Source organism: Scardinius erythrophthalmus, assembly GCF_964197995.2.
Source record: "Scardinius erythrophthalmus genome assembly, chromosome: 1".
In the NCBI taxonomy this organism is placed as follows: domain Eukaryota; kingdom Metazoa; phylum Chordata; class Actinopteri; order Cypriniformes; family Leuciscidae; genus Scardinius; species Scardinius erythrophthalmus.
The window spans coordinates 30873749-30945837 of NC_138221.1; the positions used below are offsets into that span (position 1 = coordinate 30873749).

General features: G+C 40.4%; 1 protein-coding gene and 1 long non-coding RNA gene across 2 annotated transcripts; both read left to right on the forward strand.

The window, feature by feature from the left end:
- The first annotated feature begins 32999 nt into the window (after nucleotides 1-32999).
- On the forward strand, nucleotides 33000-41623 carry LOC308698888 (cytochrome P450 2K6-like). Its single transcript, XM_081379338.1, has 9 exons — nucleotides 33000-33223; nucleotides 38876-39038; nucleotides 39230-39379; nucleotides 39460-39620; nucleotides 39780-39959; nucleotides 40032-40173; nucleotides 40476-40660; nucleotides 40744-40885; nucleotides 40987-41623. The coding sequence occupies exons 1-9, from the start codon at nucleotides 33026-33028 to the stop codon at nucleotides 41172-41174; spliced, it is 1509 nt and encodes a 502-aa protein (XP_081235464.1). The 5' UTR covers nucleotides 33000-33025; the 3' UTR covers nucleotides 41175-41623.
- An 8459-nt stretch (nucleotides 41624-50082) lies between these two features.
- On the forward strand, nucleotides 50083-50631 carry LOC308698928. Its single transcript, XR_014031126.1, has 3 exons — nucleotides 50083-50202; nucleotides 50368-50429; nucleotides 50538-50631. It is a non-coding gene; the product is annotated as an uncharacterized lncRNA (long non-coding RNA).
- Nucleotides 50632-72089: the final 21458 nt, after the last annotated feature.

Here is a 72089-nt window from a genome sequence, read left to right on the forward strand (position 1 = left end):
GACCGCCGGAAAATTGAGTCCCCTCTGTTGTTGGCCAGCCGCTGCTGTGTGTAAAAGCACAGCTGCAGGTCTGCTCAACACTCTGGGGGACCATGAGCGAGAGCTTCCGCGGGGAAAACCCGACGGATCTCTCGCTCCTCAGCGTGTCGTGTGCTGTCGAGCTGCCGGGCTGCAGCGCGGGTTGTCACGGCAACCCAGCGCTCGCTCGGCGCTCTAGGTGCGCGGTCTCCTTGTCTATTCTCTGTTGTAGCGCCCTCCCTGGTGGACACCAGGAGAGGTCTACTTCAGTAGAATGGCTTGGGTGATCTGAGAATCTGAAGTTGTGAGCTTCTGGATGGGATTGCTGGTCCTTCAAAATTGGAACAGCCAAAAGTGACAAATTCTGTATAAGTTTTCACCTCTCTCGCTACCCTCAATGGTGGGGTTGCTGTGCCTCTGGCGAGCCACCTCTGCCCTGCATGCGAGGCCGAGGCACTCTTATTGCACGAGGGTAGTTCTGAGCCAGGGTTGAGCTGCACTTGTCGACTGACCGTGTTCAAGTCACAGCGCAGGCCCTCGGCCAGACGATGTCCACCTTGGTGGTCCAGAAGCGCCCCTGGCTATCCTTCCAGAGGTGTGAGACGTCGTCAAAGTACGCTTTCTCGATGCTCCCATCTCACAAGGTGGCCTTTTCGGCGACACTGTTGAGAATTGGCCCAGCAGTTCTCCGCAGTCAGCAGCAGACTGAAGCGCTTCCCCGACGTACCACCAGAGTGCCTCGTGGGCTGCCCCTCAGTCTACTCGTCGCCAAGGTTGTCTTCCCCTGCAAAAAAAAAAAAAAAAAACACTCCGACACAGCCTGCTCTACTGTGTCCGCTGCAGGAGGATGACACCGCCCTTCTCAGCCACTGTTTAAGTGGTCGAACGAATCTTTTGAGTGTTCCACCACTGGAGTCACAGTGGTACCCAAATTCTCAAAAAAAGAGCAGTTCTTCTGCCCTGGGTCTGAAGAGGGCCAGGAGAGCAGTGGGAGGAGAGAATCCTCACCACTCTCATCCGCCTCTTCTATCGCCAGCAGGCAACAGTGTGCGGTTCGAGAACGCAACCAAGCCGCCTCCTGCACCTCCTGCCTCGTGGAACCAGGTAAGTGTTGCACAGCACACTCAGACTCCGCTACGGGCTGCCTCCCAGAGAGAGCCTTCCGAGCCGAGCCCCTGTGTTCCACCTCGTTGCCCCACTCCGGGTACACCTACGGTCCCTTTGGTCCCGCTTGTATGGTCTCTGCGAGCCTGGCTAGCGCTCCACAGTCCGTCTCGCTGGCTCATTCGGACCATCAGGCTCGGCTATGCGATTCAGTTCGCCCGGCGTCCCCCCAAGTTTCGGGCCATCCACTCCACTACAGTAAGAGCAGCCGATGCCCATGTCTTGTGCGCGGAGATCGCAGTCCTACTGGCGAAGGACGCGATAGAGCCGATCCCTCCAGCCGATATGAGGTCAGGGCACTACAGCCTTATTCATTGTACCCAAGAAAGGTGGTGGGTTACGACCGATCTTGGACCAGTGAGTTTTGAATCGGAGCCTTCACAAGCTACCGTTCAAAATGCTCATGCAGAAACGCATTTTCGAATGCATCCGTCCCCGAGATTGGTTTGCAGCGATCGACCTGAAGGCCAAGTACTTTCATGTCTCGATTCGTCCTCGACACAGGCCGTTTCTGCACTTTGCGTTCAAGGGTCGAGCATATCAGTACAAGGTCCTGCCCTTCGGGCTGTCCCTGTCTACTCGTGTCTTCACGAAAGTCGCAGAGGGGGCCCTTGTTCCCATGAGAGAACAGGGCGTTCGCTCCCTCAACTATCTCGACGACTGGCTCATATTGGCACACTCTCGAGATCAGTTATGCGAACACAGGGACCTCGTGCTCAGGCACCTCAGCCAGCTGGGCCTTCAGGTCAACTGGGAAAAGAGCAAACTCGCCCCCGTGCAGAGGATCTCTTTTCTCGGTATGGAGTTGGATTCGGTCGTTCAGACAGCGCGCCTCACAGAGCAGCGCGCTTAGTCGGTGTTGAACTGCTTGAACACGTTCAAAGGCAGGACAGCGGTCCCACTGAAATTCTTTCAGAGGCTCCTGGGGCATATGGCAGCAGCAGCAACCGCTGCTCGGCCTGCTCCATATGAGACCGCTCAGCACTGGCTTCACGACCGAGTCCCGAGGTGGGCGTGGCATCACGGCACTCACCGGGTGGCAATCACACCGGAGTGCCGCCAGACCTTCAGTCCGTGGTCAGACCCTTCATTCCTCCGGGCAGGAGTCCCCTTGGAACAGGTGTCCAGGCATGCTGTGGTTTTCACAGATGCCTCTGCCACCGGCTGGGGTGCCACGTACAACGGGCATGCAGTGTCAGGGGTGTGGACGGGCCCCCAACTGCACTGGCACATCAACTGCCTCGAGTTGCTAGCAGTACATCTCGCTCTGAGCCACCTAAAGAGGCCGCTACAGGGCAGAGACGTGCTGGTCCGTACAGACAACACTGCGACCGTTGCGTACATCAACCGTCAAGGTGGTCTACGCTCCTGTCGTATGTCGCAACTCGCCCGTCATCTCCTCCTTTGGAGTCTGAAGCATCTGAGGTCGCTTCGAGCCATGTATGTCCCCGGTGTGCTCAACCGTGTGGCCGACGAGCTATCACGAGCTGGGCTCCCGGGAAAATGGCGACTCCATCCCCAGGCGGTTCAGTTGATCTGGAGAGAGTTCGGAGAGGCTCAGGTAGACCTGTTTGCCTCCTCAGAACCTCCCACAGCCGGTTGTTTTACTCCCTGACCGAGGGAACACTCGGCACGGATGCACTGGCACACAGCTGGCCCCGGGGCCTCCGCAAATATGCATTCCCCCAGTGAGCCTTTCCCCCAGAGGTACTTAACACCATCACTTCTGCGCTAGCGCCGTCTACGAGACGTGCGTACGCCTTGAAGTGGAACCTGTTCGTCGAGTGGTGTTCCTCCCGCAGAGAGGACCCCCGAAGATGTTCGATAGGGTCAGTGCTTTCCTTCTTGCAGCAAGGGTTGGAGCGAAGGCTGTCTCCCTCCACCCTTAAAGTACATGCTGCTGCTATTTCAGCATATCATGACCACTTAGATGGCAAAACAGTTGGGAAGCACGACCTGATCGTCAGGTTCCTTAGGGGGGCGAGACGATTAAATCCTCCTCGTCCCCCCTCCATACCCTCTTGGGACGCTTCCCTGGTGCTCCGAGCACTTCAGGATGCTCCCTTTGAGCCTTTGCAGTCAGCAGACTTAAAGCTTCTCTCCTTGAAGACTTTGCTGCTGGTTGCACTGGCCTCGATCAAGAGGGTAGGGGACCTGTAAGCATTTTCGGTCGACGAATCGTGCCTAGAGTTCGGGCCGGGTGACAACCATGTTGTACTGAGACCCCGGCCTGGCTATGTGCCCAAGGTTCCTACCACTCCCTTTAGAGATCAGGTAGTGAACCTGCAAGCGCTGCCCCTGGAGGAGGCAGACCCAGCCCTGGCTTTGCTCTGTCCCGTTCGCGCTCTGCGTATGTACGTGGACAGAACCCAAAGCGTCAGGACCTCAGACCAGCTCTCTTGTCTGTTACGGAGGCCAGCAGAAGGGAAAGGCTGTCTCCAAGCAGAGGATGGCCCACTAGATAGTGGATGCCATCACCTGGGCTTACGAAGCTCAAGGCGTGCCCTGCCCGCTCAGGTTGCATGCACACTCCACGAGAGGCGTTGCATCCTCCTGGGCGCTGGCACGTGGCGCCTCGCTAACAGATATCTGTAGAGCTGCGGGCTGGGCGACACCTAACACGTTCGCTAGATACTTAGCCTACGTGTAGAGCCCGTGTCCTCCCGTGTTCTCACCCTAAACGGGTAGAAGCACTGTGAGTACCGGCTCTGTCGGCTTGCTGCACCCTACTGTGCACCCTTATTGCTCCAGAGTCAAAGCCTGTCGAGTCCTCCAAACACCCTCGGCCCGGACGTGGCAGAGCGTCCGGTGCCAGGTCTTTATCCGCTGAATCCTTGAAAACCGAGTCTAGGCTGGGTCCCATATGTGTGACCCTACAGGGATCCCATATGTGTATATCTTCCACGGCTGCTCCTAAACGGAAGCCCGTGTCTTTCCCTTGGGCTAAGTCACCCATTATTTATATGCAGTACAACCCTTGGGTTAGTCCATATGTGTATTCCCACATAACTCTTCTTAAGAATGTGGCTCCCGCAGCGTTCCCCTCCCTCAGTTCGGGCACGCTTCCCAGTGTTATCCAATAATCTCACTGTATGGGTTATCACGGAACAACAGTGAAGGATACTCTCGGTGTAAGCCCTCTCCTATCGTCCTTCCAGGCAAGAAGATGTAGAGGCATGCTCAGGGCGCTGGATGGGGTGCAGCAGCTGTGGCACTTTGGTAGGGATTCCTATTCGTCGTTCTCCACGACGTACGTCGTAGTGACCGAACGATAGGGAACGTCTTGGTTACATATGGTAACCCTCGTTCCCTGAGGGAGGGAACGGAGACGTACGTCCCGTCGCCACATCTTCTGCTACCTGCCGGGGCAGCCAGCTCACCAGCTCGGCTCCTCAGCAAAAAACTGAAGTGCAATCACACCAGCTGCTCGTTAAATACCCGCGCTGCGAGGCTGCACAGCTGATGCAAATGATTGCACGCCAATATGCATTGGCTCGTTTAGTTTCACTCGAAGTAGATTGGCCTCTCTAGCGTGTAACGGAAAGCAGATGATCAGGTCTGCCTTTGTGTTGATTAATCAAATCTAATCAACAAACAAAAGGTACTGATTAACCCCTCAAAACAAAACAACAGTGTTAGCAGATGCTCGGTCAGGTCCCCTGAGTTAATCTCATCAACTCAAGAAGATATTCACACTGAAAAGGAAGGACAAAGTTCGCCACGCGGTTCCACGTGTGCACGACTCTGCATACACACACACAAAACACAGACTCCTTATCATGCCCGACCACTTGTGGTCAAAATTACCTTTTTAAAATGTTTAAAATGTATTTCTTGCTGTGCTTATGATCCTTATACCCGAAATACGATATCTATAAGCTTTATTGATATGTAATCAGTTTAATATGCATGTAATCACGAGAAATCCTGTTTCTTTGTGTTGTTGACTAACAGAATTGTCATTCGCGGTATTGTTTTGTTCAGAAGAACACAACGGTGTTGAATATTTAGCACAGAATATTAGAGGATGCATTATTTGATTAATACCAGTTTTATAAATGTTTATGAACGAAGTTTATTCCGCCAGCATTAGTTAGAAGAGGCGTGTACCTTTCCAAATGAAAGGACATGACCACAATACGTCCTCCCAGGCGATTGGGTCACGCACGCAAGGGGGCGTGACTTGAGCTCCTTCAAAACACAGCGGGCTCTCTCACCTCTCTCTCTCTCACCTCGCTCTCATCCTTCCTCCTCTTCTACCGGCGCGACGCTTCCCCGAGGAACATCCCGGAAGGCCTCGGACAAACACATGTTCGAGTCGTAGCAGCCGTTCCTTTGCAACTAAGTTATATTTGCCTCTTCCTTCACGGAAGATGAAGACGAACTTTCTCGGTAACGTTACTTTTCAGTGAGCCTTTTCAAGCTTCCCGCGACACCGGAAGACGCAGTCGAAACAGGACCTCGTCCGCGCTTTCAGCATCAACCAAACAGAGAACAGACGTGCAAGTATATTTATCTGATAAAAGCTGCTTTTCTGGGGTCCGTCGTTTAGGTTTCTGTATGTAACAATTACTAGCTTTTCCCTTCTCTCTATTTCTCTCTTTCTTTCTTTCATTTCATTTTATTCTTATCACGTATGTTATTATTGTTTAAATGTTTGTTTGTGTTTATTGTTTGCATTTTTACGTACGTTTCTATTCGTAGCTCATATAATCTTTAGTCACATTTATTAAAATCCATTTATACTTTTCACTGTCTCTGTGTTTGAAAACCCACCATTCTAAAGTCAATGAAACAAAAGATCCAGCTACAAGCTCGATATTAGACTACATTCAGTAGTTTTAATTAATAAACTCATAAAGTTTACTGTTCGTGGCCAGAACCTAAACTTTATTGGAGTTTGTAAAGAGATAACCCTTCTTAACTGTGATAATCTCACCGTTACTCGCTGGACGAATAACGATTAGATCAGTTACAGAACCAGTTAATCTCTATAATTGATAAAATAAATGTACATGCGACTTATGAATTATGACCATGAGTCATAATTATTAATATTTCCAAAATTCCCTATATTCTTGAGCTAATTCAAATTTACCCAAAGTCGTATTCGCTACAAGCGAGATTCCTATTCATCGTTCACCACGACGTACGTCTCCGTTCCCTCCTTCAGGGAATGAGGGTTACCATATGTAACCGAGACGTTTGGTTTGGAGTCACCATCATGGTGATCAGTATTTGTTTTAGTTGGACTCTTGACACTTGATTAAGTTACATGTTTACTTATTGATGATAAAGAAAGTAATCATCATGTAATAATCCCAGGCAATGAACTTGTTCAGAGTCTAATCTGGTTTAGTATGTGATGTATTATGACTTTAACCTCATTGATAACAGCAGCCCTGAACATCTTGATAATAAAAAGTATAGTGATAATCTGAAAAATACAGAAAACAGTTAACTTTTTTCTTTTTTTTTTTATCTCAGCAGAGGATTAAAAAAAAAACCCTCTAAAACAGTTTTACAAGCTTCACTAATAAACAGTAAAGAATTATTGAGAATTTACAGAGGTTTAGATGTTGATGTTTTATTGAAAAAAATAGTTTGGTTTGGAGTCACCATCATGGTGATCAGTATTTGTTTTAGTTGGACTCTTGACACTTGATTAAGTTACATGTTTACTTATTTATGATAAAGAAAGTAATCATCATGTAATAATCCCAGGCAATGAACTTGTTCAGAGTCTTATCTGGTTTAATAGGTGATGTATTATGACTTTAACCTCATTGATAACAGCAGCCCTGAACATCTTGATAATAAAAAGTATAGTGATAATCTGAAAAATACAGAAAACAGTTAACTTTTTTTTTTTTTTTTTTTTTTCTTAAAGAAACATTGCATCATTTGGACACAAACACAGACATCAACAATCAGCATATGAATCTCAACTAATGTGGCATGCTTCTTGTCCCAATGCATGTTGGGAGCTATGAGTTTTATACTACACTCAAAATAATTCAGTGGTAAATATCACAGTAATAATTAACTTCATTAACTTAATAAAATCTCTGAATATCATTTACTTGATTGTTTGAGTTGGACATACCTAAATAATTGACTAAAACTCCAACAATTAATTTTGTCTGAAATTTAGTTATATTTAAGTTTGAAGTTTTTCACTAAAATAATTTAGTATTTGACTAACCAATTATTTATTTAAAATACACTTAGCTAATATATTTGTGACATTTCCATCACAATATTTGAGAATGGGTAATTAAACTGATCTGTTTCAAGAACCACAAATATTACTTAAATAAAATCAATATTATTAATATTTAACACGCATAAGAAATTGATTAAGTTTACTCAATTAAAAAAATGTGCCCCTCCCCCACCCTCTGACGTGACTACAGCTCAATGGTTGTGAGCGCGCGCTGTTTGAACTCTCTTCAGTCCAGAACAGTTCTCCTCTCCTCTTCTCAGCGGCGCAGAATTGGTGCATTTCCTCAGTGAAATTCAGGTGTGTGTATGTTTTATTTTATCTGTATAATCATTAATGTGCTTTAAATCATTTTATTTAATGCGAAAGAACATACAGAGACGCAATGTTACTCTCCTTAAACGAGTTAAACGAGTGTCAACTCGCGCCTGTCTTTTCGCATGATTGTAACGCCTTGCAAAAAAACACACACACGACTATATTCCTAAAGATAATGAATATAACTTATTTGGATGATAAAATGTCCTCAGAACTGTGCACTGTTTGTTTATTGGCAGGTTATGGAGTTAGTCGCGTCGCAGTATCTCTGGGCCGTGTGAGTGACACAGGACGGCGGTCTAAAGTTAGAGGTTCCTCCGCAGAGGTGAATCCGTCTCCGGCACGAGAACCAGCACTGATCCGGTGGATACTGGATAACAGACCGGTTGATTACACTTGAATTACTTGAATGTTTAGGCCTAAATGTTTAATTTTTGCATAGTTTGTTACATGAGTTTAAATGTAGGCAATACTGTATACGTGTTAAAAATAGTATAAAATATGCTGTATTGCTGTAGGCTATTCATTGACAATAAAGGCCAATGTCATGTAGTTATACCTACGAGAGGTTCTCTCGTACTGCGTAATAGCTTACGCTATGGGGAAACACTCTTTTCCTCGAGATACTGAAGCCAAAAAATTATCCTTAATTTTGTATTAATGTAAAACGCGTTGCGGCAGCACGCAGACATGGGCGAGACAGCTCGCGCGCCCATTGGCTGCTCTGCGGCAACTGCAGCAGCCTATCGAGAGAGGCCCCTCGTGACGACTGATCCAATGAGTCACAACTGATCCACTACATCATGTCCCGCCGAAACGGGTGGGGCCTTGGGCTATAAATATAGCATTCGGGAGGCTGGTTAGCTGATTTTTCATCTCTTCAGCGAAGCTCACGCATCGCTGGATCCGGAGAGCTACCCTGCCCCTGCGCCCCATTCACGCGTCACTCACCGGCGAAAGGAGAAAAGAGTGTTTTTAGTCCCGCCTAGGCCGGACTGACCTCAATTTCTCACACATTTCTCAGTTCCCTGAGTCAGGTGACTGGAAATATCAATATTGCAGCAAACGAGCCTGTTATAATACAAGCACGCCTGCAAACAAACGCCGAAGAAAACATGTTGACACTCTCTGATAATACTCACGCTAACAGAATGCCTATATGTATTCTCCTGTAGCCCAGTGGCGCGAGAGACCCGTGTTCGATCCTGGGTCTACAGTGAAAATTATGCCGTCAATGCTTCGCTCTGTCAGTTCCCTTTAAAAGCGACTGCAGATGTGTATTTTGCAGCCAACGAGCGCGTTGTACAACCCGCTCGCCTGCACCCAAACACCGTTTCTAAGGTTCCCGCGCGTCACTGGCGAAAGGAGAAGAGAGAGTTTTTAGTCCCGCTGCGGCCGGACCGACCTCCATTTCTCACGCATTTCTCAGTCCCCTCTGAAGTTCGGGCGACTGGAAATGTCAGTATTGCAGTGAACGAGCCTGTTGTAATACATACATGTGGCCCAGTGGTAGATTCTTAGTCTTTCGCGCGAGAGACCTGTGTTCGATCCCGGGTCTACCAGCAGTGAAAATTAGGCCGTCAATGCTTTCGTTCTGTCAGTTCCCTTGAAGGCGACTGCAGATACGTATTTTGCAGCCAACGAGCACGTTGGACAACCCGCTCGCCTGCACCCAAACATTGTTTTCTATGGCAACTTCTCGCTCGCTCAGTTCCAGATAAATGCGACTGTTCCAGTGTATTCTGCAGTAAACAAGTCGGCGACACAGCCCACTTGCCTGCACACAAACGCCGCTTTTATGGCTACCCAGATAAATCCCATAAGAGTGTATTTTCTGGTGGTCCGGCCTCGGCCGATGGTGTTATGAGTGTAGAAAAATGCCCAGTGCTCATTCCTACACACAAGCACAGCCCGTCACACAGGGCTCGTGCAAAAAAAAAAAAAATCGACCCAGATCGATTGCGCATTAAACATAGTAAATGTGCCCACTGCCCAGTGCCCACAGACACTACGCTCTGCATTTCTCAAGGTTTCTGTAGAAACGAAACCAGCGCGCATTCACTCTGCTCAGGCAGACAATGCTCTCAGTGCAGTAAATGTGCCCGCTATCCCGCGCCCACATTCACTCATAGACATGACAAGTCCTACGGGACTCGCCCAGCCCTCCCCCTCTCGGTTGACCGCCGCAGAGGAGTCGAGCGCGGGCAGTCTGCCCGCTGTGATCAGCGCGCCCCCTGCCTCAAATGTCATAAGCGCGACGCTTATGTTACAGCACACCGAAGCTCCTCTGTCGCTAAGCAACCAGAGCGCGCTCCTCATTCGGCCCCTAGCCATTCATGCAGATGCATGCGCTCAGCGCTCGCACCCCTCAGACTCCGGGGCATGCGAGTATTGAACTACTTGGACGATTGGCTGATTTTAGCTCAATCACACTCGGAGCTCATAGAGCACAGGACCATTTTTCTCGAACACATCGAGAATCTGGGTCTCAGAGTCAATTGGGCAAGAGTTCTCTGTTCCCCAGCCAAATAATATCTTTTCTGGGCACAGAACTGGACTCACTGTCTATGATAGCGCGTCTGTCCCGCTCAGAAATTTCAGAGGATGCTGGGTCTCATGGCCTCAGCATCATCAGTACTTCAGCTGGGTCTGCTTCGCATGCGCCCGCTACAGTTCTGGCTGAAAGCGCGAGTACCGCGCAGAGCGTGGACTTCCGGTCTGCTTCGTCTCACGGTCAATCAGAAATGCATCACAGCTCTGAAACCTTGGAAAGTAACCAACTGGTACCGATCAGGTGTAAGCCTGGGGACTTCCTCGAGTGTTAGGGTGGTGTCTACGGACGCATCCACCTCGGGATGGGGAGCGCTGCTCGAGGGAAGACCGTTCTTTGGCCAGTGGTCAGAACGGGAAAAGCTTCTGCACATAAACTGCCTGGAAATGCTGGCAGTCATCAACGCGCTCAGGCGTTTTTATCCCCAGATGAGAGATCACCACGTTCTGGTCCGCTCGGACAACATGTCAGTGGTGGCTTATATAAATCGCCAAGGAGGCGTCAGATCCAGAGCCCTTCACAGGCTGACGGAACACCTCCTGAATTGGGCTCAGCACAGTTTGCGCTCGCTGAAAGCCGTGCACGTGCCGGGTCTTTTGAACATAGGACCAGACAGACTGTCAAGGAACAATGTTCCGGCAGGGGAATGGTCTCTACATCCGCAAACAGTTCAACTGCTGTGGAAAACATTCGGCAAAGCGAAAGTAGACCTATTTGCGTCTCAAGAAAACGTCTAGTGACATATCACCCTCACACTGTGGAGTGTCGGAGGTTCTTTCCTTCCTACAAGAGCTACTGGATAAGGGCAGAGCCCCATCCACGCTCAAGGTTTATGTGGTGGCCATAGCAGCGTTTGCTGAGCCAACGCTGGGTCAGTCACTGGGAAGAAACGATTTGATCATTCGCTTCCTTCGAGGAGCTAAGAGAATGAATCCTCCCAGACCCCCCTCAGTCCCCATTTGGGACCTTTCCACGGTCCTAGAGGCCATGAAAAGCGCCCCATTCGAGCCTATTCAGTCGATAGACCTGAAACATTTGTCTTTCAAAACAGTGTTTCTTCTGGCTCTCGCTTCAGTGAAGCGCATAGGGGACTTGCAGACGCTCTCAGCGAACGCGACGTGTATAGAGTTTGGGTCTAACGACTCTAGAGTCATACACAGCAAAAACTCCAGTGTTAAATTAACACTCCTGGGAGTGTATATGAGTCCACACTCAAGAGTGTAAAGTGTTAAAATATGAGTGTTAAAATTAACACTCAAGAGTGTTAAAGTTAATGAGCTAATTAAGTGATTAATTTAGTAATGATTGATCATTATTGAAGACACCTGATGTTAACAAGCAGAATCACTGAAGGAGAAAATCACAAATTGTAAGCCACCGTTATGGTGATGGGTGTTTGCTTTAGTCGGGCTCTTGACACTTATACATTTACTTTAGATTTTGTTTGGCTGTTGTATCTTATAACTGCCCGATGAACAAAGAGAAAAAGTGATCTGCTGGTGTTGGTTATATTATGACAATCATCATTTGAACTTGATCACTGAACTCATTAAGATCCTTATTTCTGACTTAGATTTATGTTGTTGATTACAGCATAACTGTGAATCTGCATAAATATCCAGAATTTTAGATATTATACAAAGGATTTCTTAAAAGTTGTTTAAAAAAAAAAATCTTTCTTTTAGGCACACACAGACGTCAAGATTCAGTCTATGCATCTCAACAATGGTGACGAGCAGAATATTTAATTAGGAAAAGTAAATTACACAGACAATTCAGATCATAATTTATTCATACCGCAATGCATGATGGGAGCCATTAATGAGTTGTGATTGGTGGCAGCGACTGCAACATGCTTTATTATTGTCACCAGTGTTGAGATTCACAGGCTGATTATTGATGTCTGTGTTTCTAAATAAATTCATTTGAAAGTCTTTTGATCAGAACAATGGTTATGAAATATTTTTGGATTATATGAAAAATACTGAAAATCATGTGCTGTAGAATCACAGAGCTGCTGTAACTAACAAGTTAAGCCATCTCAATAAGTTTTGTTTTACAGATCACAACATGATTATGTCAAAACATAACCAACACCATCAGATCACATTGTCTCTTTGTTCATCTGACTGTTATAAATCAATAACAGCAGACAAGCAAAATTTAAAGTAAACATATAAGTGTCAAGAGCCCGACTAAAGCAAACACCCATCACCTTAATGGTAACTTACAATTAGTGATTTCCTCCTTCAGTGATTCTGCTTGTTAACATCAGGTGTCTTCAATAATGCTCAATCATCACTAAATTAATCACTTAATTATCTCATTAACTTTAACACTCTTGAGTGTTAATTTAACACTCATATTTTAACACTTTACACTTTTGAGTGTGGACTCATATACACTCCCAGGAGTGTTAATTTAACACAGGAGTTTTTGCTGTGTACTCAAGCCAAGGCACGGGTACATTCCTAAATCCCTCAACACCCCGTTTAGGGCGCAGATCATTTCCCTGTCAGCCATACCGGTCTCTGACGAGGAGGGAGACGCAAGCTTCCTTTGCCCAGTCAGGGCATTAAGAGCTTATGTGTCTTGCTCAGCTGTCTTTAGACAGACGGAGCAGCTCTTTGTTTTGTTCAGCGGACGTTCTAAGGGACTGGCCGCGTCGAAACAGAGCCTATCCAGGTGGATAGTTGATGCTATAGCGCTGGCTTATACATCAAAGGGCTTACAATGCCCGTTAGGTGTCAAAGCGCACTCCACGAGAGGCATGGCCTCGTCATGGGCTTGGTCTATTGGGATTGCTTTACAAGATATCTGTATGGCGGCAGGCTGGGCCTCCCCGTCTACATTTATAAGGTTCTACAGCCTAGAAGTTCCCGCTTTGCAGGCCAAGCTGCTCTCGGTCTAATAAACCAGTATTATCTGCCCGTCACTACCGGCTCAGAATACTGAAACCGTTATAGCGACGTTCACTGAGCGACTATATTTTCTGTGGGCAGTGTGTAAGTCCCCCTGATATTATATCAGCCCAGGCTGAGTTCACCCTGGCTGTATGAAACACTTGATATAACCTGCTCTTTATAGAGCACTATATTCTAGGGAATGATACTAATCAGCCTCTCTTTCCGGACTCTCTGTGAGTCCCTGATGATTATACACTGTATGAGCCCCGGGCACCTACCCGTGGGACTTTAGTGTGGGATCTCAGCACGCACAGCGTTTTGCATTGTGTTCCCCATAGCGTAAGCTATTACGCAGTATGAGAGAACCTCTCGTAAGAGAACGTACTCGGTTACTAACATAACCTCGGTTCTCTCTAGAAGAGGGAACGAGTACTGCGTATCCTGTCGTGCATGCATCAAACTCTGGTTCGCTTCGGCGATGAAAAACCAGCTAACCAGCCTCCCGAATGCTATATTTATAGCCCAAGGCCCCACCCGTTTCGGCGGGACGTGGCGTAGTGGGCGCAAAACGCCCTCATTGGATCAGTCGTCACGAGGGGCCTCTCTCGATAGGCTGCTGCAGTTGCCGCAGAGCAGCCAATGAGCGCGCGAGCTGTCTCGCCCATGTCTGCGTGCTGCCGCAACGCGTTTTACATTAATACAAAATTAAGGATAATTTTTTGGCTTCAGTATCTCGAGGAAAAGAGTGTTTCCCCATAGCGTAAGCTATTACACAGTACTCGTTCCCTCTTCTAGAGAGAACCGAGGTTACGTAAGTAACCGAGTACGTTTTTAAATGTTTTCCCCTGATTATTTCTACTCAATTTTATTTGTTAATGTACCAAATGCAGTTTCTCAGATCTATTTAATTTGTTTTACTTACATTAACTCAGTTAATACAGTGTATGCAATTGATTTCACTGCTTAATTTAATCAATATTTGAAGTGTAAAAATGTTTCACCAAAAAAATTGAGTAAATCATATTAAAAGTTTTTAGAGTGCATCACCACCAGAGTTCATGTCACATATACAAAAACATATTCCAGCCAATTTTCAACATTTTAATCACTGTTCTAGAAACATATTTGACTCAACTTTGTTCATTTGCAATAATATGTTATGATTTGTTCACAAACAACAGGCCCAGACAGTTCACAATTAATGTAAATACACGGTCTTACAATGTCATTGCTTTTCAACTGCTCTTTCAAATCCTGTAGGAAAATGAACAGTCTTCATAAAGGTCAGTGATACTCTGACTGTAATCCTCAAACTGGCTTCTGCACTGTACAATTTAAAAATTTGCCAACTGCGTATAAGTGAATCAGATGTTGGTCATCAAAACATGAAATCTGTATGAAACGCATAAACAAATGACACAATGGGCCCTATTTTAACGATCTGAAACGCAAGTGGCAAAGCGCAAAGCAAGTAACTTTGTGGGTGGGTCTCGGCGCTGTTGCTATTTTCCCCGCGGGATAAATGACTCTTGCGCCCGGCGCAAATCTAAAATGGGTTGGTCTGAAGTAGCTTCATTATTCATAGGTGTGGTTTGGGCATAACGTGAAATAAACCAATCAGAGCATCATCTCACATTCCCTTTAAGAGCAGACGCGCTTTTTCCTTGGCGTATTGCTATTATAATGGCGGATTTGCCAGGAGAGCCGAGGAGAGCAACGCTCTCGTCACGGCCGTAAAAGAGAGAGAAGTGACATTGGGGATGGAGAAACACACCCAAATTAGCTTCGGTTAAACAGGTATATAATAATGTGGGTAAATGTGTAAGCTAGATGTATGCTTTTATAATAAATTGTCTATCTATCTATCTATCTGTCTATCTATCTATCTATCTATCTATCTATCTATCTATCTATCTATCTATCTATCTATCTATCTATCTATCTATCTATCTATCTATCTATCTATCTATCTATCTATCTATCTATCTATCTATCTATCTGTCTGTCTATCTATCTATCGTTTGTCATAATATGATTTGCAAAAATGAAAACTGCTGCTTCTGTGTAGATTAGAGAATCAAAGTGTATGCGCATTGTGCACGCTATACATTATGGTCAAGCATGCGCCCTTAAAATAGCTTAATGAACAACGCGCAACGCACCACTGACTTTAGACTAGGTTTTTTCTGGCCAGTGGCGCAATTGTTTTATGGAACAGTAAAATAGCACCAGGGATTGTTTGCGCCGGAACACGCCTCCTTTTTTGCGCTGAACCGCCCAGGGAGCGCAAGTTCATTCCCTAGTTTAGCGACGTGCTTCTGTGGAGGGAAAAGTGCGCTTTGCGCGGGTGCAAAATAGGAATGAAACATGCGTCGGTGTACAAAGTCAATTGCGCTGGGTGCAAGATAGGGCCCACAGTGTATAAATTCTATATGACTTTAATTTGACTAGCATATGATTCAATATAAGAACTTGACATATATAATGATTTATATATGAGTATCAGTTATTTTCTACTAATACCATACACATTTGCATACTTTTGTCATGTAAAACGCATATAAGACTTTTTACAGTATTCATATATAATACAAAAATCCCCTACAAGTTGCATGTGTGCTATTTAGTATGAAAGTGGCCATAATCGGTCTGATTTTGTATAGGACATGTATTGGCCTTACATGAAACACAGAAGGTAATTCTGGCCGATTTAAGTAAGGAAGATATATGGTTGCTGTATATGAAGCATGCAGGTTCTCTTACGAGAGATACTCTCGTACTGCGTAGAATACGCTAGGGGAAAATCCTTTTCCACGAGAATACTGAAGCCAACAAAATTATCCTTTAATTTTGCATTAATGTAAAACGCGTTGCGGCAGCATACAGACATAGGCGAGGCAGCTCGCGCGCCTATTGGCTGGTCTGCTGGCAACTGCTTAAGCCTATCGAGCGAGACCTAGAGTGACGTCAGACCCAATGAGGGCGCTTCGCGCCCTCTGCGTCACGTCCCGCCGAAACGGGCGTGGCTTAGGTCTATAAATACCGCTCGCAGGCATTAATTCTCTGATTTTTCATCCTTCAGCGAAGCAACTCACATCGCTGGATCCGAGAAGAAGCCGCGCTGTCGAAGGAGCACCTCAGCGGGACGAGTCGAGAAGCTGCTGGCCGCGCCGCCTTCATCGCCTTCCTGCTGCGCTATCCAGCGCCCATATCCTTTTTCTTACTCTGTGTGTGTGTGTTCGCCGGCGCGACTCACACTATCTAAAAGAGCTGCGTCTTTTTCAAGATGCCTGCTTGTGGCTCGTGCAGAGCCCCACTCAGCGACGGGGACCGCCATGTCATCTGCGCTTCCTGCCTGGGTCAAGAACACGCAGCTCTCGCACTCGCTGATGGCGGCTGCCATCACTGCGAGCTGTTGCCTTTAGCGACTCTGAGGACTCGCTTGGCACTGTTCACCGAGACTGCGCCCACACCTGCTGTTGTGCCGCGCCGTAAAAAGCGCCGCGCTCAGCGGATCCCGGAGCCCTCTCTCAGCCGTCAAAGCTCGCCGGTGCGCCCGCCTGCTTCTCCGGTTTCATCAGCTTCGCTCACGGACGGACAGCGGCCGCGGTCTGCCGCCGCTTCTGTCGATGACGCTGATGAGATCGATGCGCTGCTTCGAGAGGAGGATTCCTGCTCTCTCATAGCATCAGGCAGTGAGGATTGGGCGGGCTCTGAGGACCCCACCCCTCCTGCCCGTGCTTCTACGGGAAAGAGAGCGAGCATTGAGGCGGAGCTCATGCGCGTGCTCACTCAGGCCACGGCGAGCCTCGGCCTCGAGTGGACCACGCCTGAGCAGCCTGCTCATAACCGGCTGGACGGCTTCTTCCTGCCTGGGGAGCGCGTTTCACCTGCATCCAAGCCAGCGCCCTTTCTTCCTGAGCTTCATGAAGAAGTCGCTAAATCTTGGAACTCCCCTTTTTCAACCAGGACTCGGTCCTCTGTCTCTTTGGCGTTCTCCGCTGTCGATGACGCAAAGAACAGAGGCTACCACTCCCTGCCGCCGGTTGAAGAGGCTATCGCAGCGCACTTATGCCCGCCCTCCGCTGGACGGCGTGCTAAGATGGCGCTGCCCTCAAAAGCCTGCCGCACGACGTCGACTCTGCTCCGCCGCGCTTTCTCCGCCGCCGGGCAGGCCGCGTCAGCGTTGCACACCATGGCCACGCTTCAGATATACCAGGCCGATCTCCTCCGCCAGATGGACGAGAAAGGACCTGACGCAATCTGTGTGCCGGACTTGAGGAGCGCTACAGACCTCGCTCTTCGCGCCACCAAGTCAGCAGCACAGGCCATCGGACGGAGCATGGCCTCGCTCACCGTGTCTGAGAGACATCTGTGGCTTACGCTCTCTGACATGTCTGAGTCGGAGCGCACCGCGTTCCTCGACGCGCCGCTTTCCCCTGCCGGCCTCTTCGGAACCTCGGTCAAAGATTTCGCCGATAGGTTCGCTGAGGTGCAGAAAGCGACCCAGGCCATGAAGCACTTCCTCCCGAAGCGCTCCAGTTCTGCAGCAGGCCGTGCGAAACCGTCTGCTCAGAGCTCACAGCCTAAGCCTCCGCCCGCCGCCTCCTCTTCTCAACACCGCCAAGCCCAGAGCTCGAGACCGCGCTCTCGCTCATCCGGCCGCCGCCCCGCCCCGCGTGGCCCGCGGCAGAAGGTTGTGTTGAAGCCAGAGGCCCCGAAATCATCCTAGCACGCCTAGGAAAGCGACGGTGTCCAAGTCCCGCTGCGGCCGGACTTCCACCAAAGCTTGCCGCTCGTCCAGTTCCAGGAAATGTGACTGGTCCAGCGTATTTAGCAGCCAACAAGCCGGTTCCATTACCCGCTTGCCTGCACACAAAAGCCGTTTTTACGGCTACCCAGATAAATCCCTTAAAGAGTGTATTTTCTGGTGTCCCGGCCACGGCCGACGGTGTTTCATGTGTAGAAAAAATGCCCGCTACTCAGCGCCCATTCCTACACACAAGCACAGCCCTTTACACAGGGCGCGCGCACATAAAATCGACTCAGATCGATTGCGCTTCAAATGTAGCAAAAGTGCCCACTACCCAGTGCCCACTAACGCTACTTCCCACATGTCTCACGGTCCCTGTGAATACAGGACCCGTATGCATATGCTCTGCTCACGCGAGCAATGCTGCAAAGGTGGTGTACGTGCCCGCCGCTCCGCGCCCACGCCCACACACAGACATGAAACTAGCCCAGCCCTCCTCCTCTCAGCTAAACACTGCGGAGGAGTCGAGCGCGGGCATTCTGCCCGCTGTTATCAGCGCGCCCCTGCCTCAGACGTCATGAGCGCGACGCTTATGTCACAGCACACAAAAGCCGCTGCATCGCGAGCCGATCAGAGCGCGCTTCGCATCCGGCCCCTAGCTACTCGCGCACCTGCGTGGGAAAAGCTTCCCGGGGTTTCGAGATGGGTGCTGAACGTCATAAAAGGAGGCTATTCGCTGCAGTTTCGCCGACGCCCCCGCCGCTTCACGGCGCGCGTCGAGACCACGGTAGAATCGAAAGTAGCCCATCTACTTCGAACCGAGATTTTGAAACTGTTGAGCAAAGGGGCTATAGAACCCCTATCTCAAGCTCAAAGCGAAGGGGGGTTGTACAGCAGATACTTCCTGGTGCCCAAGAAAGACGGGGGTCTCAGACCCATACTAGATCTGCGGCAGTTGAACAGAGCGCTTATGAAGCGCCAGTTCAGGATGCTCACAACCAGAAAAATCCTCGCGCACGTCCGCCAGGGGGACTGGTTTGTGTCAATAGATCTAAAAGACGCGTATTTTCAAATACAGATAGCGTCACGTCACAGGCGATTTTTGAGATTCGCCTTCGAGGGCCAGGCATATCAGTACACAGTCCTGCCTTTCGGCTTGTCCCTGGCACCCCGTACATTTACGAAGTGCATGGATGCAGCGCTCGCACCCCTCAGATTACGGGGCATACGAGTGCTGAACTATCTGGACGACTGGCTGATTCTAGCCCAATCTCGCTCAGAGCTCGTAGAGCACAGGACCATTTTACTCGATCACCTCGAGAATCTCGGTCTCACAGTGAATTGGGAGATGAGCTCACTTTTCCCCAGACAGATTATATCTTTTCTGGGAATAGAGCTGAACTCGCTGCTAATGACAGCACGCCTGTCATCTCAGCGCACACTAGACATTCGTCGCGCAGCCGGCGCGTTCCGCTGCGGCGCGATAGTCCCTCTCAGAGCTTTTCAAAGGATGCTCGGCCTGATGGCCTCAGCATCTTCAGTTCTCCAGTTGGGCCTTCTGCGCATGCGCCCACTGCAGTTCTGGCTCAGAAAGAGAGTACCACGCTCAGCGTGGGCCTCCGGTCGGCTTCGCGTCAAGGTCAATCGAGCATGCATTGCAGCTTTGAAACCTTGGGTGGCAAAAGACTGGTACCAATCAGGTGTAAGCCTGGGGACTTCCTCGAGAGTGATGGTGGTGTCCACGGACGCATCCACCTCGGGATGGGGAGCGCTGCTCGAGGGCAGACCGTTTTTTGGCCTATGGTCAAAGCGGGAGAAGCTCTTACATATCAACTGCCTCGAAATGTTGGCAGTGAGCAAAGCGCTCACGCGCTTTTGTCCCCTCATACAGGGACACCACGTGCTAATACGTTCAGACAACGTCTCAGTGGTGTCCTACATAAATCGCCAGGGCGGCCTCAGGTCCCTGACTCTGTACAGGCTAACCAAGCGCCTCCTGATATGGGCCCACAGCAACCTGCTCTCGCTGAGAGCAGCGCATGTGCCAGGGCTCCTAAACACAGGACCAGACAGACTGTCCAGGAACCAAGTTCCGACAGGGGAATGGTCTTTGCACCCACAGACAGTCCAGCTGCTGTGGAAGAAATTCGGCAGAGCGGAAGTAGACCTGTTCGCGTCTCAGGAAAACGCTCACTGTCCAGAATTTTTCTCGAAGAGCAAGGACGCGCTGACCCACGAGTGGCCTCGCCGTCCTCTCTACGCTTTTCCCCCCGTCTCCCTCCTGACTCAGGTGATAGAACGGGTCAGGGAAGAAGGATGCTCAGTGCTGCTTGTAGCCCCACTTTGGATGAGCCAACCTTGGTTCCCAATCGTGATGCAGTTAGCAAGCACCGCCCCGTGGCCAGTGCCTCTGAGGAGGGATCTCCTCTCTCAAGCCAACGGCTCGATTTGGCATCCTCACCCAGAGCTGTGGTCCCTCCATGTGTGGGCCATCAACGGGTACCCGCTGACCTCCCACAGGGAGTGCTAAACACTATCACACAGGCCAGAGCTCCGTCTACGCGACGTCTCTATGCCTCAAAATGGTCAGTGTTCTCTAGCTGGTGCACAGCTCGTGGTGTGTCACCCCTGCATTGCGGTGTGACGGAGGTTCTTTCCTTCCTACAGGAGCTGTTGGATAAGGGCAGGTCCCCTTCCACGCTCAAAGTCTATGTAGCGGCCATAGCAGTGTTCTCTTCGACCACGCTCGGCCAGTCTATTGGAAGGAATGATTTAGTTATTCGCTTCCTTCGTGGAGCTAAGAGACTGAATCCTCCCAGACCTCCCACAGTCCCTATATGGGACCTTTCTACGGTACTGGAAGCCATGAAAGGTCATCCATTTGAGCCCTTGCAGGAGATTGATCTTAAACACCTGTCTTTCAAGACGGCGTTTCTTCTGGCTCTCGCTTCAGTGAAGCGCATAGGGGACTTACACGCGCTCTCAGTAAGCGCGACGTGCATGGAATTTGGGCCGAATGACTCTAGAGTTATACTCAAACCTAAGCACGGTTATGTTCCTAAATCCCTCAATACACCGTTCAGAGCACAGGTCATTTCCCTGTCTGCCCTGCCGGTCACTGAAGGAAATATGGATGAAAGCTCCCTTTGCCCAGTCAGGGCGTTAAGAGCTTATGTGTCTCGCTCGTCTGTTTTCAGACAGACGGAGCAGCTATTTGTTTCGTTCAGCGGACGTTCTAAGGGACAAGCCGCTTCGAAACAGACCCTATCCAGATGGGTAGTGGACGCGATAGCGCTAGCTTACACAACCAAGGGCATGCAGTGCCCGCTGGGTGTCAAAGCGCACTCCACGAGAAGCATGGCTTCATCGTGGGCATGGTCAAGTGGGATTGCCTTGCAAGATATTTGTATGGCGGCAGGCTGGGCCTCTCCGTCTACATTTATAAGGTTTTACAACCTAGAGGTTCCCGCACTACAGGCCAGACTACTGTCGGTCTAGTATGGCCAAAATCTCATAGCTGGCGTTGCCAGTTATGCAGCTATTGAGTACTGCAATCCTTGCTCTATGCTGCTATAAGGAAGATAGTGGCTAACCCCCCTTTTTTCTTCCAGGACTCCCTGTGGGTCCCCTGGGTGATTATGTACTGTATGAACTCCGGGCTGTCGCCCTTGAGTCTATGGTATCAGATCCCAGCACGCACGGCGTTTTACATTAGGTTCCCCTAGCGTATTCTACGCAGTACGAGAGTATCTCTCGTAAGAGAACGTACTCGGTTACTAACGTAACCTCGGTTCTCTCTAGAGAGAGGAACGAGTACTGCGTATCCTGCCGTGCCTGCACGCGCTCTGGTTGCTTCGACTATGAAAAACCAGAGAATTAATGCCTGTGAGCGGTATTTATAGACCTAAGCCACGCCCGTTTCGGCGGGACGTGACGCAGAGGGCGCGAAGCGCCCTCATTGGGTCTGACGTCACTCTAGGTCTCGCTCGATAGGCTTAAGCAGTTGCCAGCAGACCAGCCAATAGGCGCGCGAGCTGCCTCGCCTATGTCTGTATGCTGCCGCAACGCGTTTTACATTAATGCAAAATTAAAGGATAATTTTGTTGGCTTCAGTATTCTCGTGGAAAAGGATTTTCCCCTAGCGTATTCTACGCAGTACTCGTTCCTCTCTCTAGAGAGAACCGAGGTTACGTTAGTAACCGAGTACGTTTTTTTCATATGGGAAGGCTGTGGCTGGAAGTCTGTTGTCGTCCTTGTGTTTCTCTTTCCTTCAGTGATTCTGCTTTTTCACATCAGGTGTTCATCACTAATGCTCAATCATCACTTAATTAATCACTTAATTATCTCATTAAATAAAAAACGGATTCAGAGTTACTTTAACTCTCTTTAGAGTGGGACCAAATGTTCTCTGAGCAGAGTTAATTTAACTGGGGATTTTGCTGTGTACTAGGAACCCTTTCTTGCACGTGTGTGCAAGTTAATAGTTAACGTAGCGTGAACCTCATGTACTCTGCGTGTTTTCTATTCCACTGTACACAGCAAAAACTCCAGTGTTAAATTAACACTCCTGGGAGTGTATATGAGTCCACACTCAAGAGTGTAAAGTGTTAAAATATGAGTGTTAAATTAACACTCAAGAGTGTTAAAGTTAATGAGCTAATTAAGTGATTAATTTAGTAATGACTGATCATTATTGAAGACACCTTATGTTAACAAGCCGAATCACTGAAGGAGAAAATCACAAATTGTAAGCCACCGTTATGGTGATGGGTGTTTGCTTTAGTCGGGCTCTTGACCCTTATACATTTACTTTAGATTTTGTTTGGCTGTTGTATCTTATAACTGCCAGATGAACAAAGAGAAAAAGTGATCTGATGGTATTGTGACAATCATCATTTGAAATTGATCACTGAACTCATTAAGATCCTTATTTCTGACTTAGATTTATGTTGTTGATTACAGCATAACTGTGAATCTGCATAAATATCCAGAATTTTAGATATAATACAAAGGATTTCTTAAAAGTTGTTTTGAAAAAAGAAAAAAAAAGAAAAAAAGATCTTTCTTTTAGGCACACACAGACGTCAAGATTCAGTCTATGCATCTCAACAATGGTGACGAGCAGAATATTCAATTAGGAAAAGTAAATTACATAGACAATTCAGATCATAATTTATTCATACCGCAATGCATGATGGGAGCCATTAATGAGTTGTGATTGGTGGCAGACACTGCAACATGCTTTATTATTGTCACCATTGTTGAGATTCACAGGCTGATTATTGATGTATGTGTTTCTAAATAAATTCATTTGAAAGTCTTTTGATCAGAACAATGGTTATGAAATATTTTTGGATTATATGAAAAATACTGAAAATCATGTGCTGTAGAATCACAGAGCTGCTGTAATTAACAAGTTAAGCCATCTCACTAAGTTTGGTTTTACGGATCACAACATGATTATGTCAAAACATAACCAACACCATCAGATCACATTGTCTCTTTGTTCATCTGACTGTTATAAATCAATAACAGCAGACAAGCAAAATTTAAAGTAAACATATAAGTGTCAAGAGCCCAACTAAAGCAAACACCCATCACCTTAATGGTAACTTACAATTAGTGATTTCCTCCTTCAGTTATTCTGCTTGTTAACATCAGGTGTCTTCAATAATGCTCAATCATCACTAAACTAATCACTTAATTATCTCATTAACTTTAACACTCTTGAGTGTTAATTTAACACTCATATTTTAACACTTTACACTTTTGAGTGTGGACTCATATACACTCCCAGGAGTGTTAATTTAACACTGGAGTTTTTGCTGTGCATCATTGGTTTGAATTCTAAAGTTAGTCAAATTTAGTTGGGACTCTTTACATTTAAATTGTGTAATGAAGGAGATTCAACAGACATTATTGAATTATTATTGCAAATTCTAAGAAGAACACTGGATAAAAGCAAAACAAACAATACATTAACAAGAACCAACAGATAACTGAACAGAACAAGGGGTGTATATATATATATATACACAGGAGGTATCAAGAGGACACTATAACGTGAAAACCTTTTCAAATTTATCCACTTGGGAAACCATTTTCAAAAAGCTTTGACTTGATTTTTAACATTAGTTTCTCTCTGTCTGTTGTAGCTGTGTTTGTCATGGCAAGAACAGTCAGAGAAATTGTGATAATACAATGTTGCCTTTATTGATGATTAAGATGTAATCATCTTGTTATTGTCTCATTCACTGGTCTCGTTCAGATTCTAATCTGGGTTTTATTGTGTTAAGAATTTCACCTCATTGATGATAGAAGCCCTGTGACTGCACACCTATAAAACCAGATTTAGATCAAGTTTGAGACTGGGTCTCAGGGTTAATGTGTGAGCGGGTAGGACAGACAAACAAGACATTATCCAGATGGATGGATGGATGGATTAGTGTAATCATTCTGAGCTAGGATTAGGCCTTAGTTTAATTAGTGCATTTAGGTTCCTTTTATAAACATTCCTCAGAAAAATATATATATTACTGGAGTGCATCTTGAGTCAAAACAATGACAATGACACATTTTAAGATGTGTCAGTGCAAGTAGCTTTCAGGTAAAACAGCTCAAACACACATTTTAGTCTGCGACTAGGCTGAAGCCTTGTCTGTGAAACCGGGGAAAAGTGTAATATCACGGCTCAAGGACAATGTGATACAGACTAAATTATCAATGGGGCCTTTCCTCTCATTACTTATTGCTTTATTACTACTGTGCCAAGTAGGAATTCACTGGCAAGCTTACTGTTTAAAAATGACAAAATGTAGGTCACCTAGTTCTAACAATCACAAGGGTAAAAGTCAGTGGTAATGTTTGACCAGGGAGACGTAATGGTGGTCACGTGGTTAGGGATGGTGATCAGTGGTTCCTTTAGTTGGGCCGTTTGACTTGGATTTTGATGTGAGTTTGTGGTCTTTGTAACAGTGTTTACCAATACGCATAATTTGTTGCGAGAAAGCCAGAAACTAAGATGATCAGTCGATCTAGTTTTCAGCATCATAAAGGAAACACTGATCACCATAATGGTGGCCAACATTTTCAATAAAACATTTGCATCTAAATCTCTATTAATTCTGTCCAAACTGCCCAACTAATGGAGACACGGATCACCATAATGGTGACCAAACATATTCTATAAAACATCAACACCTAAATTAATTTATGTTAATTCTCAAAAAGAACTTTTGTTGTTGCCTGACAGAAATAAAGTCAATCTGGTTAGTAATAAGTGAAGCTGGTTATGCTGTTTGTGGAGTTGTTTAATCCTCCTCTGCTGAGATCTTGAGAGATTTATCATCTTTTATCTCCAGTTCATTTCATCTGAGGCTGTGGCTGGAAGTCAGTTCCATTCTGAGAACTGAGAACTTTCCTTCTGAGATTCTGCTTGTTAACAGCAGGTGTTCATCACTAATGTTGAATCATCACTTAAATAATTCCTTAATTATCTCATTAACTTTAACTCTGATTCAGATTTACTTTAACACTCTTTAGTGTGGGACCAAATGTTCTCTGAGCAGAGCTAATTTAAAGGATAATTCCGGTATTTAGCACTTTGAGTCTCTTTTCTGGTTTGTTTTGGATGAACTAGAGTGGTGGACAGAAATTTTGACGATGGATCCTGTCTCGACTTTTTGACTCATTTAGAATCGCCTTTGACTGCTTCAGAGTGGCTGGCTGCGGGCATGCACAAACATGTCCTTAAAACAACCCTTAACATTCGTTTTCAAAACTGTGCAACTCACCGAGTGGTTAGTGGTAAAACAAACCAGAAAAGAGACTCAAAGTGCAAAATACCGGAATTATCCTTTAACTCTGGGAATTTTGCTGTGTGCCAATAGATAGATAGACAGTCAGACAGACAGGTTATGTGTTCATTCAAATGTAGGTCACTGTTCCCGCTTGGCTAATAGTTATGGGTAATGTGTGACCAGTGAGGGCATGTTATGGATGTGTTGTCCTCAGAGGTGGAAAGTCCAGGGGTCAGAAAGTAAAAGTCCTGCCATATATTTACTCCACCCATGAACTCACACAGCAAAAACTCCCGTGTTAAATGAACTCTCCTGGGAGTTTATTTGGCTCCACACTCAAGAGTGTTAAAGTTAATGTGATAATTTAGTGATTGATTGAGTGATGATTGAGCATTATTGAAGACACCTGATGTTAACAAGCAGAATCGCTAAAGGAAAAAATCTCTTTTTTCAAGTTGCCATTATGGTGATTAGCGTTGGCTTTAGTTGGGCTCTTGACACTTACACTGTTAACTTTAGATTTTATTTGGCTGATGTATCTGAGTTATAACTCTCAGATGAACATCAAGAAAAGCTAATCAGGTGGTGTTGGTTATGTTTTGACATAATCATCATTTGATCTGACTCACAAAACTCATTTAGAGAGTTAGGTTTGCCTTGTTGATTACAGAAGCCTGTGATTCTACAGTATACTATTTTCAGCATTTTTTATATAATCAAAAAGCTTTCTTAAAAGTTGTTCTGATCAAAAGACTTTAAAGAAGTATTGTATTTGGACACACAGACATCAATAATCAGCCTGTGATTCTCAACAATGGTGACAATAATAAAGCATGTTGCAGTGCATTCTGGGTGCCACCAATCAAAACTCATTCATGGCTCCCATCATGCATTGCGGTATGAATAAATTATGATCTGAATTGTCTTAGTAATTTCCTTTCCCTAATTGAATATTCTTTTTGTCACCATTGTTGAGATTCATACACTCATTCTTGATGTCTGTGTGTGCCTTAATGAAAGATTCTTTTATTTTATTTATATCAGAACAACTTTTAAGAAATCATTTGGATTAAATTGAAAAATCTGGATCTTATTCCGTGGAATCACTGTGATGCTGTAATGATCAATATTCATTTAAGTCAGAGATTAGGCTCTAAATGAGTTCAGTGATTCAGATAAAACAATGATCATGTCAAATCATAACCAACACCACCTGTTCAGCTTTTCTCTTTGTTCATCTGAGAGTTATAACTCAGATACAACAGCCAAACAACATTTAATGTTAGCAGTTTAAGTGTCAAGAGCCCAACTAAAGCAAATGCTAATCACCATAATGGCAACTTGAAAAAAGAGATTTTCTCCTTTGGTGATTCTGCTTGTTAACATCATGTGTCTTCAGTAATGTTCAATCATCACTCAATCAATCACTAAATTATCTCATTAACTTTAACACTCTTGAGTGTGGAGCCAAATAAACTCCCAGGAGAGTTCATTTAACACGGGAGTTTTTGCTGTGTGAGTTCATGGGTGGAATAAATATATGGCAGGACTTTTACTTTCTGATCCCTGGACTTTCCACCTCTGCCTTTATCCACATAAAATTGATAGCCAATCATGTCTTTATCATTCAAAAAACGTTCAAAAAGATGAAGAAATAGCACAGCAGCCCCCAACGGACATTCATGTTAAAAGATCAAATTCTGTACACACCTTATTAATAGCAGATGAGCCCAGAATACGAACATTGTGTTTAATTGCATATTAGGCTAAGCGTTTTCCTCCCATAGAAAACCCTTATAATAAAGAAAAAAATTAATGTGGCTTAATAGGCTATGCTACTTCAGTGATAAAGATCAAATGCTGTACACACTTTATTAATAAACCATACTATCCTACAGAAAAGCAGATGAGCCCAGAATATGAACGCAATGCATTTAATTATACGTTAAGCGTTTTCCGATAGAAACCCTTTACTATAAAGAAAATAAAGGTGGCTCTTAACGTGTCTTTCTATGGGAGGATGGCATTGCAGTGCACAGCAAATCCTTTAAATCAAATGGTATTCAATGCAAAACAAAAATGAAAATAAAAGTAGCCAATAAAATAAACAAATTATTGTGCCATTAATTTGCCCACAAACAATATTTATTTTAAAGACTAAACAAATTTGTTTAAAGAAAAACACCAGCGTTGGGCGTTTATCTGTATAGGCTAAGTGTTTCAGCCATCCTTTTAAAACTGGCGCAATAAAATGTAACAGAATTTGATTTGTTAAACATGAAGAGGAATTATCAGTCTGGCATGGCCGCTCGCTCTAACGTTAACCTAGATAAATGTTCGCTATTATTAAGTGCATGTCCGAGTGTTTGTGCGGAGTCTGGAGCGCGCGCTGCATGACATGGATGCGCCGGTGCCATCACTCGCATTTTCCTATCAACAGTGGAAACTATTTAAAATACTCCTTCATTTCTGGTCATACAGAAAATAATAAGGCGCAACTACTTTTATTTGTGTAAACTCTCAACAACAAGAAAACGTTGTGCTTTTGTAAAATAAAATAAAACGAACAGGGCGCGCTTTCATGATCCCTGTGAATTGGAGAGCGTCTCAAAAATGAACTGAAAAACAGTGTATAGACAAGCCTCACAGACATGAGAAATATAACTATCTATATAAAGTTTATTAAAAAAAATGTCCACCAACGAAAAAAAATCCAATCGAAATACGGTACCATCTGATATTGTGATCCTGCAGGACATGTCCTGAAAGGCGCATAGGCTAAATTACAGCGGAGATGTAGATATGTTTGCAGGCAGCCTACACTGATTTAGAAAAGACTAGTTCATTAATAGCCTAAACAATTAAAATGCTTCATTATTTTTTTCAGACACATTTATTATATCATTAGCCTACTTTTGCCGGTGCTTTGCGGCAAGTTTTATGTATGCGCTTGAGCGCGGAATATAGGCTATACACACAGGATTGAATATAAACGTGCGATTAGTCCATTGCTTAAATTAATTACTACTAGGCCTAGTCTAAAAAAATCTTTTAGTCAATGGCAACTCTAATCAATAGCCTACATTTAATATTTGACATTATTTAATTAGTAATTAGTATCCAGCTCTTTACATTAAATTAGTTGAGTTAGTATAATTAGTTAATGAACAAATAAAATAATAAAATAAAGTTTAAATTAAGATGCTATTTGCTTCAGCTTTTTGAACGTAGAAGTGTGATAAAGGCGCGATAGGCTGCCAATTTTATGTGGATAAAGGCATATTTTGTCCATGACTACGCACGTCCTTATAAAGGCAAAAAAAAGATGTCGTTTTAACGACATAGCATCTCGTTATTACGAGAAAAAGATGTTGTTTTAACGACATAAGATCACGTTATTACGAGAAAAGATGACGTTAAAACGACATAACATCTCGTTATTACAACATAATTGAGGGGAAAAATAATATGTAGCCTATGTGGCAGTAATGCATCACCGTAGTACTGCTCTTGATGTAAAGTGTAACAATTATCGTCAGCCCTCTTGCGCCCTCTGTTGGCATTTGTACATTGTTCATTGTTTATATATTTCTTCATGTTATTTTGTGTTGTTAAATAAAATAAAATAATTAAGTACTTTTAATACTTTATTTGAACCAATTATATTAACCTCATTTGTAATATGTATTTAAGTCATACTAAAGGCTATTGTTCACTTCAGATCTATCTTTATGACCAAAAAATATATAAATAAAATAGTCAACACTGACAGCCCTAGTTTTGAACATTTGAACATGAACCTACATTGTTTTACATTTTGACTAAAAGACTATTTCCCTGTCTTATATTTTTTCATTGTTGATTTCTTGAAAATAATAGGCTATTGAAATACTTTCTTGTCACCTTCTCCTGTAAACAATATCGTGAAAAGTTTCATATTGTGTATTCGCCCATTATGGTCAACTGTGTTAATTAAAATTATTACCACCTTCAATGGTAAAAACTCAGAATGACACATTCCAGAATATTATGTTTATAGAATACAATTAATGGATTTATCTGTTCAACTTTAAAGTGTGCAAAAAGTTGTGACTTTGATGGTGTATAATTTGCATAGTCCTCATATCCAGTAGAAAGTGAGTGAATTATTAAAAAAATATATATATATACTATGTTCATAAACCATTCATACATGACATTAATGACATACACAACTTTGTATACAATACAAAATTTGTATCAATGATATTTTCAATGTCATCAGAACACAAGAAAAGAATGATTGATTAGAAAGATAACAAAGGAAAGATAAGAAAATCTAGGGGGAAAAATAGATATTAATTTATTGTGGTGCGACGTTGAAGTCACACGTTGGAGTCACAAGTCTGTGATGCGACGTGCTGTGGTGCGACGTTGGAGTCAAGCGTTGGTATTACGCGTCTGTACCCCTTCTGTCACGTAAAAGTACACGACTGTCGACTTCGGTAAGTTATCCGTGGCATTATGCACCCGCCATACTCTGAGCAGAGTTAATTTAACTGGGGATTTTGTTGTGTACTAGGGACCCTGTCTTGCACATGTGTGCAAGTTAATAGTTGACGTGCGTGAACCTCATGTACTCTGCATGTTTTCTGTTCCACTGTAGAAGAACAGTAGTTTGCTGAACTTGACATTTTCACTACCCTGGTATAATATTAAGAGTACACTGATAGCTGGACATTTGCAGAAAGTAGGCTAACAGAAAATTATTTATAGAGAGGCATGAGGACTTTGAGGGGTAGAAACACCACAACAAGTGTCCATGCATAGTTCCTTGTGAATGTATGGCCTGACATTGGCTAAACATTTGTGTTCATGAATATACAAAACAGTTGCATTTTCTCAGAGGGGCCACAAAGTAATCATCTCACTATGGGGCTTTTGCACTGGAGGAACCTTTTCATAAATGTGGGTACTGAGTTCCTAGAAAGTGTGGCCGTGATTAGTTAAGTTTCTCCATTGTAATGCAACAATGTGGAAATGGCGCTTGTGGAATACTGATCTGGCCCACATGCAGCATGGAATGATGGCACTTGGGCGGACTGCTCCTGTTTGCCAGATCTGAGCCAGAAGGCACTCTAGCAATTCTATGGCAATTTTTCTGGGATCCACTCAGATCAGTATTCCACAGTATTCCACAAGTATTCAACAAGTATTGATATTGTTGCATGAGTGGAAACCATACTTCAGATCAGATTATTTTTCTCACACTCTTTCTGAGTCCCTTTCAAATGCCTAACACATTTTGCAGTTAAAATATTTTTATTTTATTGTATTTTTTTTTTTTTCAGAAAGAAATGAGCATAAATCAATAGGGGATAGTTCTGCACACAGCAAATCTGATTAGGCTTGTGTTTTGATTGGTTTTTCAAGAAGGGACTTATTTATTCATAATAAACATTTATACTGGGATAAACAGGTCATACAAAAGTGATAAAAAATACATGGCACACAGCAAAAACTCCAGTGTTAAATTAACACTCCTGGGAGTGTATATGAGTCCACACTCAAAAGTGTAAAGTGTTAAAATATGAGTGTTAAATTAACACTCAAGAGTGTTAAAGTTAATGAGATAATTAAGTGATTAATTTAGTGATGATTGAGCATTATTGAAGACACCTGATGTTAACAAGCAGAATCACTGAAGGAGGAAATCACTAATTGTAAGTTACCATTAAGGTGATGGGTGTTTGCTTTAGTCGGGCTCTTGACACTTATATGTTTACTTTAAATTTTGCTTGTCTGCTGTTATTGATTTATAACAGTCAGATGAACAAAGAGACAATGTGATCTGATGGTGTTGGTTATGTTTTGACATAATCATGTTGTGATCTGTAAAACAAAACTTATTGAGATGGCTTAACTTGTTAGTTACAGCAGCTCTGTGATTCTACAGCACATGATTTTCAGTATTTTTCATATAATCCAAAAATATTTCATAACCATTGTTCTGATCAAAAGACTTTCAAATGAATTTATTTAGAAACACAGACATCAATAATCAGCCTGTGAATCTCAACAATGGTGACAATAATAAAGCATGTTGCAGTCGCTGCCACCAATCACAACTCATTAATGGCTCCCATCATGCATTGCGGTATGAATAAATTATGATCTGAATTGTCTGTGTAATTTACTTTTCCTAATTAAATATTCTGCTCGTCACCATTGTTGAGATGCATAGACTGAATCTTGACGTCTGTGTGTGCCTAAAAGAAAGATTTTTTTTTTTAAACAACTTTTAAGAAATCCTTTGTATTATATCTAAAATTCTGGATATTTATGCAGATTCACAGTTATGCTGTAATCAACAACATAAATCTAAGTCAGAAATAAGGATCTTAATGAGTTCAGTGATCAAGTTCAAATGATGATTGTCATAATATAACCAACACCAGCAGATCACTTTTTCTCTTTGTTCATCGGGCAGTTATAAGATACAACAGCCAAACAAAATCTAAAGTAAATGTATAAGTGTCAAGAGCCCGACTAAAGCAAACACCCATCACCATAACGTTGGCTTACAATTTGTGATTTTCTCCTTCAGTGATTCTGCTTGTTAACATCAGGTGTCTTCAATAATGATCAATCATTACTAATTAATCATTAGCTCATTAACTTTAACACTCTTGAGTGTTAATTTAACACTCATATTTTAACACTTTACACTCTTGAGTGTGGACTCATATACACTCCCAGGAGTGTTAATTTAACACTGGAGTTTTTGCTGTGCATGAGGGACAAATTGTTCTATTGAAACAGTTCAACTGTTAATATTTAAACTATGTTGTAGTTGTCCCATAAATTCAGGTTGGTGTTTAAAGTGTGTTGTGGAAGATTGAAGTTCAGTGTCTTTTAAATATTTTCATTAAATACTTATTTTTGATTACGTCCGTATATGCTGTAAAACAAAGTTTTGATTGTCAAAGCTGTTCTACATGGGAAATAAAAGAAGACAATAATTGTTATTCTTACAGTAAAAAGACTTGTAAAATATCATTTTCTGTGCCTGGATATATTGATGCAAATTCAAGAAAGCCGCACTGTTTGCAAAATTAAATTGGGTAAGCTTATTTATTTATTTATTTATTTGTTTGTTTGTTTATTTTTATCATCTTATTTGTGACAGTTGTGCAATTTTGAGTAAAGGTTACCCTCCTTATGGCCCCTCCCATACCTCTCCTCCTATACCTACAGAGTACATAAGAGCAAGACTACTACAACCAACATCAAACCTAAACAAAATCTCTGACCATGGCTTTAATAGAAGTGTTACTCTCGCAGGGCACAAGTACAATATTTGCCCTGCTGTTGTTTTTGATTATTTTTCTCTTTTCCATCAGCTCAAGCTCTCAGGATGAGGGAAAATATCCTCCAGGACCCAAACCACTGCCACTGCTGGGGAACCTGCACATGCTGGACCTCAAGAAAACCTACATGAGCCTGTGGGAGGTGAGAAAACATATTTAAATCAGATGATTTTACCTTCTACTGTAACATAATTCTATTTTGGTTTCGTTTAATTGTGTTTTTGTTCTGTTTTCCCTGTTCCCAATTGCCTGTGTTCCCTGTCATTATTGTCTGACCTAATTGCATATAATGTGTGCTAGATTGTTCCCTTATTTACAGCAAAATAGCCGGTGTTAAATTAACACTGCTTTGTGTTTATATGGGAACCACCAGCAGGGTGTTAAAAATAACACTGAAGCATTCTAAGCTTACGTTTACAACGACAACAATGTGCTAAAAACTAGGGCTGCACGTTTTCAAGTTTTTCATTAACCGTTAACCGAGGCCCTTAGCGGTTAATACTCGGTTAACCATAGTGTGCGCGCCGCAACCCCGAGATAGGCAAAATTTGCGGGTGGGACATGTCCCCACCACTATTTTCTAAGGTCGATATTGTCACCACTTTTGAAACATCTCGCGGCATGAATACCAATACAAATAAACAAAACATCTTCAGTTAACTAGCAGAGCATTCATTTCGTTCGTTTTTTTTTTTTTTTTAGGCGATCTAGCGCTGAAATGTTTTGTTTTTTAAATCAAGTGATCAAAGTGCTCGTTGCCGCTGCGATCGAGAAGGGGCTTGTAAAACGTGCTGAGGTATTATTAATTCGTGGCCACAACAATTCACCTGATACTGATAAATATTCACCAATTCACAAAAAAAAAAAGGAATAAAAAGCTGTAGTCGGCCTTCACTGAAGAGCTATCTTCACAGGGACGAAAAACAGTTTAATAATTATTATTAATTCGTGGCCACGAAATAATTCACCTGAATATTCACCAATTCACAAAATATAGGTCTTTAGCATTCACTAATTAATAGTATCAAACTGTTTTTGGCCACGTTAAATCAAAATGAGGGAGGGAAATAGTTCAACGTGTCCACGATTTATTAAAACGAGGGAACAAATAAGTCGTCGTAACAACTAATTATTTAGATCAGTGGACAGGGCGCATAAGAACAAACAGTGAGAGAGCCCCGGCCGCGCGCGCGCGCACTCTCACCGCCTTCAAACAACACGAGCGCTGTATTGCTCTCTCTCCCTCGCGCATATCAACACAGTAAAAGGTCGGAAGACCGATTGTGTTTTATAGATTAGTAGTTTGTTCATATAAAGTGTTTGATTAGCAAGTACATGTTTAGGAAATGCATAATACAAATTGTATGGGTTAATGTAACGGTAAACGGACTCTGCGGGTAAAACTGTTGTGATGAAACTGCGCATGCGCGGGGTAAAACTGCTGGTGTAAAGCTGTGGCTCTGCGGCTCTGCAGACAGATATTATTGTGCTGCGATCAGTGGCGCGGATACTGACTGACTATATTTGTTTCTGGCTCGCGCACAGCCTTCATTCTCGGACGCGCGCTTTCTTTGCCCGCTTAATATTAGAAAACTGGTCTAGCGGTCTCTGGCGGTGCAAAAATGTATTACAACTAAATTCAATGCACACCATTGACGCCACTTAACCGAGCAAAATGTTTCACTCGGTTACGCAATTTTTAACGGTTAATCGGTTAATCGGTTAACCATGGACACCCCTACTAAAAACAGAAGCGTTTTTTCTTTGTACAGATGACTGCGTTATCAAAACGATCCCCGTTCATATGGATCTGTGAAAACGACCAATAACGCTGTAATTGTCATGCCAGACAAGTAGTTGGCGATGTCACTTTGTAAAGAAAGACTATGTGCCTATGCACATACGCATTCATTTACTACAGTATTACTTCGTCTTCTGGGTAAATCATCAAAAAGCTAGAAACATTCACGGTTATCCCAATTTTACAATGACCTCTGATTTAAAGTCCATTTTTAATTCCTTTTAGAAAAAGTCACACACAAAAGGCTTTGAAATTATATCATCCTTGAGTCTGTTGTAAGGAACCATTCATTTTTCATGAAGACAAAATTGTATATTGTGATGATTTGTGTAATACTAATAACCACTTGTGATGATATTTCTGTATGCCATCATTGGTTTGAATTCTAAAGTTAGTCAAATTTAGTTGGGACTCTTTACATTTAAATTGTGTAATGAAGGAGATTCAACAGACATTATTGAATTATTATTGCAAATTCTAAGAAGAACACTGGATAAATGCAAAACAAACAATACATTAACAAGAACCAACAGATAACTGAACAGAACAAGGGGTGTATATATATACACAGGAGGTAACAAGAGGACACTATAACGTGAAAACCTTTTCAAATTTATCCACTTGGGAAACCATTTTCAAAAAGCTTTGACTTGATTTTTAACATTAGTTTCTCTCGTCTGTTGTAGCTGTGTTTGTCATGGCAAGAACAGTCAGACAAAATGTGATAATACAATGTATTGATGATTAAGATGCACCCTGGGTCTCAGGGTTAATGTGTGAGCGGGTAGGACAGACAAACAAGACATTATCCAGATGGATGGATGGATGGATAAGTGTAATCATTCTGAGCTAGGATTAGGCCTTAGTTTAATTAGTGCATTTAAGTTCCTTTTATAAACATTCCTCAGAAAAAAAAAATATATTACTGGAGTGCATCTTGAGTCAAAACAATGACAATGACTCATTTTAAGATGTGTCAGTGCAAGTAGCTTTCAGGTAAAACAGCTCAAACACACATTTTAGTCTGCGACTAGGCTGAAGCCTTGTCTGTGAAACCGGGGGAAAGTGTAATATCATGGCTCTAAAAACAGACTAAATTATCAATGGGGCCTTTCCTCTCATTACTTACTGCTTTATTACTACACGTGCCACGTAGGAATTCACTGGCAAGCTTACTGTGTTTAAAAATGACAAAATGTAGGTCACCTAGTTCTAACAATCACAAGGGTAAAAGTCAGTGGTAATGTTTGACCAGGGAGACGTAATGGTGGTCACGTGGTCAGGGATGGTGATCAGTGGTTCCTTTAGTTGGGCGTTTGACTTGGATTTTGATGTGAGTTTGTGGTCTTTGTAACAGTGTTTACCAATACGCATAATTTGTTGCGAGAAAGCCAGAAACTAAGATGATCAGTCGATCTAGTTTTCAGCATCATAAAGGAAACACTGATCACCATAATGGTGGCCAACATTTTCAATAAAACATTAGCATCTAAATCTCTATTAATTCTGTCCAAACTGCCCAACTAATGGAGACACCATAATGGTGACCAAACATATTCTATAAAACATCAACACCTAAATTAATTTATGTTAATTCTCAAAAAGAACTTTTGTAGTTGCCTGACAGAAATAAAGTCAATCTGGTTAGTAATAAGTGAAGCTGGTAATGCTGTTTGTGGAGTTGTTTAATCCTCCTCTGCTGAGATCTTGAGAGATTTATCATCTTTTATCTCCAGTTCATTTCATCTGAGGCTGTGGCTGGAAGTCAGTTCCATTCTGAGAACTTTCCTTCTGAGATTCTGCTTGTTAACAGCAGGTGTTCATCACTAATGTTGAATCATCACTTAATTAATTCCTTAATTATCTCATTAACTTTAACTCTGATTCAGATTTACTTTAACACTCTTTAGTGTGGGGCCAAATGTTCTCTGAGCAGAGCTAATTTAAAGGATAATTCCGGTATTTAGCACTTTGAGTCTCTTTTCTGGTTTGTTTTGGATGAACTAGAGTGTTGGACACAGACATTTTGACGATGGATCCTGTCTCGACTTTTTGACTCATTTAGAATCACCTTTGACTGCTTCAGAGTGGCTGGCTGCGGGCATGCACAAACATGTCCTTAAAACAACCCTTAACGTTCGTTTTCAAAACTGTGCAACTCACTGAGTGGTTAGTGGTAAAACAAACCAGAAAAGAGACTCAAAGTGCTAAATACCGGAATTATCCTTTAACTCTGGGAATTTTGCTGTGTGCCAATAGATAGATAGACAGTCAGACAGACAGATTATGTGTTTATTCAAATGTAGGTCACTGTTCCCACTTGGCTAATAGTTATGAGTAATGTGTGACCAGTGAGTGCATGTTATGGATGTGTTGTCCTACATGCCCATGGATGGATGCCACTGGATAGATATGGATGGATAGATAGAAACAGGCCCGGGGTGGGTAATCGGGAGAATCGGGAGAATTCCCGGTGGGCCGCTTCACTTTTGGCCCGGTCGAGGATTTTTTTTTCTTTCTTTTTTTTCACATTTGTCACGTTAGTTACACGTTAGTCCGGATTCTGACACCGCAGCGCGCAGCCTCTGCATAGGTTGTACCATGAGAGGGAGTTCTCCCCTCCCCTCCCATAGAGTTGGTTGGGTCCATAGCCGTCTTTTCCAAAACGTTTTCCCAGGTAGGCTACCATGGCACCGCCGGCGCCTACCAATAGCTGGGTCGGCCCTACCGTAACGGTACGCGTCAGGGAGGATGGATGGGAGGAAGAGGCCAGGAGGGGCTGAAAAAGCCAGGTTGAAAAAAAGAAAGGCATTGGAGGAGGATGCTGCCAAATGTGCCAAGCTTACAGATTTATTTTCAAGAGGACAAACAGAAGTGTCAACAGGTAAAGAGAGATAGGTCTAGTAATGATTAGCATTACGTTAGCCTCATAGCATAATTGCCTAAGTTATTTTTTTTTTTTAAATGCCTTAGGCAGTTATGCTATGAGGCTAACCTGCAACGTAATTATTCGGCTAATACAGTTGTAGCGTTGTCAACCTATTCACAGGCAAAATATAAAATTTAATTAAAATATTAGCCTTTTTGTATCACCCAATACATGGCGATGAATCTTTGCAAATATTATGCAATTTAATATTGATAACAAAACTCAAGCTTGATCTGTGTATGAGCAGCAGATAAGCCAGACCCCTGCTGAAAATGAGGAGGCCATGATGACTACAGGGACAGGTAGAGAGGATACCAGAGTAAACAATATGAATTAAAGTCATTTAACCCTCAGGTTGTGTTCAAAACCCTATAACACCTTTTGTGTTCAAAAATGACCGTCCTACAAAAAATAGCTTATAAATCACTTGTTATGCTATATAATCACCCAATATTGGATTCAATCTTCAACAAATTTGTAAATATTACATAAAATATGAAAAAAATTGCAATGTTAATCACACTAGTCTACTTTAATTTTTCACCAGGAAATTTGTTTTGAAAACCTTTTATTTTGTACAAAATGGCACATAGTCACACTTGTGGTGTTCCCGGTCAAAAATGACCAGCCTACAAAAAATAGCTTATAAATCTCTCATTATACTATATTATCACCCAATATTGGATTCAATCTATTAAAAAAGCATTATTTTTGAAGAGTGGGATACATTTCAAATGCTTTCTTTCTTTCTTTCTTTCTTTCTGCTTTTGTTAATTTATCAACCTATCCTTGTGGAATAGTGGAATATTTTTTAACTTCTCAGCTTAAGTGAATTATTATTTAACCATTATTTGTTGAACCATGGTATTAATAAAAACTACACAATAGTAAGAGCTGAACTGTTGCTTCATTTATCCAATTTGGAAAAAGTGCTAATTTGGAATTCCACCAGTGGGCCAGTCTTGGGCCTGAAACTCCCGGGCTGAAAAGTGGTGCCACTCCGGCCCTGGATAGAAAAATTCAATAGCCATTTATGGCTTTTCTTATTCTTTTCTCTCTTGCAGCTGTCAAAACAATATGGTTCAGTTTACACAGTGCACTTGGGCCCCAAAAAAGTGGTAATATTGTCAGGATACAAGGCCATCAAACACGCACTAGTGAACCTTTCTGAGGAGTTTGGAGACCGAGATATTACACCCATATTCCATGATTTCAACCAGGGATATGGTAAGGCATCATATCTTCAGATGATCATTTATACACACTTTTTTTTTTTTTTTTGATGCAAATGTCAAATTAATTCAGAACTTAGACTTGCCTTGTAAATAAAGTTGTACATACAAATAAATAATCTCTTTGCATTCAAGTTAGAAATGTGAGGTCCACTTCAGAGTAATGGGTAAATTATTCCTCTGTAGGGATCGTGTTTTCCAATGGTGAAAACTGGAGAGAAATGAGACGCTTTGCTCTCACAAACTTGCGAGATTTTGGAATGGGAAAGAAAAGAAGTGAAGAGATTATCATTGAAGAAACACAATATTTAAAAGGGGAATTTGAGAAGTTTGAAGGTAACATTGTTAACCACAATTAAAAAATCATGATGGATGAAACTGATTTGAGTATTAAAATCTTGTTCGCCCATATGCAGGAAAACCATTTGATACAACTCTGCCAGTGGCCATGGCTGTTTCGAACGTTGTCTCTGCCATTATCTACAGCACCAGATTTGAGTACAGCAACACTACGTTACATCACATGGTCAAACGAGCTTACGAAAACATGAAGATGACTGGATCAGCTTCAGTTCAGGTGCCCAGACATTCCTTTTCAATCCACCATTTATTCATACACGGATTGTTATTTTGAATTATTCAACAAGTACAATTAATATTGTTTATAATGCATGATTTTGGAGTATATGTCAAGGTGTATGTACAGTGTACAATGGTACATTCTGTTTGTTTGTAGCTCTACAACATGTTTCCTTGGCTTCGTCCTTTTGTGGTGAATCAGCAACGTATTGTGAATAATGTCAGAGAAACATTCAAGCAAAGTGAAGAATTATTAAATGGTCTGAAGAAGACTCTGAACCCTCAGGAGCCCAGAGGAATCGCTGATTCTTTCCTCATACGACAGCAGAAGGACGAGGTACTGTATGTCCTTCAAATCAAATAGATTTGTAATTACCAGTTTTGACTTTCATTGTCATGGCTTCTGCAGGAATCTGGCAAAACAGACTCTTTGTACCATTCAATGAATTTACAATGTACAATCAACAACCTGTTCGGTGCTGGTACTGACACTACGGCCACAACTCTACGCTGGAGTCTCCTGCTCATGGCCAAATACCCTGAAATACAAGGTAAGACTGCAAATGGCCATCTTAAAGCATACATTCAAACACTGGAAAAAAATAGTATTGAATCAATTCTCACTTTTTTTATTTAGTTCTTCAAAGGGAAAAAAATTCATTGTTTATAGTGAACAAAGAGTCCTCAATCATAGTCAAGTCAAAACCAGAACTATGCGTTATTTTATAACAATTTTAATTCTACATGTTTCTTAATCTAATTATTAACCATGCAAAGTGTCAAACAGAGTCAAGTATTCAGTAATGCTGCTATATACTTTCATACTGCGGTCTTTGTTGTGAATTTAACTAAGCCGAGGTCCAAGACGAGATTGACCGAGAGATTGATGGACGTCAGCCAGTGGTGGAAGATAGGAAGAACTTACCATATACAGACGCTGTGATCCATGAAACGCAGAGATTTGCAAACATAGTACCCCTAGGTACCCCCCGTCAGACCACCTGTGATGTTCATCTGAATGGATTCCTCATCAAGAAGGTCTGGCTCCAATAAGAGCATGCTGTGTTCTTGATTATGTGTTTTCTCCATTTATCATTGATCATTTGTGTTGTTTTATGCAGGGTACCAGTGTGTTCGCACTACTGGTATCTGTATTGAGGGATGAAAATGAGTGGGAAACTCCTGACAGCTTCAACCCAAGACACTTCCTAAATAAGCAGGGCCAGTTTGTCAAAAAGGACGCCTTCTTGCCCTTCTCTGCAGGTGCAGTGGAATTCAAATTAGTTATAATTTATTATACAGACTAATTATATTGTGCCATCACAGGTGATTTCTGTAAAAACTTTGCTTATTGTTTTTATCAGGCCGCAGGGCTTGTCCTGGAGAGAGTTTGGCCAAGATGGAGCTCTTCCTGTTTTTCACTTCCCTCCTTCAGCATTTCCGCTTCACTCCTTCACCTGGAATGTCTGAAGATGATCTGGATCTCACACCAGTCGTGGGCTTCACCCTGAACCCAGCCCCATACAAACTGTGTGCAGTGAAGCGGTCTTAATGTTAATATGAGCTTTTATTGGACATTTGTCTTTTTTATGATATATTTGCATTTATTAATTTAGGTTTCCATTGGAAATACATGTAATACAAATACATACAAATTCCATTCAATGTTTATTCAATGCTTCCTTTTGCCTTTGCTCTTCTTATGTAAGAAGTGTATTTAAGAATATGTTTAATATGTAAATGTATTTATCACATTCAAATGAATCAAATGTTGTTATTAATGCTTAAACCTGAGGAAGAAGTTAGCATTTAAATTGCAATTATGGAAGCACTGTGGATATAGTGACTATAGATGGTTTCTTTAACCAACAGATACAGATTAAACTGTAGAAACCTATTAAAACCTGTTAACAAAATTACAAAGCCAAATTCTGACAATAAAATACTTTTTTCCATTAAAACAGTAATATACCATAGCATTCTGTGTTATATTTATTTACTATTCCCTGCATGAGCTTGGTTTACTGTAAGAACAGGTATTAATATTTTATATTTCTTTACTCATTCAGCAATTGCTATGCTATGCTAATTGTCAGGGACCAAGCAGTTAAGCAAGAGGAGTCACAAGGGAAGTTCAAAAGTAAGGATTTTTATTTCCCAATCATGACAACAAAATAAAGATAAAGTTTTGGGCCCAAAAACAAAGGTCAAATAACCCAAACTGACCTCCTACAAAAGAAACAACAGGGACTTACAGTGAGGAAAATAAGTATGTGAAGCATATGAAGGTTCTGGCGTGGCCTAGCCAGTCTCCAGACCTAAACCCAATAGATAATCTTTGGAGAGAGCTCAAATTCTGAGTTTCTCAGCGACAGCCCAGAAACCTGACTGATCTAGAGAAGATCTGTGTGGAGTGAACCAAAATCCCTCCTGCAGTGTGTGCAAACCTGGTGAAAAACTACAGGAAACGTTTGACCTCTGTAATTGCAAACAAAGGCTACTGTACAAAATATTAACAATGATTTTCTCAGGTGTTCAAATACTTATTTGCAGCTGTATCATACAAATAAATAGTTAAAAAAAAATCATACATAGTGATTTCTGGAGCTTCTTCCATTTTCTAATGATTGCTCCAACAGTGGACCTTTTTTCACCAAGCTGCTTGGCAATTTCCCCGTAGCCCTTTCCAGCCTTGTGGAGGTGTACAATTTTGTCTCTAGTGTCTTTGGACAGCTCTTTGGTCTTGGACATGTTAGTAGTTGGATTCTTACTGATTGTATGGGGTGGACAGGTGTCTTTATGCAGCTAACGAACTCAAACAGGTGCATCTAATTTAGGATAATAAATGGAGTGGAGGTGGACATTTTAAAGGCAGACTAACAGGTCTTTGAGGGTCAGGGGTGCGTTCTCCGATAACGTTGTCTCTTAGCGCACTACGAAGACTCTTAAGGTATAACTTAACTGAAGTTATACCATTTCTAGGTGTGTTCCCCGAACCATACCTTAGGAAGCTGCTTAAGATATACCTTCTTACGTGCGACGTTACCCGGCGCTGTCCGTGGCGATGGTGCTGAATTGGTTGAAATCGATGGCTCGAGAATCAATTATTCTCTCGTGCAGGGGCTGTTTCACTGCATTAAGCTAGAAAGTGGTGTTCTTTATAAAATAATCACTTCAGAAATAGTTTAAATTGCATTTATTAGGACTTTATTAGGGTATTTTAAAAAATAATCCAAACTATACTAGCCTACTTGCCTACATATTTTAAAATTATAGGCTATCATATATTGCTGCCATAATAACCATTTTAATTTTTTATGTGCTTTCTTCTCTTTCCCATTTTTGTTCGCTGAGGTGGAGCTGCGATGAAATATTGTTCTTGTAAATAATTTCCAGCATTTCAGTAAATAAAAGTACGTCACGTACGGTGCTCGGCAGTGATCAAAAAGGATTTAAACAGTGGATTTTGAATCTCTTTTTGTAAACTCAGAGATGTGGATTCAGACGGCAGTTAAATCACCACTCGACCTGTTTGTCAAAAAACAGTAGGTACTAATTTGGACAGGGATTTTTACGCGGGTTGGGTGAGAAAAAACACTGATATGGATTCGGACGGCACTAAAATAACCGACTTACCCCTGTAAATGTTTAAAATACCGTACGAGCCCATGAGAAACGATATTAGCGTCCGAATAGGACTTAACAGTAGCCTATGCTTTCACTGGCCTTTAAAAGCGCTCTTTAATTAAAATAAACTTATAAATTTTTATTATATAATAATATAATTAAAATTCTAACAACAATCATTGTAATGACAATTTTTATTCTTTGCATGAAAATAATTGAATTAGCCTAACTGAACACTGTCTGGGTGTATTAAAACTTCAGAATTATATTCATATAGACCTGCAACAGTGATGAGGTAAAGCTAAGAGTGGTCCAGACCAACCTCACGAACGTATGACTTACAGAAGGTATACTTAACTAAGAAGGTTTCGGAAACCACGTATTAACGAAAAGGTACTTCTTAAGGTACAACTTAAGAATGACGTAGCGTTAAGGTAGTTTCGGAGAACGCACCCCAGAATTCTAGCTGATAGACAGGTGTTCAAATACTTATTTGCAGCTGTATCATACAAATAAATAGTTAAAAAATCATACATTGTGATTTCTGGATTTTTTTTTAGATTATGTCTCTCACAGTGGACATGTACCTACGATGACAATTTCATAGGTAACACCAAGATTGGCAAATTCCCCACTGGTGCCCTGTGCTCTTCACAGATGAAAGCAGGTTCACACTGATCACATGTGACAGACGTGACAGAGTCTGAAGACGCCATGGAGAACGTTCTGCTGCCTGCAACATCTGTGAAGAGCACAGGGCCCCAGTGGCGATTTTGCCAATCTTGGTGTTCTCTGGCAAATGCCAAACGTCCTGCACGGTGTTGGGCTGTAGGCACAACCCCCACCTGTGGATGTTGGGCCCTCATACCACCCTCATGGAGTCTGTTTCTGTCCGTTTGAGCAGACACATGCACATTTTTGGCCTGCTGGAGGTCATTTTGCAGGGCTCTGGCAGTGCTCCTCCTGCTCATCCTTGCACAAAGGCGGAGGTAGCGGTCCTGCTGCTGGGTTGTTGCCCTCCTACGGCCTCCTCCACATCTCCTGATGTACTGGCCTGTCTCCTGGAAGCGCCTCCATGCTCTGGACACTACGCTGACAGACACAGCAAACCTTCTAGCCACAGCTCGCATTGATGTGCCATCCTGGATGAGCTGCACTACCTGAGCCACTTGTGTGGGTTGTAGACTCCGTCTCATGCTACCACTAGAGTGAAAGCACCGCCAGCATTCAAAAGTGACCAAAACATCAGCCAGGAAGCATAGGAACTGAGAGGTGGTCTGTGGTCACCACCTGCAGAACCACTCCTTTATTGGGGGTGTCTTGCTAATTGCCTATAATTTCAACCTGTTGTCTATTCCATTTGCACAACAGCATGTGACATTGATTGTCAATCAGTGTTGCTTCCTAAGTGGACAGTTTGATTTCACAGAAGTGTGATTGACTTGGAGTTACATTGTGTTGTTTAAGTTTTCCCTTTATTTTTTTGAGCAGTGTATATTGTCCTCTTTGTTCTTTTCAATGTTTCTAGCCACTCTTTGCATCCTGTGATGGAACAGCATTCTGGAGCTGAATTGTTCTCCATTTTTGATCAGAAGTTTGTTGGACTCACTTGGGGCTTTGTTGTTTGGACGTGTTGCTCTGGTAATGAAGTGGTGAAAATTCATCTGTGTCTTTGTGTTTTTTATTATGATCATGTTGGTCAACTTGTGGTTTTAAATGTATGTTGTTTGCGTATTTCTTCTTTGTGTGAAGAGCCATGAGAGCTAATTTGTTTAAAGTAATTTAAAAATATTTAATTTCATGTCCATTTAAACAAAATACAATTTTATAAATCAAAATCAAAATCAAAATAATACAAAATACACTGTTTTATGATTTTTTTTCATGCAGATTTGAAAGTTATACATTTTGACCTGTTTTTCAAGATAAGTATGTTAAATTATTTTTTTGTTTTGTATTATACCACACTTTATGTATTTAAAAACAATTGTTTAAAGCTTATGCAGTTGATAATTTACATTTAAAATTCAGCTGCCAGTCTGTATAATGTTCTAATATTCAGAAATCAGGAAAATATATTTTATATACTCCATTTTACATACTTCTTCTAGATAAGTATGGAATTCCAAAGCTGCCAATATTAAAAATAAATAAATACATAAATAAATGTACAAATAAATGTAAAAAAGAAAAATAAATAAATAAATAAATATATAAATAAATATACATAGAAAAGCAAAAAAAGAAAATAAATAATTATTTATACTTTTTATTTCCTTATTTATGTATATATATATTTTTTCCATATTTATTTATTTATTTATACATTTATTTATTTTTACATTTATTTATTTCTACATTTATGTATTTCTAAATTTATTTATTAATTATTTCTTCCTACATTTCTTCCTGCATAGGGTAATGAGGAGGGCGTGGTTTACCTCAGACATAGCAATCAAGCTCAGAGTAAGCGAAGGCGAAGGGTTGAGGCCACAGTGACACCCTGTGGCGAAATACAATAAGTATAGCTCACTGACGTTGATACGGTCTCACTGCATGAAAAGACTCAAATCCGGCAAAATACGGGCATGGTAAACTCCTGTGTAATTTGATGTTTGCCGGATGTATGCGGGAAAAAGCGGATCAGAGTAACATGGAACAGTATATTTCCAGATAAACCCGGAAACCTCACATATGCGGACATATACAGGAATCCGTGAAATTTCACGGACATATACAGCTGAAACACTGCTGGGTGTGAGAGGACTGACAACTGTTAGGTGTGAAGACCTTTCATATGTTAATGACTGACACTAAAGGTGCTGGCTGTTCTCAGAGGGAGGGGTGGCCAGGGAGGACTTCAGGGTTGAGAATTATCTCTGGATTACTATAGGCTAAAGCAAACAAGCTTTTTGTACAGAAAAATAAATAAATTCTTAAGGCCCTGAAACACAAAACCGACGTCAAAGAACTAGCAAGCCTCACGTCGCCTGTGTCAGGGCCTTAAAACCACTGCATGAAAAAAAGTCTCTTAATCAAATATTTTTTATAAAAACAGGACAAAATAAACATCCAGTCTGAACATATACGTTCACAAAAACATCTGAATATTTAATGAAATAAACAAAGGAATTTAATTAGTGCTGGGAAAAAATTAATCGCATCCAAAATAAAAGTTTGTGTTTGCATAATATATGTGTGTGTACTGTGTATAATTATTCTGTAAATACACACATATGCATGTATTTATTTAAGAAATATCTGCATGTATATACTGTATATACATTTATACACAATTTATATTATATATAAATATAAATAATTTAATAAAAAAAAAAAAAAAAATCTTAAATATATACATGCATATGTGTGTATTTATATATACAAAATAATTATATACAGTACACGCACATATATTATGCAAACACAAACTTTTATTTTGGATGCGATTAATCGCGATTAATTTTTTTCCCAGCAATAAATTTAATGGAACAAATAAAGAAAAATGAACCAAACATTTCAGAATATCTCAAATTTTATTGTGAAGTTTTACAAATTGCAGACAACAACAATTGTCACCTTTTTTACAATTGGCTTTTAGCTTGCTTAGTTGGGGAAATTTAATTTAATATTCAACAATATTATTGATCTGCCTGCGTTGACACTATTATATGAGATCTGAGCTGAGCTGGACGATGACATCACGGTTTTCTCCAAAGTGGCTATATATATCCACATTTAAATTTATTTATTTATTTATACAACAAAATGAATCACCACTGAACTGACTTAAGCTGGACTGTGAAGCTATTTTCTTCTGGAAACAAACTGTCTTGCATTACTTTCCTGTTATCTCTGTAAAGCTACTTTGAAACAATCTGTATTGTAAAAAGCACTGTATAAATAAAGGTGACTTGATATTTATTAAAAAGGTAGAAGGAACCTGAGCTTTTCTACTCCACTGAATTGAAGACCGAGGTCACTACAGTTAAAATCTCTTGCTGATTTAATCCACCTTTAAACTATTAATGTCTATGAACAAATAGCCTATGTATTTTTATGTTTGTGTGCCTCAGCGTTTCTGAGTGAACACCGCTGGTTTACTCACTATTTTAAAGTGTACTGTCGATCACGTGATATGACGTCATGACGTGCAGCTGACGTTACCTGAAAAATCTGTCCAAGATGGCTACCCTCTTGAGCGACGTGTATCAAGAATGAAACAACTTGTAAGTAAACCAAAACACTTCAAAACTACTTTGCTTGTTGTAATATTGTAAGAATATCATATTACACGTGATATTTGACTTAGACGAGGCTATTTTTAAGTTGCAAGCGCGGTGCCGCGGGCGCGATTGCCGTCAGTCCGCCTGCTAGTTACAGATAATATCCTGTGTACTGTTAATGTCGTGGCAGGGCAATAATGTTAACGTTAGTCAATAACTCTTTTCAGCAAGCGATAGTCCTTCTGTTTTTGAGTGTGTTGCTGCTGTTTGTGTTAAGCGCCCTGCTCTGGCAAGTTCAATGTGATGTTATCTACATGCTGATGCACCCAAATGAGCTAGTGGCTAACGTTAGCAGTTACGTTAACTTTTACTCAAACAAAGTTAAGGTTATGGACATAATAGTTACCGAATGAACTATGCAAGTTTTTATTAAACCCTTTACAAACGTCTTTTCATTATAGGTTTAAGTGGAAGGAGTGCAGTGAGCATCCCCAAAATCAAGGTGACTCAAATGTTAATTTAGTCTGTAACTATTTTTCACCATTTCTTTTATTTGGAGCCTAATTCATTAGCATCAATCAAACGTCTCTTAAAAATTAAATCTCTTGCTGTCTGTTTTTGTGTGCATGTGCAGACCTACATTGTCACCGGAATTCATAAATTTTGGGGCATCTCGCCCGGGGGGCGGGGTTACGTTCTGCGTCACTTCTCTCATGCGGGTTCTCGTCGACCAGGGTCAGCGCGCACACAGGCAGGCACAGAACTAGCTAGCGAACCTAGGTCATAAATCTAATAAGTTATGTTTTTTACAACACGTTTTTTGATGGAAAAGTGATGTTTAATTTCCATAGTCTTTGTTTAGTGAACGAAAGCGAAATCAGGAATTGCGGTCTTTCAGTTTGTTTATCGTTGCCTAGCTACCAAGGGTTGTACAAGATGTGCTGTAGCCTTAATTATTTACAATGGCCAAGTCGCGTTTCATATTAACAGATGAATAGGCTTCGCTCAGTTTATTAAATACATCCAACCTGAAAATCACGGTAGGACTGTGCAAACAAAGTAGACTATCTGTCTAGCATTGCCATGTCAGTGTATTGATTCATTGTCCCATCATAGTTTGTAAGAGACATTTCAGGTTGGATGTATTTAATAAACTGAGCGAAGCCGAAGCCTATTCATCTGTTAATATGAAACGCGACTTGGCCATTGTAATTAAGGCTACAGCACATCTTGTACAACAGAAATGGTTAGCGCTTTTCCCAAATATCACTTTTCATAAGGTATGGACAGTGCCAAACAAATTTTTGTTTCATAATAAAATAGAAGAAATCCATTTTAAAAATATTCACCGTTATTACCCTTGTAATAAATATCTAAGTAAATTTTACAGTAATATTTCCCCACTATGCTCTTTTTGCCAAGAGGAGGAAGAATCTATTTTACACTTATTTTACTTATGTTCTTATACTAAACAATTTTGGCTTCAAATTTCAGCTTCCATATTTCTTGCATTTCATCAGTTATGTAATATTTCTGTCAGTAAAGTTATTTTTCACTCTGATGTCTCTGAAAATAAAAAGCTAGATGATATATTAAACTTGTTCTGTATGATGGGAAAATACCACATCCACAAAGCAAGATACCTTAAATTCAAACCTAGTTGCAAAATTTTTGCTTATGATTTAGTTATTATTGTCTTAACTTCAAAAAATCCCCTCCAATAAAAAAGCTTTGAAAACATCCTGTATTATAGAACAAGTTTTATGTAAATTGTAATTGTATTTTATTTACTGTTATTATTTACTTTCATTTTCTCTGTATCCCCACATGTTCATGTTCATTGTTTTGTGTTATTTCCATTGTATTGATTTATATTGTAATGCAATAAAAAAAAAAAAAACATCTTGTACAACCCTTGGTAGCTAGGCAACGATAAACAAACTGAAAGACCGCGATTCCTGATTTCGCTTTCGTTCAAAACAAAGACTATGGAAATTAAACATCACTTTTCCATCAAAAAACGTGTTGTAAAAAACATAACTTATTAGATTTAAGACCTAGGTTCGCTAGCTAGTTCTGTGCCTGCCTGTGTGCGCGCTGACCCTGGTCGACGAGAACCCGCATTAGAGATGTGACGCAGGACGTAACCCCGCCCCCCGGGCGAGATGCCCCAAAATTTATGAGTCCCCATTGTCACCAGAGAGCAACTTTATCGGTAAGTTACATTCACTTGAAATTCTGTATCATTAATTTGTCATTAAAGAGGTTGATTGCATAATTTGACTGGTTTCATATTGATTGTTTTATCTGTGCAGGTGAAGGACTTCTTGGGGAAATGGCCGGCTCTTCGGATTGAATCACAGGTAAAACAGACTCACTTCTCTTTTCTGCCACTCTTCACACATATTTCACTGCCAAATTTTTAATATGTATCACATTCAAATGGAACAGCAAATGCCACTATTCACTGTGTGTAAGAACTATCACTTTGCATGTGACCATGTTGCTCAACAATGTATTTTAACGGAACATGTTGCATCACAAATGTGTTTTCTGTTGCAAATCGAGTATTAGTCTTTTTATATAATTATTTTTGTTTGTTTTTGTAGCTTTGTGCTGAGTTCCAACGCATCACAAACGTCAACATACGGAACCAGTTCTATGCTGTGCTTGACCAACACACACCTGCACTGGTGGCCTTGTATAGGCAGAAGGCGGCACGAACCGGTAAGATATCAGAGGCGCTGAGTGACATCTTAAAGACTTATGAACTGATATGTTTTGTCTCTTATGTTTACTGTGATGGCCAACTTATTCAAACTGAAAATTCACTTTTGAGGTTCTTGCAGATTGTGAATCCATTTAAACGCTTTTTAATTTCAAACTTTACAGGAACCCGTAAAGCGCCTCCATAATTCAGAGAACAACCCACACAAATACGATCCACAAACCGGGTAAGACTGCGTATTGTATACTGTAAATGTTAGTTTAATCTACCACTATATGGATTTGAAATACTAAAACTGAATTTCATTAATGATGCCTGCAACTTTTTCCCCCAGAATAAATTCATCACATAACCTGGCTGTGACCACTTATCTCTTCAAAGAATTAAGGACAACTTTTACAGACGTTGACCCTGAATGTGCAAAAGGTAATCTTAAAGATGTTGTAATCATTTTAATGTCCTCTGTTTTACTTAGTTTTATTGGCATTACATTTATTTATGATTTATTTAACAGGTTGCAAGACGTATTTTGAGACTTTGCGGAGGAAGTATTCTTCGGCTCAGCCTGAAAAGGCCAAGAAAAGAAACACTATGAAGAACACTGCAAAGAACCGTCAAAGAAAGAGACGGGTAAGTTAAGAAACTGGTTAAGCAGTTGTTGTTTTTTTCTTCTTCAGAATGTAACTGTCCTCCTCTCTGTGTTTTAGTGGTTAAATTACTGTCATGTTTTGCAGTTGCTGGAGACCATGTCCAGTGTTGTACAAACCCAACACATAAAGGGAACTGTGGAAGACTGCAACAATAGAACTGATGTCTGATGAAGATGCTATTGTTGATGGAAGGCCAGTGTGGATGCTGAGGTCTCCACCAAACAGAACCACAGAGTTATCTGCTCTCTGCCAGGTACTACAAACCAGACTAGAGGCTGACCCACGCTACGTCACACCACCAGTGCATCATGGCAGTTTGAAAAAATTAATATTTACATATATACACTTTAATTTCTATATTTATTTATTGATTTTAAATTGTTTTATATTGTATACTTTGTATATTTGTTCCTTTTTGATGTGCATGTTGCTGATCTCCACGTTTTGTATTTTATTCCTTTACACCTTTGTTAACATTTCTTTTTCCCCATTCATTTTAATGTATGTTTATAATGTTCATGTTATATTTGTTTTTGTTCCTTTAAATTTTCATCCCCTCAAATATTTTTGTTCCCCCATTCCTTTTTAATGCTTGTTTATAATGCTCTTTGTAATGTTTTATTTACCTTAATAAAAATGTCAGACTTTCTCATTGTTCTTTGTGTGTGTTTTTAAAATTATATTTGAATGTATTAAAATTGGGGTAAGGGGGGTTTAGTGTATACTGAGCAATATCTGCATAGCTGGCCTATAACCAATCAAATCACTGTGCGAAAAGGCCTAGGGTGGGTTATGTTCTAAAAGTAACCAATCAAATCACTTTCCTGGGTTTTCAATGTATCCTGTCCTCCAATAGTGGTCTGGGTAATGGGAGTGGTTTTAAAAGAAAAGGACCAATAGGGGGGAAGGCCAAAAGGTGCACAAAGGTGTGAAAATGTTCTCTTGAAAAAACCTTTGAGGGATTACTTGCCATGGCAACAAATGGCTGTAGCACGGGAGTATACGTCCACAACATACATCCGATTTGGTATCATTTCGGATGTATACGGATATATACAGACCCATGGAATTTGAGCTATCCGGCCAGTATACTCCCGGATTCTTCCGAATTCCAGCAGTGTATACAGGAGTATACTGGTCCGGATACACCTCTTTTCATGCAGTGTCTGTGACTGCGAGGTATATGGTCAAAATCCTAAATCTTACTGTGTGACATGGATAGGCTACTCTTTATTCCGGACATGGCCGTAGAACATCGTTTGGTCTGGATTTGTAAAATGTCCTGGGCTAACAAACATGAAACAGGGACTCTGAAACGGAAGCGCTTGATATTTTCCATTTTTGGTCAGAACTCACGGAAAGGAAGCAGGGCACATATAGGCTACAGTGAAGTCAGAGAATACAGTAAAATTCTGTAAATTAAATACAGTACAGAATGTTCCACAAATGTACAGAAACGCTACTGTAAAAAATACAGTAACTGGCTGGCAACCCTGCTGCCAGTATTTTACTGTAAAATTTACAGGTAATTTTTAACAGTGTGGTTGGTTTGGTTTAGCCTTCTGTTCAGTGCGCCACAGCTGGCTCTCCACCCTCAGAGGACAGCTATGCCTGATTGCACTCCCACGGCCCACCCTGTTGTGACTTTTGGCAACCTTGACTGACTTTGTGAAGTCCGTCGGGATATCTCTGTATAAATCTGTCTTTTTCAAATAGTCATTTCATGAAACCCCAATATGATTCTTACTCTACGGCAATAAACATACTGGGACAATACAATCAGAGTTTGAGTTTCGTTCTCATTTTATTATTTCTTGCAGAGGCAAAAGCTAAATACACCACTCTATGCCAGCTAAGGTGGAAGTACCATGGGCCAGATATACACAATTACATTTCAAAGCTTACTGTCTTTGTTCAATGTATGCGCTCTCTCTAATAAAATCAGGTGTCTTCTTCTGAGGCCCACATAGCAACATTGTGACAGCCCAGATCCCAGATCAGTGAGTGTAAAAAGTGGTTAAATTACATAAAATTAAAATACTTTTTTAATGTACTTATTGTCCTCATCAAGCTATTTAATAAAACAAGTCATTTTGATTATTTGTATTTTATGTTCATAATAATATTAAGCAGTTTGCATGTGTCCCTGAAATTGCTGTCCACCCTGTCATTATAAAATGCCCCCTTAAGAAACCAACTGATGTACTCACTACTCAGTGACATCCCCTCCCCCATTTGGTCTTTCTTCAGTGGAGGTTAAAACATCTGCAACACATACAGTAAGTATCTACACTTATATTTCCTAATTTTCATCATATTGTGTTTGTAGTTGTGCACTCTTAACCCGAATTAGTTGACTTTACTCGCAAATTGCGAGGAAACCCGTTGCCTTATACCACTTTAGTTTTTACACAAGCAGAAACTAAACATGTTGAGTTGTATTAACATATATCCCTAACCTTTTACACAAGCTGAAACTAAACATGTTGAGTTGTATTAACATATATCCCTAACCTTTTACACAAGCTGAAACTAAACATGTTATGTTGTATTTACATGGTTTAGGATATTAGGTTTACTATTGGGTACCCAGCATGCATTGCAAGTGTCACCATTGTTGAGATCCATATACAATTCCGTTGGATTTTCTGCTGGAAAATAACAGCAAATGTCAAGTGCTACTGACTTTAGTGACTTATAATTTCTATTGACAACAGCATTAATAGGCAGTTACAATCGATTGATCAGTTTACTCTTGGCTTTTTGCTATAACTATTGTGCCTTTCAAAGTCACAGTTAAAGCAGCCAGTGAACATATAATGTTTAAATGTCAAAGGCAAGAGCCCAACTAAAGCCAACACCTTTCACCATCATGGTGACTACAAATGAAACAATAAATAATCAACATCTAAACCTCTGTTGATTCTCAACAAGATCTTTTGTAGACGTCTGACAGAAATAAAGTCAGTCTGTTTAGTAATAAGTTAAGCTGGTAATGTTCGACTCTTCGGTTCAAAATTTAAATGGCGCATTCTGCGCACTGTCACCTGTTTAAATAGGCCACGCCCCTCCCTTACAAAAGCTTAACATAGCGAGGTATCTTAGCTTAACATGATTAGTGTAATGAATCTTTCAGCTAAATAGTACAAACAACTAATGTTGTTTAGTAATGATAGCAGGTTTTTACTAAACATAAAAGAATAAGTAATGATTACTCGTAAGTTTAATTAGAAACAAAATCTGGGTTTACAGTGTGTGTTGTCAAGCTTAACATGTCCACTAGGGCTGTCAATCTTCCTCTTTAATACTATTCAAATTCCATTCCTTATTTTATTTAATATTCGAATAATATTCGAATATTAAATGCTCAAATTCATCCTATTATTAATATTTACGACATTACACAGTCTTATGGATCGCCAATGCAAATGCGTGATGTTGATCGGTCTCATATCTTCACAGATAAACCGTGTCAGTTTGTCTGTTATCGCCTTTTGGCGGACAGCTGGTAAACGTTTTTGTTTGAAAATGTATATTTTTCTCTCCGTTTTGGCCTTCCGTCCACACTGAGATGGCGTTTTTATTAATGAAAACGAAGCTTTTTTGTAAACGCACTCCAAAGTGGATACATTTGAAAACTCCATTTTCACGTTGTAGTGTGGACTGGGAATCAAATTGTCAGGAGTGGTGATCTCCGTTTCCGTGGTGACATTGCTCTCTGCGATTTTTGTATTGTTATGATACAGCGTGGATAACGTGCACAATTGTGTTACAATTCAAAAACGTTATTGTTCATCAGACGAAACAAAAGCATTTCATTTTCACATGCGTGTAAGCGAGAAAGATTGCATAATTTTTTTTTTTAAATATATATAAAGCAATATTCGAATAGGAACTTAAGCATTCGAATAGTATTGATTTTTTAAATATTCGAAATATATTCGAATTTCGGAATTCGTTCCAACAGCCCTAATGTCCACCCTGTCATTGTGAAATATTAATTAATATAAAAACATTTCAGAAATTCTAAATATATATTTTAAACAGTGCACAGTCAGCTTCAACAGTGAATCACTTTTGCTGTACACCATGTGCTAATTAAATACTAACTTTAGCCAAAAAATGAATGTCCACCCTGTCATGGAACAGGGTGGACATTTGCAACTCCTGAAAATCAGCCTGAGCCAGGCCCCTCCTTCTTTTATATTGGTTAAGGGTTTCTTGAAGTTCCTGTTGTTTTACTAATGTTCCCCCGTTCTAGTTCACCCAATAAAGCATTTGTCCACCCTGTCATGCCAAGTTCCACCCTGTCACTTTGTTGTCCACCCTGTCATTTTTAACTTTTATGATGAAAATAAACTATTATTTTAACAAGTTAACAAAACCTTGTGTGTGATTTCTTAATAAACAAATATGGGCAGGTTAGTATTGTTTTAAAGTTTGACTAAATATCTTTGTTGTTAGATTTTATTTAGAATATAATGTACAACTATCGCATATTATATTGGGCAATACATATTTAAGCAGCAACTTCAGTATTATCAAAATACTTTTAACATTAACTAAAATGTTTTGTTGGGAAAGGGACACATTATCTTTCCACAGATCTACATTTTATAATCACTATGCAATGAAAATGTATTTATTCTACTATGAATTTGTCCATGACATGGTGGACATATTTTATGGTTTGCTCGTATATTGTCAGCTTGCAGTTAATTTATAAAAAGTGCTGGAGCTTGACCAATGTGCATTTCTAACAGCCTAATGTCTCCTTACAACACATATGAAGTTAAATGGAAAATCTCAGATTTTTTTTTTTTTTTTGGAAATTGTGAAGTCTCAAAGGCACTTTATGGTGATTTTGACCCAAAACAGTCATTTATTCGTTATAAGTATGTTTACATAACCTCTTCAAACACTGATAACGATATTGAAAATATATTTGTTTACATTTTTTTTAGATCAAGCATTGGAATAATTCGGGGAGAACACCCAACAGAAAGACCCATTTACCAACTAACTTACAGTAAGTCAATTTTACCCACTGTTCGAAAACCAACACTGGGATTAATATATAGTATTAAGTATGGTTTTCACCTTTAAAGTAAGACATTGAATGTTACTGATAGAAAGTCTGAGTAACTTCTTGTCCTTTTGTCTTTCTTCTGCTGAAGTGGCGTACTGAAAGTGGATTCATGTCACCTTCATCAGTCCTTTCTTTAATCACTGGAAACCATTAAGGGAAAGACCCTCAGACGTGTCATAATAGGATAAATTCGGCTGCATGTAAACTTATGTGATGGTTTGATTTTGGTACCAAATGGCTTTTTTTTGTGTGCTTCCCTTGCTATGATACACATTTCTGATGGGATTGCCATGCTTTAAGTGTATGTTTACATTTTTAATCATGTAATAATTAACAGTCTCAAAGACGACATTACTCAGTTTATATTGTGTGAATGTTATAATGGCAAACATTTTTACAATTTAAGATTGTTTAAAGGAATGGTTAAAAAAAATACTGCTTTTTAAGGAATTTTCATTGAATAATTTCTTCTTTCCCCCCTTTAGATTCACCAAGGATCCAGATGATTACTGGCAATTTGGTGGAGGATTATTCTTTAGCTGCTACATTGCACTATCACTTCTGGTACAGTTTTAATTGGCCTTTTGTGTTATTTTTTTATTTTACTTGATTTAATAAATTACTTTTAATTAGTAGGCTACAATATATGGCTAGGATTCTGAATTAAAACAGTGTAATGTTTCTCCACAAATATTATCAGAAATATACGGAGCCCCCAGGGGTCAGGCAATAATTGTTGAAACAATATTTATCTGCATTGAAAGATATGTCAAAGAGAAACAGATCACAACCCTCTCAGCTCAACACCCAAATTTGTTGATTTCCTCATCTGTTTTAAGGATGAAATCATGACCTTATGATTATAGTAACCGTAACTGACACATAGGAGTAATATTAGGGTACATTTTTTACAATTCCACGTTGGAGCTCTGAAGAATTGGCTTGTGTAAATTTACATCTGAATACATAAAATGTGTTTTAGAATGGATAGTGTTGTATACTTTGTTTTCTACCCGACTCTAATTGAACTGTAAAGTGAAAATCTTGTATGTGACTTATTTTGTATTCAGTTTTCTTGCTTTTAATTATACAGGATAGTACAGACAGCGGGCAAGAAGTGAAGAGGAAGTGATGGCATCGGAAGCAGCACAACCAAAAGCTTGTGACCCCATAGAAGTTGTCCGAGTGCGTGGAAGAACAACCCAGCCAGCACAGCCCTGTGGGGCCCAAATGGGTTTGACCTGGGCTATCTAACTGGGACCCAGTCAGTTTTGCCCCCAGTTTCCCCACATGGGTTTGCCCAGATGAAATGAACACTGCTTAGTGTGCACACTACAGGCTGTTTAATGTAAAACTTAATCAGTGTTGGAGGTAATGAGATAATTAAGTGATTGAATAATGATTGTGCATTAATGATGAACACCTGCTGTTAACAAGCAGAATCACTGAAGGACAGAGAAACACAAGAACTACTTCCAGCCACAGCCTTGGATGAAATCAACTGAAGATAAAATACATTACATCTCTCAAGATCTGATTTAACAACTCCACAAACAGCATTACCAGCTTCACTTATTACTAACCAGACTGACTTTATGTCAGACATCTACAGAAGTTCGTAATAAGAATTAACAGAGGTTTAGATGTTGATTACTTATTTGAAAGTAATAGTTTGGTTTGATGTTACCATTGTGGCAATCAGTGTGTGCTTTAGTCAGGCTCTTGACTTTTTAACATTAGTTTTTCTCAGGCAGTTGTATCTGTTTGTTATGGTGAGAACAGCAAGAGAAAATGTAGTCACATGCTGTAAGCTGATTGATGATAAGAATATGATCATCAAATGTGGCTTAACTCACTGATCTTATGTGTGAGGTTTATACGGGTAGTATGTCATTAATTTTGTTTTATTTTTGTGATTTTTACAGCAAGAGATCCAGCACAGTTTAATCAGACAATCAAATGATTTTTAACACACCATTTACATATTTTGGACATATTTTGGAGTTTTACTCGCACACAGACATCAAGAATGAGCATATGAATCTCAACAATGGTGACATGCTTCATGGTGCAATGCATTCTGAGTGCATCCTACGAAACTTATCCATGGCTCCCATGGTAACATCAAATCAAACTATTACTTTCAAATAAGTAATCAACATCTAAACCTCTTCTTAATTCTCAATAAGAACTTCTGTAGATGTCTGACAGAAATAAAGTCAGTCTGGTTAGTAATAAGTGAAGCTGGTAATGCTGTTTGTGGAGTTGTTTTTACCGTTTAGACGGAAACGCGACGTTGGAGCGTATTTAAGATTTCCACTCTGGAGGGTGGTTTCACTTTTTTGCGTTTTTAACCTGTTAAGCTGCAAGCCCACCTTTGAAAAATCCCCAGAAATGACATACCCACACTGAAACAGATACAGTTCATGAACCCTTTGCACTAAAAGCACAAGTATGATATCATTTGAAAGCTGACACCTGGCAGTTTATTGTAAATGTAGAATTAATTATTGTCATAATGAAAATTTTTTTTATAAATAGTTATTAGAAATTTATTTTTATGAAACATCTTCATGAAAATAAAATTGAAGTTGACCCTGTAGCAATCTAGAAATGCACTACAGCTAAAGCCACATGTCTAAACATTTTATGTTTAAAATCTGAAGATGATAAGTCTAAAACTCTGTATTTAGTTCATTTTTTTCAAGATAGAAGCACCTAGAGCTAGCTAGCATGTTAGCTTAGCACACCATCAATACATGACAATTTATGAGATTAAAACCATGTTTGTGCTTCAAACTTACTTTAAAACGCAAGTGAAGTGTTTTAAATAATCTTCTGTGATCTAATTTGGCATCAGATAAAAAAAAAATCAGACAGAAAATATACTATTTGATCATATTCTGCACAATGATGGTCTATAGATTAGCATTACATTATACATATAATCTATTATTATGAAAATACCTGGCATGGCTTGAAAAACACAGGTAACTCAAATATCATTGCAATCATGTTTATTGTCTGCAAAATATCTGTATCTGCATGATACAGCGCGATGTCTTGTTAGCTTTGTGTGTATCAGTGACGTCCTGGAATGTCACATGATTATGGCTCTTCTTCATGTCCCATATATGGGTTATTATTGTGCTTATAGCGCCCTCAGGTAGGGCTGGGCGATTTAAATCGCGATATTGTTATGCGCATCTCATCAGTAAAGCCGGTTCCTTGATTAGTAGTAAATCACCATCACCTGCTTTCAGATGGAGCGGCATTTACTACAAAGAGCCGTAGTTAACCGACAAGCTGAGCCAAATCACATGAATATCGCGGACGTATCGCCAGCGATATTTAATGCGATATGGCTCAGCTTGTCAGTTAACTACGGCTCTTTGTACACAGCAAAACCTCCAGTAAATTAGCGGTGTTAAATTAACCCTCTGAGGTCGACAAACGCGCCGGCGCGTTTTGCTGGATTTTCTCCACATTGTAGCACTTTAAACTTAAATTTCTCCGTCATTTATGGTCATACAGAAAAAATAAATATAAAAAAAGAATCTGTGGTATTTCTACTTTTGTATGTGTCCACTTCCAATCAAATCAAAACATTGTGCTTTTGTAAAATAAAGAAAATAAACAGTGTGTGCGTTCTGCCTCTCCGTCGCGGTGAACTTTTTTTTCTTGAGCACGTCTATAAACTGAAACAAAACTCAGCGAATACTTGTTACACATTTATGAGCCATACACCTTTATAAACATTTAAGTGTGTACTTTTAAATGATCGGATTCAAAACGAAAACAAATATTCTCTGTTTAAGTAATTTGTATAAAACCAACAAGATTTCCAGCTTCTCAAACGCTTCCTAATTATTTTTAATTCGGCCACGCCCACTCGCGCAAAAGATATTCACATGCAAATCTCCACATGGAACGCGATCGCCCTCATTACCTCAACAACAAAACACTTCACTTCACTTTTCGTCGAGTTTGAAAGACGTGCCTGAGCTTACATTGGATTTACATCAGAAGAAGAAGAACGATATTTGAAGACAAGAAAGATAAGGTAAGAAATTCTTACATATTAGTTTGCTATTGTTGCATAAATTTCACATTGCAGTTGAACTGTTGCTAGATATATGGTGAATATTATAATATTTAGACCCGTGTTTACTGTTACTGTGTTTGTGGATATCTGCTCAAACGTAGATAGGCTATGTATATGGTAGGCCTAACCATAATGTTTTATATTTGATCGCAATCGCGTTTTAATGTATCATATTTTTGATCGCGATCGCGTTTTAATGTAGCATATTTTTGATCGCGATCGCGTTTGAATGTATCATATTTTGGAAAAGCAAAACGCTCCAAACGGCTTCATGTTTTTACTATTCTCTCATTTCATATCATCATAACGAATGGAAACATTTGAAGTAACATGATAATCGATATATTTTTCTCTAGCTTAGTTGTTACTGAAATCTTTTTGAAAATATATATAGGCTGCTATATCAGACATCCCAAGTCTCCCGGAAGTTCCGGGAGTCTCCCGCATATTGATAGCGGCTCCCTGATGCCCGCAAATCAGTTAAAATCTCCCGGAAGCAAGAGCGCGCAAGCGTAGCGCGCGCACGGCAGAGAGAGGGAGCGAGAGACCTTGCGTGTGTGCGCTAGTGTGCGTGTGTGCCTCGGGATTTTATCTCTACTTTCGAGCCGAATTAATCAGCCCCCCCCCCCCCTTGGAGATTTCTCGAACCGAATACCCCCCCCCCCCCCCCCCCCCCCCCGTTGGAGATTTCTTGACTCCCGGAAATGACTTTGTGCAGGTTGGGATGTCTGCTATATTGTTATTATTTTATGCAGCACTGCGCATAGCCTATACCTACAAGGCACAACAAACCTGGTGTTCATTATATATTGTTGGAAACATTTGTGTGAGTGTGTGTGTGTATTCTGTGAATTAAAAAGCAATTTTAACAAGAAAAATCTAAAATGTATTCCCAAAATCGTGCAGGCCTTTCTCTTGATATCAGTATGTTCACTTTTTTTTTTTTTCAGGGCCCAGATGCCACTGAGTCCTGCTGACTTCAACATTCACAGTACATGTCTCTGTACATGAACATGGTAAAGTGAAAATCAAACACCTTAGAAAATGAAAGGTATGTACAATGTTTTTAGGAATGGCACAAAGGTCTCTTTCTTCAATAAGTGCTTTTTTGTTGTGTATCTTTGGATTATGTTGTGTTGTAAATAAATCCAAACAATTTTAAAAGCCATTCTTTTTTAAATCTCCTCATTCTTTGTGCAAGGTTGGTCAGAATGATGGGCCCTGATAAGCTCCTAATAGGGCCATTAGGGAGGTTCTTTGTCTTTCTCAGGTGTGGAAAGCTTTCATATTAATGAGGTGATCCGCCTCTTCGCATATTGCTTTCTAACACAAACACGTCGTAAAATTTTTAAATCAATATATTGTCTTCTCTGAATGAGCAGTCAGGGTGATTCTCACATAGTTTTAGAGCAAATATTCTAGGCTACGTGATACAATTTTCAAAAGTCTTGTGAAGAAATAATCAGTATGGGTTTCATGACCTTATTTCAGTGAGAATTTATTTTTGTATTTTCACAAACCACGCATAAATGTCATTATCTCAAAACTACAAACTTTTACATACATTCTGCTGATATATTATTGTAGCAGAGTTTGTGCTGAATACAGTGTAATTAGACTTTAGCCATGAAAATGTCACAAGTAACAGAAATAACCACAAATGTCAGAGCATGTCAGAACACCTCCAGGGCCCAGAAAACAGCTCAGACCTCAGAGGGTTAACACTCCTGGGAGTGTATGAGTCCACACTCAAGAGTGTTTAAGTTAATGAGATAACTAAGTGATTAATTTAGTGATGATTGAACATTATTGAAGACACCTGATGTTAACAAGTAGAATCGCTGAAGGAGAAAATCGCAAATTGTAAGTTACCATTATTGTGATGGGTAGTTGCTTTAGTTGGGCTCTGACCCTTTTATATGTACTTTAGATTTTATTTGGCGGTTGTATCTGAGTTAAAACTGCCTGTTGAACAAAGGATATAAAGTGATCTGATGGTGTTGGTTATGTTATGAAAATCATCATTTGAACTTGATCACTGAACTCATTAAAATCCTTCTTTCTGACTTTGATTTATGTTGTTGGTTACTGCATAACTGTGAATCTGAATAAATGGCCAGAATTTTTGTTATAATATAAAGGATTTCTTAAAAGTTGTTTAAAAAAAAAAATCATTCTTTTAGGCACACACAGATGTCAAGATTCAGTCTATGCATCTCAACAATGGTGAGGAGCAGAATATTCAATTAGGAAAAGTAAATTACATAGACAATTCAGATCATAATGTATTCATACCGCAATGCATGATGGGAGCCATTAATGAGTTGTGATTGGTGGCAGCCACTGCAACATGCTTTATTATTGTCACCATTGTTGAGATTCACAGGCTGATTATTGATGTCTGTGTTTTAAATGAATATGTCTGAATGTCTTTTTGATCAGAACAATGTTTATTAAATATTTTTGAATTATAAGTAAAGTACTGATAATCATAGGCTGAAGAATCACTAAACTGCAGCTAACAAGTTAAACCAAACTATTTTAATATGTTTCATTTTTTAGATCACAGCATGATTATGTCAAAACATGACCAACACTATATGATAACATTTTACTTTGTTCAGTTCATTGTTATAAAACATTAACAGCAGACAAACAACAGTAAATATTAAAGTAAACATATAATGGTCTAGAGCCCAACTAAAGCAAACACCCATCACCACAATGGTAACTTACAATTTGTGATTTTCTTCTTCAGTGATTCTGCTTGTTAACATCAGGTGTCTTCAATAATGCTCAATCATCACTAAATTAATCACTTAATTATCTCCTCAGCCCTAAATGCCGCTTCATCTGAAAGCAAGTGATGGTGATTTACTACTAATCAAGGAACCGGCTTTACTGACGAGATGCGCATAACAATATCGCGATTTAAATCACCCAGCCCTACCCTCAGGCTATTGGTATGAATTGAAAACCCAGTAAATGAGAGTGCCAAACGCTCATAAAGATTACATCGACGCATTTGGGTATAAATTCAATAAATATTATTCCTGTCAATAGAAATCTGATGTAAACCTATGAGAATCTATCAATATTTCTCCAAATCTGCACATTTTTGAGCTAAAAGCCCTGAGGGAAGTTGTTTTGTGTATCGCTTTTCATGACGACAGCACGGGAGTTTTTTATGAATGAAAGTGGCTGACGCGCATAATTCATATTAAAGGTATCGACTCATTTTTTCATTTCATAACTCCTGACAGAAATTTAGAAATAACTGTCGCTATAAGTTTCTCAGAATACAATAGTGGTCAAATACTGAAACTTGAGTAGTATATCTTTTTAATGATGTATAGTTTGTCAAGGTATAACATTAAATCTGATAGTAAATTTGAACTAAATAAAAAAAAAAAACGCTTCAGTGCGCGGGCGCACTGGCAACGGTTAACAGGTTAAGCCCCAAAAACGCCGTCGCCGTCTAAACGAAAGGCACATCTGATAAAATATTTTTACGTTTTCACCCGGGAGCGTTCTCGTGTAAACAGGGCCTCAATGTATTTTATCTTCAGTTGATTTCATCCAAGGCAGTGGCTGGAAGTAGTTCTTGTATTTCTCTTTCCTTCAGTGATTCTGCTTGTTAACAGCAGGTGTTCATCATTAATGCACAATCATTATTCAATCACTTAATTATCTCATTACCTCCAACACTGATTAAGTGTTACATTAAACAGCCTGTAGTGCGCACACTAAGCAGTGTTCATTTCATCTGGGCAAACCCATGTGGGGCCTACATGGAAACTGGGGGCAAAACTGGCTGGGTCCCAGTTAGATAGCCCAGGTCAAACCCATTTGGGCCCCACATGGCTGTGCTGGCTGGGAAGTGTAAGTGCAGAAGCTGATCTTAGGATGTAGTGGAGGGTGTGTATATGAAGAATATATAAAAGAGCCAACTTGTTTAGTTTTTAAAATTTAACTAAGAGCCAGTGCAAATGTTGTAAACCAGGAGAAATATGTTCCGTAACATAACATTAGAGCGAGCAGACTTTGTAAAGTTGCTACTACTTACATGTCAAGTGATAAGCAATATTTGAGTTGGATGAATGATGGGCAAATGTTTGGTTTTCTAACTTGGGAACCCTCAGTACTGCACACCCACTTCAGATCTTGCAGTTTCTATAAATGAGCTAATGTGATGAATCAGGTATATTAGATGAGGGAGACGTACAAAGTCTGTGTCTGAAAACTTAGGCAGCTGACTCATTGCCTTGCTGCCCTATCAGGCAACGACTTAGCAGGCAGCGTTTACACACTAAGGTGCCTAACAAAACTTATTTAGTTTAGATTAGTTTATTTATTTATTTGAGCAGTAACCATTCTGATTTCAGACAGACTTATAAGGCAGCATAACGGTTTAATGATCTACAACACTAATTTCAAGAAATGACTTCAAGAGTGGTAAAAGTTGGTCAAAATGTACATTTTGTGCCTCCAATATGTGCAGTGCTGGGGGTGTTCCAGGACAGGTTTGCAAACCCTTTATCTAGATAGACTTGATGTGGGGCACCAAAAGGTTAACCTGACACATCTGTTTGAACTGTGAAAAGGAATTAAAAAAGTGGCATAATAGTTGATTGATTTATTTTCTCTTTTCAAAGGGCTGTTGGAAGAGCGACACCAGAGGAGTGAGAAGCTGCACTGTTATTGTTTTGTTTGTGAAATAGTTAATTTTTCAGATATACATATATAACTTTTATTTATATAGCCTATACACTGCTCAAAAAAATAAAGGGAACACTTGTTAATCAGAGAATAGCATCAAGTCAGTTAAACTCCTGGGATATTGATCTGGTCAGTTAAGTAACAGAGGGGGTTGGTAATCAGTTTCAGCTGCTTTAGTGTTAATGAAATTAATAGCAGGTGCACTAGATGGGCAACAGTAAGACAACCCCCAAAACAGGAATGGTTTTACAGGTGGAGGCCACTGACATTTTTTCCCTACTCATCTTTTCAGACTGTTTTTCACCAGATTTGCATTTGTCTAGGGTCAGTGTCACTACTGGTAGCATGAGGCGATACCTGGACCCTACAGAGGTTGCGCAGGCAGTCCAGCTCCTTCAGGATGGCTCATCAATACGTGCCATTGCCAGAAGGTTTGCTGTGTCTCCCAGCACAGTCTCAAGAGCATGGAGGAGATTCCAGGAAGACAATGTGTGTGTGTGTATATCTGTGAGGTCGGCATCTCTTGCATCTCGTTGTGTATACCACGTGAATGGTTGGGGGCTATTTGAGAATGTGTTACTCGGCAAAAACAAAGGTAGTTCTGTGGGTAGCAGTGGCGTAGGCAGAAATTGTATTTTGGGCGGGCCATTGAAAAAGTGAGTGGGCCTATAGTTTTTCTTAGAAAAAATATGACTTGATAATTAAACCTTAGAGAGTAGAAAAAAGAATAGACAAACTGCAAAAACAGTTAGCCTACACCTTTATTTTGCAATATTCGGCAAAGACGATAACAAAACACTGTTCTGTCATCAAGTTCAACCAACAGAGCTCAATAAAGGCTGGACAAACCACCAGCATAGACAATAACCTGTCTATTTTATTCAGGTTAGTCAGCAGTGCAAAGACAGTTCACCCGAAAATAAATTAGGCTAAAAATAAAAGAAATTCAAATAATGAAAACTCTCAGCAGAGCACGGTTTGAAATAAATAACACACTCCCTAATTTCTGTTAAATCAACCATATACAATGCAATCAGCCTGGTGGAAATTAAGCTTTTGTGCCAAAAAAAAAAAAAAAAATACAAAAAATACAACCAAGAAAACTGTCCATACCACTTTGATGAGAAGCTCCTTGATTTTCTATTCTTGACAGTGCAGGGAAATACCTTCAGATTGGGTTGTGATGGTGGTGCATCAATTGCAGTTAGATCGGCGGGTGAACCCGCGTCAGGCTGACCGGGAGAGAGCACTGGCACTGCCGCCAGGGAGAGAGCGGTGGCCGCCACAAGAAGGCTAACTTATGGCGTGTTCACACCAAACGCGAATTTAATTATTTGCGCGAGTAGATTACATTCAAAGTCAATGCGCTGATGGCGGCCACCCCAGATAGCAACATTATTTCGGCCCGGATCCGGCCCACATCCGGCACTTGTGGAATACGGATCTGGCCCACATGCAGCGTGGAATGACGGCACTTGTGTGGCCCACTACTGTTTGCCAGATCTGGGCCAGAAGCAGGCCATAGCAATGCCACATGTCAGCCAAGAGCAAAGAAATAAACCAGAATTGGACCTTATCTGAGCCACAAAACCTGTGTATATTAAATATGGAGTCATATCAGCCTTAATAAGCCTGTTAACAAGCAGAATCACTGAAGGAAAGAAGAGAACAGAAAAAGAGACGAGCAGAAACACAAGAACTACACAGCAAAAACTCCAGTGTTAAATTAACACTCCTGGGAGTGTATATGAGTCCACACTCAAAAGTGTAAAGTGTTAAAATATGAGTGTTAAATTAACACTCAGAGTGTTAAAGTTAATGAGATAATTAAGTGATTAGTTTAGTGATGATTGAGCATTATTGAAGACACCTGATGTTAACAAGCAGAATCACTGAAGGAGAAAATCACTAATTGTAAGTTACCATTAAGGTGATGGGTGTTTGCTTTAGTTGGGCTCTTGACACTTATATGTTTACTTTAAATTTAGCTTGTCTGCTGTCATTGATTTATAACAGTCAGATGAACAAAGAGACAATGTGATCTGATGGTGTTGGTTATGTTTTGACATAATCATGTTGTGATCTGTAAAACAAAACTTATTGAGATGGCTTAACTTGTTAATTATAGCAGCTCTGTGATTCTACAGCATATGATTATCAGTATTTTTCATATAATACAAAAATATTTCATAACCATTGTTCTGATCAAAAGACTTTCAAATTAATTTATTTAGAAACACAGACATCAATAATCAGCCTGTGAATCTCAACAATGGTGACAATAATAAAGTGGCTGCCACCAATCACAACTCATTAATGGCTCCCATCATGCATTGCGGTATGAATAAATTATGATCTGAATTGTCTGTGTAATTTACTTTTCCTAATTGAATATTCTGCTCCTCACCATTGTTGAGATGCATAGACTGAATCTTGACATCTGTGTGTGCCTAAAAGAAAGATTTTTTTTTTTTTTCAAAACAACTTTTAAGAAATCCTTTGTATTATATCTAAAATTCTGGATATTTATGCAGATTCACAGTTATGCTGTAATCAACAACATAAATCTAAGTCAGAACTAAGGATCTTAATGAGTTCAGTGATCAATTTCAAATGATGATTGTCATAATATAACCAACACCATCAAATCCCTTTTTCTCTTTGTTCATCGGGCAGTTATAAGATACAACAGCCAAACAAAATCTAAAGTAAACATATAATGGTCAAGAGCCCGACTAAAGCAAACACCCATCACCATAATGGTGGCTTACAATTTGTGATTTTCTCCTTCAGTGATTCGGCTTGTTAACATCAGGTGTCTTCAATAATGATCAATCATTACTAAATTAATCACTTAATTAGCTCATTAACTTTAACACTCTTGAGTGTTAATTTAACACTCATATTTTAACACTTTACACTCTTGAGTGTGGACTCATATACACTCCCAGGAGTGTTAATTTAACACTGGAGTTTTTGCTGTGTACAACTGACTTCAGACACAGCCTTAGATGAAATCAACTGAAGAGAAAAGAAGACATTAAATCTGTGAAGATCTCAGCAGAGGAGGATTAAACAACTCCACAAACAGCATTACCAGCTTCACTTATTACTAACCAGACTGACTTTATTTCTGTCAGACGTATACAAAAGTTTTTATTGAGAATTAACAGAGGTTTAACTCTAATGTGTTTCATTTAAAGTCACCATAAGAGTGATTGGTGTTTCCATTAGTTAGGCTCTTAACTCTTAGCATATCTTAACTTTTAGTCTTTTTTAGCTGCTGTGACAGTGTGTTTGTCAAACACATTTGCAGCAGCAAAGAAAGCTAAAGTGAAATGAGATCAGGTGATGATGGTTTCCTGTTAATGGTTTTATGATCATCATTAAATAACCTTGTTCACTGAAGTTTTTGGAATCTAACAATTGTGTTAATCCATTAATATTTTCACAACACAAATCCTGCGTTATTGCAGCATGAGATCCAGCAATATTATAACATTCAGTTTAAAGCTTTTAACAAACATTAGATCGAAATATTAGCTTATGCCGACACACACAGACATCAACAATCAGCGTATGAATCTCAACAATGGTGATCAAAAGTACTTTGCTGCAATGCATGCTGGGTACCAGCATAGTGCAAAATTCCCAGCATGCATTGCAACATTAATAAATGATGCTGCTGAATTGTCCTGTAATTTTGTTTGATTCTAAATATTTGCTTTTATTTTTTGCTGTTGTTTTTTATGTGAATTAGTAGCTTTTCAGTTATGTTCTGAATTAATCTATCAAAATATTTGTGATTGTCACCATTGTTGAGATTCATACGCTGTTTGTTGATATCTGTGTGTGTCAGCATAAGCAAATTTTATTGATCTCATGTTTGTTAAAAGCTTTAAACTGATTGTTATAATATTGCTGGATCTCATGCTGCAGTAACACAGGGTTTGTGATGTGAAAGTATTAATGGATCAACACAATTGTTAGATTCCAAAGACATCAGTGAATGAGATTATTTAATGATGATTATAAAACCATCAACAGGTAACCATCATCACCTGATCACATTTCACTTTAGCTTTCTTTGCTGCTGCAAATGTGTTTGACAAACACACTGTCACAGCAGCTAAAAAAGACTAAAAGTTAAGATATGCTAAGAGTTAAGAGCCCAACTAATGGAAACACCAATCACTCTTATGGTGACTTTAAATGAAACGCATTAGAGTTAAACCTCTGTTAATTCTCAATAAGAACTTTTGTATACGTCTGACAGAAATAAAGTCAGTCTGGTTAGTAATAAGTGAAGCTGGTAATGCTGTTTGTGGAGTTGTTTAATCCTCCTCTGCTGAGATCTTCACAGATTTAATGTCTTTTTTTCTCTTCAGTTGATTTCATCTGAGGCTGTGTCTGAAGTCAGTTGTAGTTCTTGTGTTTCTGCTCGTCTCTTTTTCTGTTCTCTTCTTTCCTTCAGTGATTCTGCTTGTTAACAGGCTTATTAAGGCTGAGATGACTCCATATGTAATATACACAGATTTTGTGGCTCAGATAAGGTCCAGTTCTGGTTTATGTCTTTGCTCTTGGCTGACATGTGGCATTGCTATGGCCTGCTTCTGGCCCAGATCTGGCAAACAGTAGTGGGCCACACAGGTGCCGTCATTCCACGCTGCATGTGGGCCAGATCCGTATTCCACAAGTGCCGGATGTGGGCCGGATCCGGGCCGAAATAATGTTGCTCTCTGGGACCGCTCTCCCCCTGGCGGCAGTGCCAGTGCTCTCTCCCGGTCAGCCTGACGCGGGTTTACCAGGAGAGCTCCATGTGATGCGTGCAATTGAACATCGCCACAAAAATGGCGTGTCTCCTTCCTCAACTCTTAAAAAAAAAAAAAAAAAAAAAAACCTTAAAGAAACTTGTTTAGCCATTATTGTGGCGATATTAATTGCTATTTTTTACAGTCTATGGCTAAAGGCTGCCAGAGCCCGCCGCTCAGAGAGTCTTCTGTCGCCCTAGCAACCATAAGCGGGCTTTCTACAACTTGCTTCAACTTCGTAAAACAAATTAAACACACACACCAGTCATCAATAATTCAGGTTTATATTAACATATTTTCTTAAATACATTTGAATAATAAAAATAAACTAAAAATGTATTTTGATCAAACTTGCCTGGGCGGGCCAGTGAGTAATGTGGGCGGGCCAGTGCAGCCCTGGCCCATTACTGCCTACGCGCCTGGTGGGCAGACTAACTTGACAGCCTGAGGCGTCATATAATTTTGCTGAGAGAAGCAAAATAGTCCTAGTTGTCCCAAAACAACTGAATGGGGTACGTCTTGTAATTTGCCTTCAGTACACAAAGAACAAACGTTAGACACAGTAAGGGAATTGTGGTCGTAGCACGTGATAGTTTGAGAAACAATCCGGGATCTGTTCGTTGATTTCATTAAATCGTGTGAAACATTAACCAGGCCCTCCTTGTAGACACTTGTAGCCATTGTCAGAAAGCTAGTCATTTAGGGCTTGTATATGCTCATATGCGTTTTAGCATGAGAGAAACAATCAGGATTCGCTAATTCAGAGCATCTGGTCGGATGGACTGTCAGTGTCGTTACAGCCGTTTGGATTATAATGAGGACCAACAGTGATGCTGCCTTGACTGAGGTCTCCATACTGATGGATGTGCATGGCACGCTCTTGACGATCGATGGCAGGCAAACCACGGAGGTTGATTTTCACTTCTAAATCTCCATTGGGGAAGACCTGCTTGAAGAGGATTTGCCCAAAGATCTTTGGCTGGTTACGTGGCAAATTGGGGCTGGGAGTTACTTCACAAGTGGCATAGATTGTGTTGTCGAACTCCACGACTTCCGGCTGTGGAGCTTCAGGCAAACAAACTGGAAGTTTGTGGAACTCTCCTCCTTGTATATGCAGCACCAGCAATATCAGAGGGAATATTAGGATGATTTTCTCCATGTTGATCTTTAAAGCCTGCAATGAAGAGTGGATTCAGTGAAATCATGCCATTTGGTTTAAGAATGTAATCTTTTTGATAAAAGGTCAAAGCTTTGTTGCAGGGAGCTTTGAGAATGGAAGTTGCATTAGGAAAAAAAGCACAACCAGATTAGTTTGCAATGGAAAACTATACAAGAACCCAGGCAGCAACCAGATCCGGCCCACATCTGGGTCGTGTGTAATCCATGTGTACCAGATGTGGGCCGACACCATGTTGCTGTCTAGAAAACTCTATAATTTTTGAATTTCTATAAAAAAAAAATGCACTTATTGGTATTGGATGTGTACCTGTAGTATCTTGAAAGTACAATAACAATAATAATAATAATAATAATAATAATAATAATAATAATAATAATGACATACAGGTGGATGTAATCACACTAAAATGAGTCCAGGCAAAGGTTTATGGAAATGGAAAAGGTCTAGGGAGAAGTGCCCTCTGGTGGCCACGATAAGGCTTCTGCTGGCAGGAGTGACATTAAGTACATGTAAACTTTAAAAAAAAAAAAAGTAATGCCAAACTAAGAGTTTTACTTTAAAGTAGATTATGTTTTAAAAATATTTTTGTTGTGCTTTAAAGTACACTTAATTTGATCTGTTGTAGCCTACATGTTATTCAATATTAAATATAAAGTTAAGACTTTCTGATTCTGATATTTTTCACAAGGACAGGTAAAATAAAAGACAATATCTATACTTTTGCTTTAACTTTTTAAATTGTACTAAATCAAGTCAGTTGATAGAGAAAATGGAATGGAGAAGGAAAAAAAAAACAGCAAAGGTGCATTACCGTACAGCTGAAAAGTTGGCCTCAATCCGTGTGGAGCCTGAATATTGCAGTGACAAAAATACTACAACGCTTAATCCGTGTGCAGTCCTGACCTGGGGTTGAGAGAATGTTCCTTTTGGCTGCTCTTATAGGAACTCATGTTGAGCTACAAGTTAACCATGATAGTCTGTTAGTCACTAATTAAGTTCACCTGTGTTTCATTTAGCTCCCTTTGTTTGCCTGTTTATATAGCGCTCAGTTTATTCAGTTCTTTGTCTTGCATTGCACAATGTGTTCTCCAGTGTTTTGTGTTTATTAAAATAAATACTGCTATACATAGTTCCCACAGGCCAATTAATGTCACGTGACCTCCCCGGTAGAGATGCGCGGATGGGCTATTATTTCATCCGCAACCGCATCACAAAACTCATCATCCGTCCGCCATCCATCCGCACCAACGTTTTTGACCAATTTTCAAAACCGCACACGCCCGCCATCCGCTGATTGTATGTATACATATATTTTTCATTTGATTAGTTCAA

Excerpts from the sequence above, each read along its gene's own strand:
- LOC308698888 (XM_081379338.1), top strand. The coding sequence starts at position 33,026 with ATGGCTTTAATAGAAGTGTTACTCTCGCAGGGCACAAGTACAATATTT. Across the intron at positions 40,174-40,475 it reads CAAATACCCTGAAATACAAG|CCGAGGTCCAAGACGAGATT; the intron begins GTAAGACTGCAA and ends AATTTAACTAAG. Across the intron at positions 40,661-40,743 it reads ATGGATTCCTCATCAAGAAG|GGTACCAGTGTGTTCGCACT; the intron begins GTCTGGCTCCAA and ends TGTTTTATGCAG.